The 69,452-nt window shown below is 60.5% G+C and overlaps 1 protein-coding gene across 1 annotated transcript; it reads left to right on the top strand.

Moving 5' to 3' along the window:
- The first annotated feature begins 16,529 nt into the window (after positions 1-16,529).
- Positions 16,530-29,690, top strand: LOC142484030 (F-box/LRR-repeat protein 6-like). Its single transcript, XM_075584005.1, is given in 5 exon segments — positions 16,530-16,577; positions 16,661-16,892; positions 27,504-27,582; positions 27,584-27,751; positions 29,223-29,690. Coding segments are annotated over 5 exon segments (741 nt in total). The 3' UTR covers positions 29,437-29,690.
- Positions 29,691-69,452: the final 39,762 nt, after the last annotated feature.

Below are 69,452 nucleotides of genomic sequence, written 5' to 3'. Positions count from 1 at the left end.
TGCTCCTCGGCTTCAGTTCCTGGCCGCGCCCGCTTCGGAGGGCTTACCCTGACCGGGAAATACACCCGGCTTCCTGCTCATCGGCTTCAGTTCCTGGCCGCGCCCGCTTCGGAGGGCTTACCCTGACCGGGAAATACACCCGGCTTCCTGCTCCTCGGCTTCAGTTCCTGGCCGTGCCCGCTTCGGAGGGCTTACCCTGACAGGGAAATACACCCGGCTTCCTGCTCCTCGGCTTCAGTTCCTGGCCGCGCCCGCTTCGGAGGGCTTACCCTGACAGGGAAATACACCCGGCTTCCTGCTCCTCGGCTTCAGTTCCTGGCCGTGCCCGCTTCGGAGGGCTTACCCTGACAGGGAAATACACCCGGCTTCCTGCTCCTCGGCTTCAGTTCCTGGCCGCGCCCGCTTCGGAGGGCTTACCCTGACCGGGAAATACCCCCGGCTTCCTGCTCCTCTGCTTCAGTTCCTGGCCGCGCCCGCTTCGGAGGGCTTACCCTGACCGGGAAATACACCCGGCTTCCTGCTCCTCGGCTTCAGTTCCTGGCCGCACCCGCTTCGGAGGGCTTACCCTGACCGGGAAATACACCCGGCTTCCTGCTCCTCGGCTACAGTTCCTGGCCGCGCCCGCTTCGGAGGGCTTACCCTGACCGGGAAATACACCCGGCTTCCTGCTCCTCGGCTTCAGTTCCTTGCCGCAACCGCTTCGGAGGGCTTACCCTGACCGGGAAATACACCCGGCTTCCTGCTCCTCGGCTTCTGTTCCTGGCCGCGCCCGCTTCGGAGGGCTTACCCTGACCGGGAAATACACCCGGCTTCCTGCTCCTCGGCTTCAGTTCCTGGCCGCGCCCGCTTCGGAAGGCTTACCCTGACCGGGAAATACACCCGGCTTCCTGCTCCTCGGCTTCAGTTCCTGGCCGCGCCCGCTTCGGAGGGCTTACCATCCGAAGCGGGAAATACACCCGGCTTCCTGCTCCTCGGCTTAAGTTCCTGGCCGCGCCCGCTTCGGAAGGCTTACCCTGACCGGGAAATACACCCGGCTTCCTGCTCCTCGGCTTCAGTTCCTGGCCGCGCCCGCTTCGGAGGGCTTACCCTGACCGGGAAATACACCCGGCTTCCTGCTCATCGGCTTCAGTTCCTGGCCGCGCCCGCTTCGGAGGGCTTACCCTGACCGGGAAATACACCCGGCTTCCTGCTCCTCGGCTTCAGTTCCTGGCCGTGCCCGCTTCGGAGGGCTTACCCTGACCGGGAAATACACCCGGCTTCCTGCTCCTCGGCTTCAGTTCCTGGCCGCGCCCGCTTCGGAGGGCTTACCCTGACCGGGAAATACCCCCGGCTTCCTGCTCCTCGGCTTCAGTTCCTGGCCGCGCCCGCTTCGGAGGGCTTACCCTGACAGGGAAATACACCCGGCTTCCTGCTCCTCGGCTTCAGTTCCTGGCCGCGCCCGCTTCGGAGGGCTTACCCTGACAGGGAAATACCCCCGGCTTCCTGCTCCTCGGCTTCAGTTCCTGGCCGCGCCCGCTTCGGAAGGCTTACCCTGACCGGGAAATACCCCCGGCTTCTTGCTCCTCGGCTTCAGTTCCTGGCCACGCCCGCTTCGGAAGGCTTACCCTGACCGGGAAATACACCCGGCTTCCTGCTCCTCGGCTTCAGTTCCTGGCCGCGCCCGCTTCGGAAGGCTTACCCTGACCGGGAAATACACCCGGCTTCCTGCTCCTCGGCTTCAGTTCCTGGCCGCGCCCGCTTCGGAGGGCTTACCCTGACCGGGAAATACACCCGGCTTCCTGCTCCTCGGCTTCAGTTCCTGGCCGCGACCGCTTCGGAAGGCTTACCCTGACCGGGAAATACACCCGGCTTCCTGCTCCTCGGCTTCAGTTCCTGGCCGCGCCCCCTTCGGAAGGCTTACCCTGACCGGGAAATACACCCGGCTTCCTGCTCCTCGGCTTCAGTTCCTGGCCGCGCCCGCTTCGGAGGGCTTACCCTGACCGGGAAATACACCCGGCTTCCTGCTCCTCGGCTTCAGTTCCTGGCCGCGCCCGCTTCGGAGGGCTTACCCTGACCGGGAAATACACCCGGCTTCCTGCTCCTCGGTTTCAGTTCCTGGCCGCGCCCGCTTCGGAGGGCTTACCCTGACCGGGAAATACACCCGGCTTCCTGCTCGGCTTCAGTTCCTGGCCGCGCCCGCTTCGGAAGGCTTACCCTGACCGGGAAATACACCCGGCTTCCTGCTCCTCGGCTTCAGTTCCTGGCCGCGCCCGCTTCGGAGGGCTTACCCTGACCGGGAAATACACCCGGCTTCCTGCTCATCGGCTTCAGTTCCTGGCCGCGCCCGCTTCGGAGGGCTTACCCTGACCGGGAAATACACCCGGCTTCCTGCTCCTCGGCTTCAGTTCCTGGCCGTGCCCGCTTCGGAGGGCTTACCCTGACAGGGAAATACACCCGGCTTCCTGCTCCTCGGCTTCAGTTCCTGGCCGCGCCCGCTTCGGAGGGCTTACCCTGACAGGGAAATACACCCGGCTTCCTGCTCCTCGGCTTCAGTTCCTGGCCGTGCCCGCTTCGGAGGGCTTACCCTGACAGGGAAATACACCCGGCTTCCTGCTCCTCGGCTTCAGTTCCTGGCCGCGCCCGCTTCGGAGGGCTTACCCTGACCGGGAAATACCCCCGGCTTCCTGCTCCTCGGCTTCAGTTCCTGGCCGCGCCCGCTTCGGAGGGCTTACCCTGACAGGGAAATACACCCGGCTTCCTGCTCCTCGGCTTCAGTTCCTGGCCGCGCCCGCTTCGGAGGGCTTACCCTGACAGGGAAATACCCCCGGCTTCCTGCTCCTCGGCTTCAGTTCCTGGCCGCGCCCGCTTCGGAAGGCTTACCCTGACCGGGAAATACCCCCGGCTTCTTGCTCCTCGGCTTCAGTTCCTGGCCACGCCCGCTTCGGAAGGCTTACCCTGACCGGGAAATACACCCGGCTTCCTGCTCCTCGGCTTCAGTTCCTGGCCGCGCCCGCTTCGGAAGGCTTACCCTGACCGGGAAATACACCCGGCTTCCTGCTCCTCGGCTTCAGTTCCTGGCCGCGCCCGCTTCGGAGGGCTTACCCTGACCGGGAAATACACCCGGCTTCCTGCTCCTCGGCTTCAGTTCCTGGCCGCGACCGCTTCGGAAGGCTTACCCTGACCGGGAAATACACCCGGCTTCCTGCTCCTCGGCTTCAGTTCCTGGCCGCGCCCCCTTCGGAAGGCTTACCCTGACCGGGAAATACACCCGGCTTCCTGCTCCTCGGCTTCAGTTCCTGGCCGCGCCCGCTTCGGAGGGCTTACCCTGACCGGGAAATACACCCGGCTTCCTGCTCCTCGGCTTCAGTTCCTGGCCGCGCCCGCTTCGGAGGGCTTACCCTGACCGGGAAATACACCCGGCTTCCTGCTCCTCGGTTTCAGTTCCTGGCCGCGCCCGCTTCGGAGGGCTTACCCTGACCGGGAAATACACCCGGCTTCCTGCTCCTCGGCTTCAGTTCCTGGCCGCGCCCGCTTCGGAAGGCTTACCCTGACCGGGAAATACACCCGGCTTCCTGCTCCTCGGCTTCAGTTCCTGGCCGCGCCCGCTTCGGAGGGCTTACCCTGACCGGGAAATACACCCGGCTTCCTGCTCATCGGCTTCAGTTCCTGGCCGCGCCCGCTTCGGAGGGCTTACCCTGACCGGGAAATACACCCGGCTTCCTGCTCCTCGGCTTCAGTTCCTGGCCGTGCCCGCTTCGGAGGGCTTACCCTGACAGGGAAATACACCCGGCTTCCTGCTCCTCGGCTTCAGTTCCTGGCCGCGCCCGCTTCGGAGGGCTTACCCTGACAGGGAAATACACCCGGCTTCCTGCTCCTCGGCTTCAGTTCCTGGCCGTGCCCGCTTCGGAGGGCTTACCCTGACAGGGAAATACACCCGGCTTCCTGCTCCTCGGCTTCAGTTCCTGGCCGCGCCCGCTTCGGAGGGCTTACCCTGACCGGGAAATACCCCCGGCTTCCTGCTCCTCTGCTTCAGTTCCTGGCCGCGCCCGCTTCGGAGGGCTTACCCTGACCGGGAAATACACCCGGCTTCCTGCTCCTCGGCTTCAGTTCCTGGCCGCACCCGCTTCGGAGGGCTTACCCTGACCGGGAAATACACCCGGCTTCCTGCTCCTCGGCTACAGTTCCTGGCCGCGCCCGCTTCGGAGGGCTTACCCTGACCGGGAAATACACCCGGCTTCCTGCTCCTCGGCTTCAGTTCCTTGCCGCAACCGCTTCGGAGGGCTTACCCTGACCGGGAAATACACCCGGCTTCCTGCTCCTCGGCTTCTGTTCCTGGCCGCGCCCGCTTCGGAGGGCTTACCCTGACCGGGAAATACACCCGGCTTCCTGCTCCTCGGCTTCAGTTCCTGGCCGCGCCCGCTTCGGAAGGCTTACCCTGACCGGGAAATACACCCGGCTTCCTGCTCCTCGGCTTCAGTTCCTGGCCGCGCCCGCTTCGGAGGGCTTACCATCCGAAGCGGGAAATACACCCGGCTTCCTGCTCCTCGGCTTAAGTTCCTGGCCGCGCCCGCTTCGGAAGGCTTACCCTGACCGGGAAATACACCCGGCTTCCTGCTCCTCGGCTTCAGTTCCTGGCCGCGCCCGCTTCGGAGGGCTTACCCTGACCGGGAAATACACCCGGCTTCCTGCTCATCGGCTTCAGTTCCTGGCCGCGCCCGCTTCGGAGGGCTTACCCTGACCGGGAAATACACCCGGCTTCCTGCTCCTCGGCTTCAGTTCCTGGCCGTGCCCGCTTCGGAGGGCTTACCCTGACCGGGAAATACACCCGGCTTCCTGCTCCTCGGCTTCAGTTCCTGGCCGCGCCCGCTTCGGAGGGCTTACCCTGACCGGGAAATACCCCCGGCTTCCTGCTCCTCGGCTTCAGTTCCTGGCCGCGCCCGCTTCGGAGGGCTTACCCTGACAGGGAAATACACCCGGCTTCCTGCTCCTCGGCTTCAGTTCCTGGCCGCGCCCGCTTCGGAGGGCTTACCCTGACAGGGAAATACCCCCGGCTTCCTGCTCCTCGGCTTCAGTTCCTGGCCGCGCCCGCTTCGGAAGGCTTACCCTGACCGGGAAATACCCCCGGCTTCTTGCTCCTCGGCTTCAGTTCCTGGCCACGCCCGCTTCGGAAGGCTTACCCTGACCGGGAAATACACCCGGCTTCCTGCTCCTCGGCTTCAGTTCCTGGCCGCGCCCGCTTCGGAAGGCTTACCCTGACCGGGAAATACACCCGGCTTCCTGCTCCTCGGCTTCAGTTCCTGGCCGCGCCCGCTTCGGAGGGCTTACCCTGACCGGGAAATACACCCGGCTTCCTGCTCCTCGGCTTCAGTTCCTGGCCGCGACCGCTTCGGAAGGCTTACCCTGACCGGGAAATACACCCGGCTTCCTGCTCCTCGGCTTCAGTTCCTGGCCGCGCCCCCTTCGGAAGGCTTACCCTGACCGGGAAATACACCCGGCTTCCTGCTCCTCGGCTTCAGTTCCTGGCCGCGCCCGCTTCGGAGGGCTTACCCTGACCGGGAAATACACCCGGCTTCCTGCTCCTCGGCTTCAGTTCCTGGCCGCGCCCGCTTCGGAGGGCTTACCCTGACCGGGAAATACACCCGGCTTCCTGCTCCTCGGTTTCAGTTCCTGGCCGCGCCCGCTTCGGAGGGCTTACCCTGACCGGGAAATACACCCGGCTTCCTGCTCGGCTTCAGTTCCTGGCCGCGCCCGCTTCGGAAGGCTTACCCTGACCGGGAAATACACCCGGCTTCCTGCTCCTCGGCTTCAGTTCCTGGCCGCGCCCGCTTCGGAGGGCTTACCCTGACCGGGAAATACACCCGGCTTCCTGCTCATCGGCTTCAGTTCCTGGCCGCGCCCGCTTCGGAGGGCTTACCCTGACCGGGAAATACACCCGGCTTCCTGCTCCTCGGCTTCAGTTCCTGGCCGTGCCCGCTTCGGAGGGCTTACCCTGACAGGGAAATACACCCGGCTTCCTGCTCCTCGGCTTCAGTTCCTGGCCGCGCCCGCTTCGGAGGGCTTACCCTGACAGGGAAATACACCCGGCTTCCTGCTCCTCGGCTTCAGTTCCTGGCCGTGCCCGCTTCGGAGGGCTTACCCTGACAGGGAAATACACCCGGCTTCCTGCTCCTCGGCTTCAGTTCCTGGCCGCGCCCGCTTCGGAGGGCTTACCCTGACCGGGAAATACCCCCGGCTTCCTGCTCCTCTGCTTCAGTTCCTGGCCGCGCCCGCTTCGGAGGGCTTACCCTGACCGGGAAATACACCCGGCTTCCTGCTCCTCGGCTTCAGTTCCTGGCCGCACCCGCTTCGGAGGGCTTACCCTGACCGGGAAATACACCCGGCTTCCTGCTCCTCGGCTACAGTTCCTGGCCGCGCCCGCTTCGGAGGGCTTACCCTGACCGGGAAATACACCCGGCTTCCTGCTCCTCGGCTTCAGTTCCTTGCCGCAACCGCTTCGGAGGGCTTACCCTGACCGGGAAATACACCCGGCTTCCTGCTCCTCGGCTTCTGTTCCTGGCCGCGCCCGCTTCGGAGGGCTTACCCTGACCGGGAAATACACCCGGCTTCCTGCTCCTCGGCTTCAGTTCCTGGCCGCGCCCGCATCGGAGGGCTTACCCTGACCGGGAAATACACCCGGCTTCCTGCTCCTCGGCTTCAGTTCCTGGCCGCGACCGCTTCGGAGGGCTTACCCTGACCGGGAAATACACCCGGCTTCCTGCTCCTCGGCTTCAGTTCCTGGCCGCGCCCGCTTCGGAGGGCTTACCCTGACCGGGAAATACACCCGGCTTCCTGCTCCTCGGCTTCAGTTCCTGGCCGCGCCCGCTTCGGAGGGCTTACCCTGACCGGGAAATACACCCGGCTTCCTGCTCCTCGGCTTCAGTTCCTGGCCGCGCCCGCTTCGGAGGGCTTACCCTGACCGGGAAATACACCCGGCTTCCTGCTCCTCGGCTTCAGTTCCTGGCCGCGACCGCTTCGGAGGGCTTACCCTGACCGGGAAATACACCCGGCTTCCTGCTCCTCGGCTTCAGTTCCTGGCCGCGCCCGCTTCGGAGGGCTTACCCTGACCGGGAAATACCCCCGGCTTCCTGCTCCTCGGCTTCAGTTCCTGGCCGCGCCCGCTTCGGAGGGCTTACCCTGACAGGGAAATACACCCGGCTTCCTGCTCCTCGGCCGCTTCGGAGGGCTTACCCTGACCGGGAAATACACCCGGCTTCCTGCTCGGCTACAGTTCCTGGCCGCGCCCGCTTCGGAGGGCTTACCCTGACCGGGAAATACACCCGGCTTCCTGCTCCTCGGCTTCAGTTCCTGGCCGCGCCCGCTTCGGAAGGCTTACCCTGAACGGGAAATACACCCGGCTTCCTGCTCCTCGGCTTCAGTTCCTGGCCGCGCCCGCTTCGGAGGGCTTACCATCCGAAGCGGGAAATACACCCGGCTTCCTGCTCCTCGGCTTAAGTTCCTGGCCGCGCCCGCTTCGGAAGGCTTACCCTGACCGGGAAATACACCCGGCTTCCTGCTCCTCGGCTTCAGTTCCTGGCCGCGCCCGCTTCGGAGGGCTTACCCTGACCGGGAAATACACCCGGCTTCCTGCTCATCGGCTTCAGTTCCTGGCCGCGCCCGCTTCGGAGGGCTTACCCTGACCGGGAAATACACCCGGCTTCCTGCTCCTCGGCTTCAGTTCCTGGCCGTGCCCGCTTCGGAGGGCTTACCCTGACCGGGAAATACACCCGGCTTCCTGCTCCTCGGCTTCAGTTCCTGGCCGCGCCCGCTTCGGAGGGCTTACCCTGACCGGGAAATACCCCCGGCTTCCTGCTCCTCGGCTTCAGTTCCTGGCCGCGCCCGCTTCGGAGGGCTTACCCTGACAGGGAAATACACCCGGCTTCCTGCTCCTCGGCTTCAGTTCCTGGCCGCGCCCGCTTCGGAGGGCTTACCCTGACAGGGAAATACCCCCGGCTTCCTGCTCCTCGGCTTCAGTTCCTGGCCGCGCCCGCTTCGGAAGGCTTACCCTGACCGGGAAATACCCCCGGCTTCTTGCTCCTCGGCTTCAGTTCCTGGCCACGCCCGCTTCGGAAGGCTTACCCTGACCGGGAAATACACCCGGCTTCCTGCTCCTCGGCTTCAGTTCCTGGCCGCGCCCGCTTCGGAAGGCTTACCCTGACCGGGAAATACACCCGGCTTCCTGCTCCTCGGCTTCAGTTCCTGGCCGCGCCCGCTTCGGAGGGCTTACCCTGACCGGGAAATACACCCGGCTTCCTGCTCCTCGGCTTCAGTTCCTGGCCGCGACCGCTTCGGAAGGCTTACCCTGACCGGGAAATACACCCGGCTTCCTGCTCCTCGGCTTCAGTTCCTGGCCGCGCCCCCTTCGGAAGGCTTACCCTGACCGGGAAATACACCCGGCTTCCTGCTCCTCGGCTTCAGTTCCTGGCCGCGCCCGCTTCGGAGGGCTTACCCTGACCGGGAAATACACCCGGCTTCCTGCTCCTCGGCTTCAGTTCCTGGCCGCGCCCGCTTCGGAGGGCTTACCCTGACCGGGAAATACACCCGGCTTCCTGCTCCTCGGTTTCAGTTCCTGGCCGCGCCCGCTTCGGAGGGCTTACCCTGACCGGGAAATACACCCGGCTTCCTGCTCCTCGGCTTCAGTTCCTGGCCGCGCCCGCTTCGGAAGGCTTACCCTGACCGGGAAATACACCCGGCTTCCTGCTCCTCGGCTTCAGTTCCTGGCCGCGCCCGCTTCGGAGGGCTTACCCTGACCGGGAAATACACCCGGCTTCCTGCTCATCGGCTTCAGTTCCTGGCCGCGCCCGCTTCGGAGGGCTTACCCTGACCGGGAAATACACCCGGCTTCCTGCTCCTCGGCTTCAGTTCCTGGCCGTGCCCGCTTCGGAGGGCTTACCCTGACAGGGAAATACACCCGGCTTCCTGCTCCTCGGCTTCAGTTCCTGGCCGCGCCCGCTTCGGAGGGCTTACCCTGACAGGGAAATACACCCGGCTTCCTGCTCCTCGGCTTCAGTTCCTGGCCGTGCCCGCTTCGGAGGGCTTACCCTGACAGGGAAATACACCCGGCTTCCTGCTCCTCGGCTTCAGTTCCTGGCCGCGCCCGCTTCGGAGGGCTTACCCTGACCGGGAAATACCCCCGGCTTCCTGCTCCTCTGCTTCAGTTCCTGGCCGCGCCCGCTTCGGAGGGCTTACCCTGACCGGGAAATACACCCGGCTTCCTGCTCCTCGGCTTCAGTTCCTGGCCGCACCCGCTTCGGAGGGCTTACCCTGACCGGGAAATACACCCGGCTTCCTGCTCCTCGGCTACAGTTCCTGGCCGCGCCCGCTTCGGAGGGCTTACCCTGACCGGGAAATACACCCGGCTTCCTGCTCCTCGGCTTCAGTTCCTTGCCGCAACCGCTTCGGAGGGCTTACCCTGACCGGGAAATACACCCGGCTTCCTGCTCCTCGGCTTCTGTTCCTGGCCGCGCCCGCTTCGGAGGGCTTACCCTGACCGGGAAATACACCCGGCTTCCTGCTCCTCGGCTTCAGTTCCTGGCCGCGCCCGCATCGGAGGGCTTACCCTGACCGGGAAATACACCCGGCTTCCTGCTCCTCGGCTTCAGTTCCTGGCCGCGACCGCTTCGGAGGGCTTACCCTGACCGGGAAATACACCCGGCTTCCTGCTCCTCGGCTTCAGTTCCTGGCCGCGCCCGCTTCGGAGGGCTTACCCTGACCGGGAAATACACCCGGCTTCCTGCTCCTCGGCTTCAGTTCCTGGCCGCGCCCGCTTCGGAGGGCTTACCCTGACCGGGAAATACACCCGGCTTCCTGCTCCTCGGCTTCAGTTCCTGGCCGCGCCCGCTTCGGAGGGCTTACCCTGACCGGGAAATACACCCGGCTTCCTGCTCCTCGGCTTCAGTTCCTGGCCGCGACCGCTTCGGAGGGCTTACCCTGACCGGGAAATACACCCGGCTTCCTGCTCCTCGGCTTCAGTTCCTGGCCGCGCCCGCTTCGGAGGGCTTACCCTGACCGGGAAATACCCCCGGCTTCCTGCTCCTCGGCTTCAGTTCCTGGCCGCGCCCGCTTCGGAGGGCTTACCCTGACAGGGAAATACACCCGGCTTCCTGCTCCTCGGCCGCTTCGGAGGGCTTACCCTGACCGGGAAATACACCCGGCTTCCTGCTCGGCTACAGTTCCTGGCCGCGCCCGCTTCGGAGGGCTTACCCTGACCGGGAAATACACCCGGCTTCCTGCTCCTCGGCTTCAGTTCCTGGCCGCAACCGCTTCGGAGGGCTTACCCTGACCGGGAAATACACCCGGCTTCCTGCTCCTCGGCTTCAGTTCCTGGCCGCGCCCGCTTCGGAGGGCTTACCCTGACCGGGAAATACACCCGGCTTCCTGCTCCTCTGCTTCAGTTCCTGGCCGCGCCCGCTTCGGAGGGCTTACCCTGACCGGGAAATACACCCGGCTTCCTGCTCCTCGGCTTCAGTTCCTGGCCGCGCCCGCTTCGGAGGGCTTACCCTGACCGGGAAATACACCCGGCTTCCTGCTCCTCGGCTTCAGTTCCTTGCCGCAACCGCTTCGGAGGGCTTACCCTGACCGGGAAATACACCCGGCTTCCTGCTCCTCGGCTTCAGTTCCTGGCCGCGCCCGCTTCGGAGGGCTTACCCTGACCGGGAAATACACCCGGCTTCCTGCTCCTCGGCTTCAGTTCCTGGCCGCGCCCGCATCGGAGGGCTTACCCTGACCGGGAAGTACACCCGGCTTCCTGCTCCTCGGCTTCAGTTCCTGGCCGCGCCCGCTTCGGAGGGCTTACCCTGACCGGGAAATACACCCGGCTTCCTGCTCCTCGGCTTCAGTTCCTTGCCGCAACCGCTTCGGAGGGCTTACCCTGACCGGGAAATACACCCGGCTTCCTGCTCCTCGGCTTCTGTTCCTGGCCGCGCCCGCTTCGGAGGGCTTACCCTGACCGGGAAATACACCCGGCTTCCTGCTCCTCGGCTTCAGTTCCTGGCCGCGCCCGCATCGGAGGGCTTACCCTGACCGGGAAATACACCCGGCTTCCTGCTCCTCGGCTTCAGTTCCTGGCCGCGACCGCTTCGGAGGGCTTACCCTGACCGGGAAATACACCCGGCTTCCTGCTCCTCGGCTTCAGTTCCTGGCCGCGCCCGCTTCGGAGGGCTTACCCTGACCGGGAAATACACCCGGCTTCCTGCTCCTCGGCTTCAGTTCCTGGCCGCGCCCGCTTCGGAGGGCTTACCCTGACCGGGAAATACACCCGGCTTCCTGCTCCTCGGCTTCAGTTCCTGGCCGCGCCCGCTTCGGAGGGCTTACCCTGACCGGGAAATACACCCGGCTTCCTGCTCCTCGGCTTCAGTTCCTGGCCGCGACCGCTTCGGAGGGCTTACCCTGACCGGGAAATACACCCGGCTTCCTGCTCCTCGGCTTCAGTTCCTGGCCGCGCCCGCTTCGGAGGGCTTACCCTGACCGGGAAATACCCCCGGCTTCCTGCTCCTCGGCTTCAGTTCCTGGCCGCGCCCGCTTCGGAGGGCTTACCCTGACAGGGAAATACACCCGGCTTCCTGCTCCTCGGCCGCTTCGGAGGGCTTACCCTGACCGGGAAATACACCCGGCTTCCTGCTCGGCTACAGTTCCTGGCCGCGCCCGCTTCGGAGGGCTTACCCTGACCGGGAAATACACCCGGCTTCCTGCTCCTCGGCTTCAGTTCCTGGCCGCAACCGCTTCGGAGGGCTTACCCTGACCGGGAAATACACCCGGCTTCCTGCTCCTCGGCTTCAGTTCCTGGCCGCGCCCGCTTCGGAGGGCTTACCCTGACCGGGAAATACACCCGGCTTCCTGCTCCTCGGCTTCAGTTCCTGGCCGCGACCGCTTCGGAGGGCTTACCCTGACCGGGAAATACACCCGGCTTCCTGCTCCTCGGCTTCAGTTCCTGGCCGCGCCCGCTTCGGAGGGCTTACCCTGACCGGGAAATACCCCCGGCTTCCTGCTCCTCGGCTTCAGTTCCTGGCCGCGCCCGCTTCGGAGGGCTTACCCTGACCGGGAAATACACCCGGCTTCCTGCTCCTCGGCTTCAGTTCCTTGCCGCAACCGCTTCGGAGGGCTTACCCTGACCGGGAAATACACCCGGCTTCCTGCTCCTCGGCTTCAGTTCCTGGCCGTGCCCGCTTCGGAGGGCTTACCCTGACAGGGAAATACACCCGGCTTCCTGCTCCTCGGCCGCTTCGGAGGGCTTACCCTGACCGGGAAATACCCCCGGCTTCCTGCTCCTCTGCTTCAGTTCCTGGCCGCGCCCGCTTCGGAGGGCTTACCCTGACCGGGAAATACACCCGGCTTCCTGCTCCTCGGCTTCAGTTCCTGGCCGCGCCCGCTTCGGAGGGCTTACCCTGACCGGGAAATACACCCGGCTTCCTGCTCCTCGGCTTCAGTTCCTTGCCGCAACCGCTTCGGAGGGCTTACCCTGACCGGGAAATACACCCGGCTTCCTGCTCCTCGGCTTCAGTTCCTGGCCGCGCCCGCTTCGGAGGGCTTACCCTGACCGGGAAATACACCCGGCTTCCTGCTCCTCGGCTTCAGTTCCTGGCCGCGCCCGCATCGGAGGGCTTACCCTGACCGGGAAGTACACCCGGCTTCCTGCTCCTCGGCTTCAGTTCCTGGCCGCGCCCGCTTCGGAGGGCTTACCCTGACCGGGAAATACACCCGGCTTCCTGCTCCTCGGCTACAGTTCCTGGCCGCGCCCGCTTCGGAGGGCTTACCCTGACCGGGAAATACACCCGGCTTCCTGCTCCTCGGCTTCAGTTCCTTGCCGCAACCGCTTCGGAGGGCTTACCCTGACCGGGAAATACACCCGGCTTCCTGCTCCTCGGCTTCAGTTCCTGGCCGCGCCCGCTTCGGAGGGCTTACCCTGACCGGGAAATACACCCGGCTTCCTGCTCCTCGGCTTCAGTTCCTGGCCGCGCCCGCTTCGGAGGGCTTACCCTGACCGGGAAATACACCCGGCTTCCTGCTCCTCGGCTTCAGTTCCTGGCCGCGACCGCTTCGGAGGGCTTACCCTGACCGGGAAATACCCCCGGCTTCCTGCTCCTCGGCTTCAGTTCCTGGCCGCGCCCGCTTCGGAGGGCTTACCCTGACCGGGAAATACACCCGGCTTCCTGCTCCTCGGCTTCAGTTCCTGGCCGCGACCGCTTCGGAGGGCTTACCCTGACCGGGAAATACACCCGGCTTCCTGCTCCTCGGCTTCAGTTCCTGGCCGCGCCCGCTTCGGAAGGCTTACCCTGACCGGGAAATACACCCGGCTTCCTGCTCCTCGGCTTCAGTTCCTGGCCGCGCCCGCTTCGGAGGGCTTACCCTGACCGGGAAATACCCCCGGCTTCCTGCTCCTCTGCTTCAGTTCCTGGCCGCGCCCGCTTCGGAGGGCTTACCCTGACCGGGAAATACACCCGGCTTCCTGCTCCTCGGCTTCAGTTCCTGGCCGCGCCCGCTTCGGAGGGCTTACCCTGACCGGGAAATACACCCGGCTTCCTGCTCCTCGGCTACAGTTCCTGGCCGCGCCCGCTTCGGAGGGCTTACCCTGACCGGGAAATACACCCGGCTTCCTGCTCCTCGGCTTCAGTTCCTGGCCGCGCCCGCTTCGGAGGGCTTACCCTGACCGGGAAATACACCCGGCTTCCTGCTCCTCGGCTTCAGTTCCTGGCCGCGCCCGCTTCGGAGGGCTTACCCTGACCGGGAAGTACACCCGGCTTCCTGCTCCTCGGCTTCAGTTCCTGGCCGCGCCCGCTTCGGAGGGCTTACCCTGACCGGGAAATACCCCCGGCTTCCTGCTCCTCGGCTTCAGTTCCTGGCCGCGCCCGCTTCGGAAGGCTTACCCTGACCGGGAAATACCCCCGGCTTCCTGCTCCTCGGCTTCAGTTCCTGGCCGCGCCCGCTTCGGAGGGCTTACCCTGACCGGGAAATACACCCGGCTTCCTGCTCCTCGGCTTCAGTTCCTGGCCGCGACCGCTTCGGAGGGCTTACCCTGACCGGGAAATACACCCGGCTTCCTGCTCCTCGGCTTCAGTTCCTGGCCGCGCCCGCTTCGGAGGGCTTACCCTGACCAGGAAATACACCCGGCTTCCTGCTCCTCGGCTTCAGTTCCTGGCCGCGACCGCTTCGGAGGGCTTACCCTGACCGGGAAATACACCCGGCTTCCTGCTCCTCGGCTTCAGTTCCTGGCCGCGCCCGCTTCGGAGGGCTTACCCTGACCGGGAAATACCCCCGGCTTCCTGCTCCTCGGCTTCAGTTCCTGGCCGCGCCCGCTTCGGAGGGCTTACCCTGACCGGGAAGTACACCCGGCTTCCTGCTCCTCGGCTTCAGTTCCTGGCCGCGCTTGCTTCGGACGGCTTACCCTGACCGGGAAATACACCCGGCTTCCTGCTCCTCGGCTTCAGTTCCTGGCCGCGCCCGCTTCAGAAGGCTTACCCTGACCGGGAAATACACCCGGCTTCCTGCTCCTCGGCTTCAGTTCCTGGCCGCGCCCGCTTCGGAGGGCTTACCCTGACCGGGAAATACACCCGGCTTCCTGCTCCTCGGCTTCAGTTCCTGGCCGCGCCCGCTTCGGAAGGCTTACCCTGACCGGGAAATACACCCGGCTTCCTGCTCCTCGGCTTCAGTTCCTGGCCGCGCCCGCTTCGGAAGGCTTACCCTGACCGGGAAATACACCTGGCTTCCTGCTCCTCGGCTTCAGTTCCTGGCCACGCCCGCTTCGGAGGGCTTACCCTGACCGGGAAATACACCCGGCTTCCTGCTCCTCGGCTTCAGTTCCTGGCCGCGCCCGCTTCGGAAGGCTTACCCTGACCGGGAAATACACCCGGCTTCCTGCTCCTCGGCTTCAGTTCCTGGCCGCAACCGCTTCGGAAGGCTTACCCTGACCGGGAAATACACCCGGCTTCCTGCTCCTCGGCTTCAGTTCCTGGCCGCGCCCGCTTCGGAAGGCTTACCCTGACCGGGAAATACACCCGGCTTCCTGCTCCTCGGCTTCAGTTCCTGGCCACGCCCGCTTCGGAGGGCTTACCCTGACGGGGAAATACACCCGGCTTCCTGCTCCTCGGCTTCAGTTCCTGGCCGCGCCCGCTTCGGAAGGCTTACCCTGACCGGGAAATACACCCGGCTTCCTGCTCCTCGGCTTCAGTTCCTGGCCGCGCCCGCTTCGGAGGGATTACCCTGACCGGGAAATACACCCGGCTTCCTGCTCCTCGGCTTCAGTTCCTGGCCACGCCCGCTTCGGAGGGCTTACCCTGACCGGGAAATACCCCCGGCTTCCTGCTCCTCGGCTTCAGTTCCTGGCCGCGACCGCTGCGTTCCAGAACGAGAACTTGGACCTCGCGCCTGACTAGTCTCTGCCGGGCAGACTTTCTCAGCTCCAAAACCAGGCTGGTTTCTCTGCTATTTGTGACAGAGCCACTTAGAGAAGCCGACGCGCTTCACCGACACGAGTCACAGGACGGCTGGCTCTCTGCCTGGGGCTTCTCCTTACATACACTCTGCGGAGCTATGTTCAGCATGGAGGTAGGAGGAGCGGCCAATCAGAGCGTGGGGATTCCCTCCCCGCCAGCCAATAGGAATAGGGGCTCGTCTCTTGGCTGACGCCAAGCCGGCGGCAAATACGAATTAGCCAATGGGAGAAGCGCCTACGAGCTTTATCTCCCCCGGCTAACTCATTGCCTCCCGCTGGGCAGGCTCCGCCAGGTCGGGGAGACTGAGAAGGTGTTCCCACGGGGTGCGCTTTGTTCCCCGGACCTGGCACCTCGCCCTTCCTCAGGTTTTGTCACCTTTGGACATCCTCCCGCCTTTGAACTCCGATTTCTCTCCAGACTTCCCGGCCCCTGGGTGGGTTCCCCGGCTGCCCGCAAAGACATTTATACTAAATGCACCAAACCTGTTATAACATCTTGTAATACAGAATACGGGGAGACCCATACCTGTGAGGGAGAGGGGTCTGGGGTATCTGGGCTCGAAAACCAGGAGTATGGGGGGCATTGGGCAGCCCCGGTGTAATGCAACCCGCGTACCGGCAAATAGTGTCTGCACGCCGGGAGACTTAGGGGACCACCGGTAACTTCGGCCCCTGAACCCCTGCAAGCAAAGTAACTGCATTTCTACCCAAATCCCCCACCCAAGACTTACATAAGCGGGGGGCACTTACTTTTACAGGTTACATTACAGAGTCCCCGGCTTATGCTGCTACTTAGCTGCCAGGGACCCACCGTTTTCAGGGGTAACCAGTCGGGTTTAACCATTATTATGCAGACCGGCTACCCCCTACCGTCTCCCCCCCCCCCCCATCTCCCCAATCTATGGGATACATGGACCCCCGCATTCTACGGAAATCAGGAACCCCACGACAATCTACGAGATACAGGGACCCCCCCCAATCTACGTGATACATTCGGGTTGCCGGGTCACCCCAAACCTATGAGATCCAGAGACCCCCCCCCCCGCCCCCTCAAACCATAAAATGCAGCGTCCCCCACACCTTTGGGATGCAAGAACCTCCCCCAAACCTTCATAATACAGGGACCCCCGTAAACGTACGCCATAGAGGGGCTCATTGTGACCATTGAGGGGGCTGCAGTGTCCTAATTGTTGGGGTTCGGCCCCCGTTGTTCCCCAGGTGCTTCGGCTGCTGAACCTGGTGTGGTCCCTGAAGTTGCGTAGCCGCTGCTCAGCGGTGACCCCCGGATTCTCGGAGCTCAGGGAGCTGTGCCTCGCCACCTCGTCCTTCTCCTGGGTGAGCGACGCCGTGTGTCTGACACTGCTGCGAGACTCTCCCAAACTGAGAGTGCTGGACCTGCGCGGCTGCTACAGAGTTACCCCGGAAGGCATCTGCCAGCTTCCGTGTACAGGTGAGACCCCCAGGGAGAGAGCGACATCCCCCCCAGTATACATACACCCCCCCCCCCCCAAGTGAGTGCTGACGGGCAGCTAGTCACCCCAGCACGATCTGTGACCTGCCCAGAGATTTACCTCCCCACAGTGTCTCTCTCAGAGCCTGTACTGCAGCACTCACATCTCTGTCTCTCCCTCTCTCATACTGTCTCTCACACACTCTCCTTGTCTCTCTCAGAGCCTGTACTGCAGCACTCACATCTCTGTCTCTCCCTCTCTCATACTGTCTCTCACACACTCTCCCTGTCTCTCTCAGAGCCTGTACTGCAGCACTCACATCTCTGTCTCTCCCTCTCTCATACTGTCTCTCACACACTCTCCCTGTCTCTCTCAGAGCCTGTACTGCAGCACTCACATCTCTGTCTCTCCCTCTCTCACACTGTCTCACACACTCTCCCTGTCTCTCTCAGAGCCTGTACTGCAGCACTCACATCTCTGTCTCTCCCTCTCTCATACTGTCTCCCACACACTCTCCCTGTCTCTCTCAGAGCCTGTACTGCAGCACTCACATCTCTGTCTCTCCCTCTCTCATACTGTCTCTCACACACTCTCCCTGTCTCTCTCAGAGCCTGTACTGCAGCACTCACATCTCTCTCTCTCCCTCTCTCATACTGTCTCTCACACACTCTCCTTGTCTCTCTCAGAGCCTGTACTGCAGCACTCACATCTCTCTCTCCCTCTCTCATACTGTCTCTCACACACTCTCCCTGTCTCTCTCAGAGCCTGTACTGCAGCACTCACATCTGTCTCTCCCTCTCTCATACTGTCTCTCACACACTCTCCTTGTCTCTCTCAGAGCCTGTACTGCAGCACTCACATCTGTCTCTCCCTCTCTCATACTGTCTCTCACACACTCTCCCTGTCTCTCTCAGAGCCTGTACTGCAGCACTCACATCTCTGTCTCTCCCTCTCTCATACTGTCTCTCACACACTCTCCCTGTCTCTCTCAGAGCCTGTACTGCAGCACTCACATCTCTGTCTCTCCCTCTCTCATACTGTCTCTCACACACTCTCCCTGTCTCTCTCAGAGCCTGTACTGCAGCACTCACATCTCTGTCTCTCCCTCTCTCATACTGTCTCTCACACACTCTCCCTGTCTCTCTCAGAGCCTGTACTGCAGCACTCACATCTCTGTCTCTCCCTCTCTCATACTGTCTCACACACTCTCCTTGTCTCTCTCAGAGCCTGTACTGCAGCACTCACATCTCTGTCTCTCCCTCTCTCATACTGTCTCTCACACACTCTCCCTGTCTCTCTCAGAGCCTGTACTGCAGCACTCACATCTATCTCTAACTCTCTCATACTGTCTGTCACACACTCTCCTTGTCTCTCTCAGAGCCTGTACTGCAGCACTCACATCCCTGTCTCTCCCTCTCTCATACTGTCTCACACACTCTCCTTGTCTCTCTCAGAGCCTGTACTGCAGCACTCACATCTGTCTCTCCCTCTCTCATACTGTCTCTCACACACTCTCCTTGTCTCTCTCAGAGCCTGTACTGCAGCACTCACATCTGTCTCTCCCTCTCTCATACTGTCTCTCACACACTCTCCCTGTCTCTCTCAGAGCCTGTACTGCAGCACTCACATCTGTCTCTCCCTCTCTCATACTGTCTCTCACACACTCTCCTTGTCTCTCTCAGAGCCTGTACTGCAGCACTCACATCTCTGTCTCTCCCTCTCTCATACTGTCTCTCACACACTCTCCTTGTCTCTCTCAGAGCCTGTACTGCAGCACTCACATCTGTCTCTCCCTCTCTCATACTGTCTCTCACACACTCTCCCTGTCTCTCTCAGAGCCTGTACTGCAGCACTCACATCTCTGTCTCTCCCTCTCTCATACTGTCTCTCACACACTCTCCTTATCTCTCTCAGAGCCTGTACTGCAGCACTCACATCTCTGTCTCTCCCTCTCTCATACTGTCTCTCACACACTCTCCTTGTCTCTCTCAGAGCCTGTACTGCAGCACTCACATCTCTGTCTCTCCCTCTCTCATACTGTCTCTCACACACTCTCCCTGTCTCTCTCAGAGCCTGTACTGCAGCACTCACATCTCTCTCTCTCCCTCTCTCATACTGTCTCTCACACACTCTCTCTGTCTCTCTCAGAGCCTGTACTGCAGCACTCACATCTCTGTCTCTCCCTCTCTCATACTGTCTCTCTCACACTCTCCTTGTCTCTCTCAGAGCCTGTACTGCAGCACTCACATCTGTCTCTCCCTCTCTCATACTGTCTGTCACACACTCTCCTTGTCTCTCTCAGAGCCTGTACTGCAGCACTCACATCCCTGTCTCTCCCTCTCTCATACTGTCTCTCACACACTCTCCCTGTCTCTCTCAGAGCCTGTACTGCAGCACTCACATCTGTCTCTCCCTCTCTCATACTGTCTCTCACACACTCTCCTTGTCTCTCTCAGAGCCTGTACTGCAGCACTCACATCTCTGTCTCTCCCTCTCTCATACTGTCTCTCACACACTCTCCCTGTCTCTCTCAGAGCCTGTACTGCAGCACTCACATCTCTGTCTCTCCCTCTCTCATACTGTCTCTCACACACTCTCCCTGTCTCTCTCAGAGCCTGTACTGCAGCACTCACATCCCTGTCTCTCCCTCTCTCATACTGTCTCTCACACACTCTCCCTGTCTCTCTCAGAGCCTGTACTGCAGCACTCACATCTCTGTCTCTCCCTCTCTCATACTGTCTCTCACACACTCTCCTTGTCTCTCTCAGAGCCTGTACTGCAGCACTCACATCTGTCTCTCCCTCTCTCATACTGACTGTCGCACACTCTCCTTGTCTCTCTCAGAGCCTGTACTGCAGCACTCACATCTCTCTCTCCCTCTCTCATACTGTCTCTCACACACTCTCCCTGTCTCTCTCAGAGCCTGTACTGCAGCACTCACATCCCTGTCTCTCCCTCTCTCATACTGTCTCTCACACACTCTCCCTGTCTCTCTCAGAGCCTGTACTGCAGCACTCACATCTGTCTCTCCCTCTCTCATACTGTCTCTCACACACTCTCCTTGTCTCTCTCAGAGCCTGTACTGCAGCACTCACATCTCTGTCTCTCCCTCTCTCATACTGTCTCTCACACACTCTCCCTGTCTCTCTCAGAGCCTGTACTGCAGCACTCACATCTCTGTCTCTCCCTCTCTCATACTGTCTCTCACACACTCTCCCTGTCTCTCTCAGAGCCTGTACTGCAGCACTCACATACCTGTCTCTCCCTCTCTCATACTGTCTCTCACACACTCTCCCTGTCTCTCTCAGAGCCTGTACTGCAGCACTCACATCTCTCTCTCTCCCTCTCTCATACTGTCTCTCACACACTCTCCCTGTCTCTCTCAGAGCCTGTACAGCAGCACTCACATCTCTGTCTCTCCCTCTCTCATACTGTCTCTCACACACTCTCCCTGTCTCTCTCAGAGCCTGTACTGCAGCACTCACATCTCTGTCTCTCCCTCTCTCATACTGTCTCTCACACACTCTCCCTGTCTCTCTCAGAGCCTGTACTGCAGCACTCACATCCCTGTCTCTCCCTCTCTCATACTGTCTCTCACACACTCTCCCTGTCTCTCTCAGAGCCTGTACTGCAGCACTCACATCTCTCTCTCTCCCTCTCTCATACTGTCTCTCACACACTCTCCCTGTCTCTCTCAGAGCCTGTACTGCAGCACTCACATCCCTGTCTCTCCCTCTCTCATACTGTCTCTCACACACTCTCCCTGTCTCTCTCAGAGCCTGTACTGCAGCACTCACATCTCTGTCTCTCCCTCTCTCATACTGTCTCTCACACACTCTCCTTGTCTCTCTCAGAGCCTGTACTGCAGCACTCACATCTGTCTCTCCCTCTCTCATACTGTCTGTCACACACTCTCCTTGTCTCTCTCAGAGCCTGTACTGCAGCACTCACATCTCTGTCTCACCCTCTCTCATACTGTCTCTCACACACTCTCCCTGTCTCTCTCAGAGCCTGTACTGCAGCACTCACATCTGTCTCTCCCTCTCTCATACTGTCTCTCACACACTCTCCTTGTCTCTCTCAGAGCCTGTACTGCAGCACTCACATCTCTGTCTCTCCCTCTCTCATACTGTCTCTCACACACTCTCCCTGTCTCTCTCAGAGCCTGTACTGCAGCACTCACATCTCTCTCTCTCCCTCTCTCATACTGTCTCTCACACACTCTCTCTGTCTCTCTCAGAGCCTGTACTGCAGCACTCACATCTCTGTCTCTCCCTCTCTCATACTGTCTCTCTCACACTCTCCTTGTCTCTCTCAGAGCCTGTACTGCAGCACTCACATCTGTCTCTCCCTCTCTCATACTGTCTCTCACACACTCTCCCTGTCTCTCTCAGAGCCTGTACTGCAGCACTCACATCTGTCTCTTCCTCTCTCATACTGTCTCTCACACACTCTCCTTGTCTCTCTCAGAGCCTGTACTGCAGCACTCACATCTCTGTCTCTCCCTCTCTCATACTGTCTCTCACACACTCTCCCTGTCTCTCTCAGAGCCTGTACTGCAGCACTCACATCTCTGTCTCTCCCTCTCTCATACTGTCTCTCACACACTCTCCCTGTCTCTCTCAGAGCCTGTACTGCAGCACTCACATCCCTGTCTCTCCCTCTCTCATACTGTCTCTCACACACTCTCCCTGTCTCTCTCAGAGCCTGTACTGCAGCACTCACATCTCTGTCTCTCCCTCTCTCATACTGTCTCTCACACACTCTCCTTGTCTCTCTCAGAGCCTGTACTGCAGCACTCACATCTGTCTCTCCCTCTCTCATACTGTCTGTCACACACTCTCCTTGTCTCTTTCAGAGCCTGTACTGCAGCACTCACATCTCTCTCTCCCTCTCTCATACTGTCTCTCACACACTCTCCTTGTCTCTCTCAGAGCCTGTACTGCAGCACTCACATCTGTCTCTCCCTCTCTCATACTGTCTGTCACACACTCTCCTTGTCTCTCTCAGAGCCTGTACTGCAGCACTCACATCTCTGTCTCACCCTCTCTCATACTGTCTCTCACACACTCTCCCTGTCTCTCTCAGAGCCTGTACTGCAGCACTCACATCTCTGTCTCTCCCTCTCTCATACTGTCTCACACACACTCTCTCTGTCTCTCTCAGAGCCTGTACTGCAGCACTCACATCTCTCTCCCTCTCTCATACTGTCTCTCACACACTCTCCTTGTCTCTCTCAGAGCCTGTACTGCAGCACTCACATCTCTGTCTCTCCCTCTCTCATACTGTCTCTCACACACTCTCCCTGTCTCTCTCAGAGCCTGTACTGCAGCACTCACATCTCTCTCTCTCCCTCTCTCATACTGTCTCTCACACACTCTCCTTGTCTCTCTCAGAGCCTGTACTGCAGCACTCACATCTGTCTCTCCCTCTCTCATACTGTCTGTCACACACTCTCCTTGTCTCTCTCAGAGCCTGTACTGCAGCACTCACATCTCTGTCTCTCCCTCTCTCATACTGTCTCTCACACACTCTCCCTGTCTCTCTCAGAGCCTGTACTGCAGCACTCACATCTCTCTCTCTCCCTCTCTCATACTGTCTCTCACACACTCTCCTTGTCTCTCTCAGAGCCTGTACTGCAGCACTCACATCTCTCTCTCTCCCTCTCTCATACTGTCTCACACACACTCTCTCTGTCTCTCTCAGAGCCTGTACTGCAGCACTCACATCTCTCTCCCTCTCTCATACTGTCTCTCACACACTCTCCTTGTCTCTCTCAGAGCCTGTACTGCAGCACTCACATCTCTGTCTCTCCCTCTCTCATACTGTCTCTCACACACTCTCCCTGTCTCTCTCAGAGCCTGTACTGCAGCACTCACATCTCTCTCTCTCCCTCTCTCATACTGTCTCTCACACACTCTCCTTGTCTCTCTCAGAGCCTGTACTGCAGCACTCACATCTCTGTCTCTCCCTCTCTCATACTGTCTCTCACACACTCTCCCTGTCTCTCTCAGAGCCTGTACTGCAGCACTCACATCTCTGTCTCTCCCTCTCTCATACTATCTCTCACACACTCTCCCTGTCTCTCTCAGAGCCTGTACTGCAGCACTCACATCTGTCTCTCCCTCTCTCATACTGTCTCTCACACACTCTCCCTGTCTCTCTCAGAGCCTGTACTGCAGCACTCACATCTCTGTCTCTCCCTCTCTCATACTGTCTCTCACACACTCTCCCTGTCTCTCTCAGAGCCTGTACTGCAGCACTCACATCTCTGTCTCTCCCTCTCTCATACTGTCTCTCACACACTCTCCCTGTCTCTCTCAGAGCCTGTACTGCAGCACTCACATCTGTCTCTCCCTCTCTCATACTGTCTGTCACACACTCTCCTTGTCTCTCTCAGAGCCTGTACTGCAGCACTCACATCTCTCTCTCTCCCTCTCTCATACTGTCTGTCACACACTCTCCTTGTCTCTCTCAGAGCCTGTACTGCAGCACTCACATCTGTCTCTCCCTCTCTCATACTGTCTGTCACACACTCTCCTTGTCTCTCTCAGAGCCTGTACTGCAGCACTCACATCTGTCTCTCCCTCTCTCATACTGTCTGTCACACACTCTCCTTATCTCTCTCAGAGCCTGTACTGCAGCACTCACATCTCTGTCTCTCCCTCTCTCATACTGTCTCTCACACACTCTCCCTGTCTCTCTCAGAGCCTGTACTGCAGCACTCACATCTGTCTCTCCCTCTCTCATACTGTCTCTCACACACTCTCCCTGTCTCTCTCAGAGCCTGTACTGCAGCACTCACATCTCTGTCTCTCCCTCTCTCATACTGTCTCTCACACACTCACCTTGTCTCTCTGAGTCTGTACTGCAGCACTCACATCTCTGTCTCTCCCTCTCTCATACTGTCTCTCACACACTCTCCCTGTCTCTCTCAGAGCCTGTACTGCAGCACTCACATCTGTCTCTCCCTCTCTCATACTGTCTCTCACACACTCTCCCTGTCTCTCTCAGAGCCTGTACTGCAGCACTCACATCTCTGTCTCTCCCTCTCTCATACTGTCTCTCACACACTCTCCTTGTCTCTCTCAGAGCCTGTACTGCAGCACTCACATCTCTGTCTCTCCCTCTCTCATACTGTCTCTCACACTCTCCTTGTCTCTCTCAGAGCCTGTACTGCAGCACTCACATCTCTGTCTCTCCCTCTCTCATACTGTCTCTCACACACTCTCCTTGTCTCTCTCAGAGCCTGTACTGCAGCACTCACATCTGTCTCTCCCTCTCTCATACTGTCTGTCACACACTCTCCTTGTCTCTCTCAGAGCCTGTACTGCAGCACTCACATCTCTCTCTCCCTCTCTCATACTGTCTCTCACACACTCACCTTGTCTCTCTGAGTCTGTACTGCAGCACTCACATCTCTGTCTCTCCCTCTCTCATACTGTCTCTCACACACTCTCCCTGTCTCTCTCAGAGCCTGTACTGCAGCACTCACATCTGTCTCTCCCTCTCTCATACTGTCTCTCACACACTCTCCCTGTCTCTCTCAGAGCCTGTACTGCAGCACTCACATCTCTGTCTCTCCCTCTCTCATACTGTCTCTCACACACTCTCCCTGTCTCTCTCAGAGCCTGTACTGCAGCACTCACATCTCTGTCTCTCCCTCTCTCATACTGTCTCTCACACACTCTCCCTGTCTCTCTCAGAGCCTGTACAGCAGCACTCACATCTCTCTCTCCCTCTCTCATACTGTCTCTCACACACTCACCTTGTCTCTCTGAGTCTGTACTGCAGCACTCACATCTCTGTCTCTCTCAGAGTCTGTACTGCAGCACTCACATCTCTGTCTCTCCCTCTCTCATTCTGTCTCTCACACACTCTCTCTGTCTCTCTCAGCGCCTGTACTGCAGCACTCACATCTCTATCTCCCTCTCTCATACTGTCTCTCACACACTCTCCTTGTCTCTCTCAGAGCCTGTACTGCAGCACTCACATCTCTCTCTCTCCCTCTCTCATACTGTCTCTCACACACTCTCCCTGTCTCTCTCAGAGCCTGTACTGCAGCACTCACATCTCTGTCTCTCCCTCTCTCATACTGTCTCTCACACACTCTCCCTGTCTCTCTCAGAGCCTGTACTGCAGCACTCACATCTCTGTCTCTCCCTCTCTCATACTGTCTCTCACACACTCTCTCTGTCTCTCTCAGAGCCTGTACTGCAGCACTCACATCTCTGTCTCTCCCTCTCTCATACTGTCTCTCACACACTCTCCCTGTCTCTCTCAGAGCCTGTACTGCAGCACTCACATCTCTGTCTCTCCCTCTCTCATACTGTCTCTCACACACTCTCCCTGTCTCTCTCAGAGCCTGTACTGCAGCACTCACATCTGTCTCTCCCTCTCTCATACTGTCTCTCACACACTCTCCTTGTCTCTCTCAGAGCCTGTACTGCAGCACTCACATCTGTCTCTCCCTCTCTCACACTGTCTCTCACACACTCTCCTTATCTCTCTCAGAGCCTGTACTGCAGCACTCACATCTCTGTCTCTCCCTCTCTCATACTGTCTCTCACACACTCTCTCTGTCTCTCTCAGAGCCTGTACTGCAGCACTCACATCTCTCTCCCTCTCTCATACTGTCTCTCACACACTCTCCTGTCTCTCTCAGAACCTGTACTGCAGCACTCACATCTCTGTCTCTCCCTCTCTCATACTGTCTCTCACACACTCTCTCTGTCTCTCTCAGAGCCTGTACTGCAGCACTCACATCTCTCTCTCCCTCTCTCATACTGTCTCTCACACACTCTCCTTGTCTCTCTCAGAGCCTGTACTGCAGCACTCACATCTGTCTCTCCCTCTCTCATACTGTCTCTCACACACTCTCCCTGTCTCTCTCAGAGCCTGTACTGCAGCACTCACATCTCTGTCTCTCCCTCTCTCATACTGTCTCTCACACACACTCTCCCTGTCTCTCTCAGAGCCTGTACTGCAGCACTCACATCTCTCTCTCCCTCTCTCATACTGTCTCTCACACACTCTCCCTGTCTCTCTCAGAGCCTGTACTGCAGCACTCACATCTCTGTCTCTCCCTCTCTCATACTGTCTCTCACACACTCTCCCTGTCTCTCTCAGAGCCTGTACTGCAGCACTCACATCTCTCTCTCCCTCTCTCATACTGTCTCTCACACACTCTCCTTGTCTCTCTCAGAGCCTGAACTGCAGCACTCACATCTCTGTCTCTCCCTCTCTCATACTGTCTCTCACACACACTCTCCCTGTCTCTCTCAGAGCCTGTACTGCAGCACTCACATCTCTGTCTCTCCCTCTCTCATACTGTCTCTCACACACTCTCCTTGTCTCTCTCAGAGCCTGTACTGCAGCACTCACATCTCTGTCTCTCCCTCTCTCATACTGTCTCTCACACACTCTCCTTGTCTCTCTCAGAGCCTGTACTGTAGCACTCACATCTCTGTCTCTCCCTCTCTCATACTGTCTCTCACACACTCTCCTTGTCTCTCTCAGTCTGTACTGCAGCACTCACATCTCTCTCTCCCTCTCTCATACTGTCTCTCACACTCTCCTTGTCTCTCTCAGAGCCTGTACTGCAGCACTCACATCTCTATCTCCCCCTCTCTCACGCTCTCCCCCCTCTCTCACGCTCCCCCCCCCTCTATCACGCTCTCCCCCCCTCTCTCACGCTCACGTTCTCCCCTCCTCTCTCACGCTCTCCCCCCCTCTCTCACGCTCTCCCCCCCCTCTCTCACTCTCTCCCCCCCTCTCTCACGTTCTCCTCTCTCACGCTCTCCCCCCCTCTCTCACGCTCTCCTCCCGTCTCTCACGCTCTCTCCCCCCCTTTCACGTTCTCCCCTCCTCTCTCACGCTCTCCCCTCCTCTCTCACGCTCTCCCCCCCTCTTTCACGCTCTCCCCCCCTCTCTCACGCTCTCCCCCCCCTCTCTCACGCTCACGTTCTCCCCTCCTCTCTCACGCTCTCCCCCCCCTCTCTCACGTTCTCCCCTCCTCTCTCACGCTTTCCCCCCCTCTCTCACGCTTTCCCCCCCTCTCTCACGCTCTCCCCCCCTCTCTCACGCTCTCCCCCCCTCTCTCACGCTCTCCCCCCCTCTCTCACGCTCTCCCCCTCTCTCTCAAGCTCTCCCCCCCTCTCTCACGCTCTCCCCCCCTCTCTCACGCTCTCCCCCCCCCTCTCTCACGCTCTCCCCCCTCTCTCACGCTCCCCCCCTCTCTCACGCTCTCCCTCTCTCTCTCTCTCTCTCTCTCTCTCACACACGCTCTCCCCCCTCCCTCTCACGCTCTCCCCCTCCCCTCTCTCACGCTCCCCTCCCCTCTCTCACGCTCCTCCCCCTCTCTCACGCTCTCCCCCCCCTCTCTCACGCTCTCCCCCTCCCCTCTCACGCTCTCCCCCCCTCTCTCACGCTCTCCCCCCCTCTCACACTCTCCCCCCCCTCTCTCACGCTCTCCCCCCTCTCACGCTCTCCCCCCTCTCTCTCACGCTCCCCCCCTCTCTCTCACGCTCCCCCTCTCTCTCACGCTCTCCCCCTCTCTCTCTCCCCCCCCCCCTCTCTCACGCTCTCCCCCCTCTCTCTCGCACGCTCAGACCTGCAGAACCTGTATCTCGGCCTGTACTGCAGCCCTAACGACCTGGTCCGACCCTCGTCCGGCTGTGCCCCCTCCTCGCCGCCCCCGCCGGTGGCGGCACAGCCTGCGAGAGTTGGACATAAGGGCGCAGAGATACAGCGAGGAGGAGCTGATGGAGGCGTGTCACGTCCTCGCCAGGGGCGGAGCCAACGACACGCTGCACTCGCTCAACCTCGCGGGGACAAGGATCACCTTCTGTGCCGTCAGGTACCCGGGCTACTCCCAGGGAGGGACAACTCACACTCAGCATCAGGGGACCTGGGGGGACAACTCACACTCACCATCAGGGGACCTGGGGGGACAACTCACACTCACCATCAGGGGACCTGGGGGGACAACTCACGCTCACCATAAGGGGACCTGGGGGGACAACTCACACTCACCATCAGGGGACCTGGGGGGACAACTCACGCTCACCATAAGGGGACCTGTGTGGTCAACTCACACTCAGCATCAGGGGACCTGGGGGGACAACTCACGCTCACCATAAGGGGACCTGTGTGGTCAACTCACACTCAGCATCAGGGGACCTGGGGGGACAACTCACACTCACCATCAGGGGACCTGGGGGGACAACTCACACTCAGCATCAGGGGACCTGGGGGGACAACTCACGCTCACCATCAGGGGACCTGGGAGGACAACTCACACTCACCATCAGGGGACCTGGGGGGACAACTCACGCTCACCATGAGGGGACCTGGGGGGACAACTCACACTCACCATCAGGGGACCTGGGGGGACAACTCACACTCACCATCAGGGGACCTGGGGGGACAGCGGTCACACTCACCATCAGGGGAACTGGGGGGGACAACTCAAACTCACCATCAGGGGTACTTGGGGGACAGCGGTCACACTCACCATCAGGGGATCTGGGGGTACAGCGGTCACACTCACCATCAGGGGAACTGGGGGGGACAACTCACACTCACCATCAGGGGAACTGGGGGGGACAACTCACACTCACCATCAGGGGAACTGGAGGGACAGCGGTCACACTCACCATCAGGGGATCTGGGGGTACAGCGGTCACATCACCATCAGGGGAACTGGTGGGGGACAACTCACACTCACCATAAGGGGAACTGGGGGGACAGCGGTCACACTCACCATCAGGGGAACTGGGGGGACAACTCACACTCACCATCAGGGGAACTGGGGGGACAGCGGTCACACTCACCATCAGGGGATCTGGGGGTACAGCGGTCACACTCACCATCAGGGGAACTGGGGGGGACAACTCACACTCACCATCAGGGGACCTGGGTGGACAGCGGTGACACTCACCATCAGGGGACCTGGGGGGACAGCGGTCACACTCACCATCAGGGGATCTGGGGGGACAGTTGTCACACTCACCATCAGGGGATCTGGGGGTCAGCGGTCACACTCACCATCAGGGGACCTGTGGGGACAGCGGTCACACTCACCATCAGGGGATCTGGGGGGGGGGCAGTGGTCACACTCACCATCAGGGGACCTGGGGGACATTGGTCACACTCACCATCAGGGGATCTGGGGGGACAGTTGTCACACTCACCATCAGGGGACCTGTGGGGACAGCGGTCACACTCACCATCAGGGGACCTGGGGGGGTCAGTGGTCACACTCACCATCAGGGGCATGGGAGGGGTGGTTATACTCTGTAATGATTTATGTTCCTCTTTCCCCGCAGGAAGCTGCTCTCCAGCTGCCAGTCGCTCACTCACCTGGACTTGACCTCTTGCCGGTACCTCCCGCGAGGGATGAAGCACGTGTACCGGGGAGGCGAGGCCATCCGGCAGTGTCTGCGCGGGCTGACCGAGGGCTCGGGGGAGGGGGGAACAGAGCGGGGGGCTGACCGAATGTTTGGGGAAGGGGGAGAAGCGGGAGCAGAGCCATGTCCCTGAACTGCTGAGCGGAGCCTCCTCCCTATGCAGAGCCTCCTCCCCGTGCGGAGCCTCCACCCCGTGCGGAGCCTCCACCCCACGCGGAGCCTCCACCCCGTGCAGAGCCTCCTCCCCGCGCGGAGCCTCCTCCCCGCGCGGAGCCTCCTCCCCGCGCGGAGCCTCCTCCCCGCGCGGAGCCTCCACCCCGTGCGGACAGTGACTGGTATAAATCATGTTGCCGTGTTCGGGTATTTTAATTTTTTGTAAAGAAATTTTTTGGGATTCTATTTTCGTTTGGTATCTTTTTTAATATAGCGCCAATCAAGGCGGGGTCTGCCGGAGTCCAGGGGTCTGCCGGAGTCCAGGGGTCCAGGGGTCTGCCGGAGTCCAGGGGTCTGCCGGAGTCCAGGGGTCTGCCGGAGTCCAGGGGTCTGCCGGAGTCCAGGGGTCTGCCGGAGTCCAGGAGGTCTGCCGGAGTCCAGGGGTCTGCCTGAGAACAGGGGTCTGCCGGAGTCCAGGGGTCTGCCGGAGTCCAGGGGATCGCCGGAGACTATGGGGTTGTCAGTGGCCTCAAACCAGGGGTACCACCTGAGACCAGGAGGTCATCAGAGACCTCAGATCAGGGGGGTTGCCTGAGACTGGGGGGGCACCAGGGACTTGGGAGGCCATTAGAGGCCTGAGACCAGGGGGCCAATAAAGGGCAAAGACCAGGGTGCTGCCAGAGGAGGTAGACCAAGGGAGTGTCGGATATTAGGGGGCTGCCAGAGGCAGGAGACCAGGGGGCGTTGGAATTTAGGGGGCTGCCATAGACGAAGCCGGGGAGGTGCCGGAGATTAAGGGGCTGCCAGAGGCGGTAGACCGATTGAGTGCCGGATATTAGGGGGCTGCCAGAGGTGGGGGGGGGGGCAGAGGCGGTTGACCAGGGGGGGGCACCGGGAACTAATACCAGGGATCAATATCGCCACAGACAGACACGAGCTTATAAAATTAATTTATTGAAATACAATATCCACAACTATACATATACTCAACAATGCATACCGGGGGAAGCTAGGAATACCCTGAACACCTGGTTGCAGGGACCCTTTTCAGAGATTTCCCCTGCAATAACCTCTGAAGCAGGACTCCAGGCCTGACACCAGCACTGGAGCTTGAGCTGAATATTGAGTTCGAGTGGTCTCCCTCCCCACATATTTATACCCTCTGCCCAGGGGTGCGTAAAAATGACCTGACGCCGGCTTACCAGGACGACGCGGGAAGGTAAGTGTTTTATAGGGGCCTCGCGCGATCATAGGACCTCTATAACTGCTGCGCCCCCACCCCTGCCTTAGCCCACCATATGGTAAGATTCAGGGCCAGGTTCTGGCTACGTGCCCGGGCCCTGATTGGTGGGTACAACTCCAACACAAACCGTTACAGGGAAAGGTCACAGACACTTCTGCAAACACATTAACCCCGGTCCCTGAGCGGCTGGAACCAGGCTTACAATACAGATATACGTACCATATATAGCCTGGGCTCCCCCTTACCCTCCTATAGAGCTGCGGAGGCGCACACGTCGAGCGCCGGTAGTTGCGGCTTGTGGGGGAGGCGAGTGCATCAGCAGAGCAAGTGCCCAGGGCACCGCCATCTTTAAAGGTGCGCATATCGTTCATGCGTGCGCAGTATGGCCAAGATCTCGGCGGCCATCTTACACAGCTGGACGCGTGCGCAGTGTAGTGCAAGCGGCGGCCATTACGTGAAGTAGCTCCATAGGGGAACTACAACCCCCAGAAGCCACTGGGGCTTCAGGATCAGCTGGTGCGCGATAGCCAATGGGGCATTAGATATCTCCCTGCACAACATTGATACATTTGGTGCGCCTGCACCACGAGTCAGTCGGAGCTGGGACACAGAGAGGGTGTGTGGGCAGGGTGTCAGTAGGCCCCTGCACCACGAGTCAGTCGGAGCTGGGACACAGAGAGGGTGTGTGGGCAGGGTGTCAGTAGGCCCCTGCACCACGTGTCAGTCGGAGCTGGGACACAGGTAGTGTGGGCTGGGTGTCAGTAGGCCCCTCCACCACGAGTCAGTCGGAGCTGGGACACAGAGAGGGTGTGGGGGCAGGGTGTCAGTGGGCCCCTGCACCACGTGTCAGTCGGAGCTGGGACACAGAGAGGGTGTGGGGGCAGGGTGTCAGTAGGCCCCTGCACCACGAGTCAGTCGGAGCTGGGACACAGAGAGGGTGTGGGGGCAGGGTGTCAGTAGGCCCCTGCACCACGAGTCAGTCGGAGCTGGGACACAGAGAGGGTGTGGGGGCAGGGTGTCAGTGGGCCCCTGCACCACGAGTCAGTCGGAGCTGGGACACAGAGAGGGTGTGGGGGCAGGGTGTCAGTAGGCCCCTGCACCACAAGTCAGTCGGAGCTGGGACTCAGGTAGTGTGGGCAGGGTGTCGGTAGACCCTGCACCACGAGTCAGTCGGAGCTGGGACACAGAGAGGGTGTGGGCAGGGTGTCAGTAGGCCCCTGCACCACGTGTCAGTCGGAGCTGGGACACAGATAGGGTGTGGGCAGGGTGTTAGTAGGCCCCTGCACCACGTGTCAGTCGGAGCTGGGACACAGAGAGGTAGTGTGGGCAGGGTGTTAGTAGGCCCCTGCACCACGAGTCAGTCGTAGCTGGGACACAGGTAGTGTGGGCAGGGTGTCGGTAGGTCCCTGCACCATGAGTCAGTCGGAGCTGGGACACACAGAGGTAGTGTGGGCAGGGTGTCGGTAGGCCCCTGCACCACGTGTCAGTCGGAGCTGGGACACAGAGAGGGTGTGGGCAGGGTGTCGGTAGGCCCCTGCACCACGTGTCAGTCGGAGCTGGGACACAGAGAGGGTGTGTGGGCAGGGTGTCAGTAGGCCCCTGCACCACGTGTCAGTCGGAGCTGGGACACAGGTAGTGGGGGCAGGGTGTCGGTAGGCCCCTGCACCACGTGTCAGTCAGAGCTGGGACACAGAGAGGGTGTGTGGGCAGGGTGTCAGTAGGCCCCTGCACCACGAGGCAGTCGGAGCTGGGACACAGAGAGGGTGTGGGCAGGGTGTCGGTAGGCCCCTGCACCACGAGTCAGTCGGAGCTGGGACACAGAGAGGGTGTGGGGGCAGGGTGTCAGTAGGCCCCTGCACCACGAGTCAGTCGGAGCTGGGACACAGGTAGTGTGGGCAGGGTGTCAGTAGGCCCCTGCACCACGAGTCAGTTGGAGCTGGGACACAGAGAGGGTGTGGGCAGGGTGTCAGTAGGCCCCTGCACCACGTGTCAGTCGGAGCTGGGACACAGGTAGTGTGGGCAGGGTGTCAGTAGGCCCCTGCACCACGAGTCAGTTGGAGCTGGGACACAGGGAGGGTGTGGGCAGGGTGTCAGTAGGCCCCTGCACCACGTGTCAGTCGGAGCTGGGACACAGGTAGTGTGGGCAGGGTGTCAGTAGGCCCCTGCACCACGAGTCAGTCGTAGCTGGGACACAGGTAGTGTGGGCAGGGTGTCAGTAGGCCCCTGCACCACGTGCCAGTCGGAGCTGGGACACAGGTAGTGTGGGCAGGGTGTCAGTAGGCCCCTGCACCACGAGTCAGTTGGAGCTGGGACACAGAGAGGGTGTGGGCAGGGTGTCAGTAGGCCCCTGCACCACGAGTCAGTCGGAGCTGGGACACAGAGAGGTAGTGTGGGCAGGGTGTCAGTAGGCCCCTGCACCACGAGTCAGTCGGAGCTGGGACACAGGTAGTGTGGGCAGGGTGTCAGTAGGCCCCTGCACCACAAGTCAGTTGGAGCTGGGACACAGAGAGGGTGTGGGGGCAGGGTGTCAGTAGGCCCCTGCACCACGTGTCAGTCGGAGCTGGGACACAGAGAGGGTGTGTGGGCAGGGTGTCAGTAGGCCCCTGCACCACGTGTCAGTCGGAGCTGGGACACAGGTAGTGTGGGCAGGGTGTCAGTAGGCCCCTGCACCACGAGTCAGTTGGAGCTGGGACACAGGTAGTGTGGGCAGGGTGTCAGTAGGCCCCTGCACCACGAGTCAGTCGGAGCTGGGACACAGAGAGGGTGTGGGCAGGGTGTCAGTAGGCCCCTGCACCACGTGTCAGTCGGAGCTGGGACACAGGTAGTGTGGGCAGGGTGTCAGTAGGCCCCTGCACCACGTGTCAGTCGGAGCTGGGACACAGAGAGGTAGTGGGGGCAGGGTGTCAGTAGGCCCCTGCACCACGAGTCAGTCGGAGCTGGGACACAGGTAGTGTGGGCAGGGTGTCAGTAGGCCCCTGCACCACGAGTCAGTTGGAGCTGGGACACAGGTAGTGTGGGCAGGGTGTCAGTAGGCCCCTGCACCACGAGTCAGTTGGAGCTGGGACACAGAGAGGGTGTGGGCAGGGTGTCAGTAGGCCCCTGCACCACGTGTCAGTCGGAGCTGGGACACAGGTAGTGTGGGCAGGGTGTCAGTAGGCCCCTGCACCACGTGTCAGTCGGAGCTGGGACACAGGTAGTGTGGGCAGGGTGTCAGTAGGCCCCTGCACCACGAGTCAGTCGTAGCTGGGACACAGGTAGTGTGGGCAGGGTGTCAGTAGGCCCCTGCACCACGTGTCAGTCGGAGCTGGGACACAGGTAGTGTGGGCAGGGTGTCAGTAGGCCCCTGCACCACGAGTCAGTTGGAGCTGGGACACAGAGAGGGTGTGGGCAGGGTGTCAGTAGGCCCCTGCACCACGTGTCAGTCGGAGCTGGGACACAGAGAGGTAGTGTGGGCAGGGTGTCAGTAGGCCCCTGCACCACGAGTCAGTCGGAGCTGGGACACAGGTAGTGTGGGCAGGGTGTCAGTAGGCCCCTGCACCACAAGTCAGTTGGAGCTGGGACACAGAGAGGGTGTGGGGGCAGGGTGTCAGTAGGCCCCTGCACCACGTGTCAGTCGGAGCTGGGACACAGAGAGGGTGTGTGGGCAGGGTGTCAGTAGGCCCCTGCACCACGTGTCAGTCGGAGCTGGGACACAGGTAGTGTGGGCAGGGTGTCAGTAGGCCCCTGCACCACGAGTCAGTTGGAGCTCGGACACAGGTAGTGTGGGCAGGGTGTCAGTAGGCCCCTGCACCACGAGTCAGTCGGAGCTGGGACACAGAGAGGGTGTGGGCAGGGTGTCAGTAGGCCCCTGCACCACGTGTCAGTCGGAGCTGGGACACAGGTAGTGTGGGCAGGGTGTCAGTAGGCCCCTGCACCACGAGTCAGTTGGAGCTGGGACACAGAGAGGGTGTGGGCAGGGTGTCAGTAGGCCCCTGCACCACGTGTCAGTCGGAGCTGGGACACAGAGAGGGTGTGGGGGCAGGGTGTCAGTAGGCCCCTGCACCACGAGTCAGTCGGAGCTGGGACACAGAGAGGTAGTGTGGGCAGGGTGTCAGTAGGCCCCTGCACCACGTGTCAGTCGGAGCTGGGACACAGGTAGTGTGGGCAGGGTGTCAGTAGGCCCCTGCACCACGAGTCAGTTGGAGCTGGGACACAGAGAGGGTGTGGGCAGGGTGTCAGTAGGCCCCTGCACCACGAGTCAGTCGGAGCTGGGACACAGAGAGGTAGTGTGGGCAGGGTGTCAGTAGGCCCCTGCACCACGAGTCAGTCGGAGCTGGGACACAGGTAGTGTGGGCAGGGTGTCAGTAGGCCCCTGCACCACAAGTCAGTTGGAGCTGGGACTCAGGTAGTGTGGGCAGGGTGTCGGTAGACCCTGCACCACGAGTCAGTCGGAGCTGGGACACAGAGAGGGTGTGGGCAGGGTGTCAGTAGGCCCCTGCACCACGTGTCAGTCGGAGCTGGGACACAGATAGGGTGTGGGCAGGGTGTTAGTAGGCCCCTGCACCACGTGTCAGTCGGAGCTGGGACACAGAGAGGTAGTGTGGGCAGGGTGTTAGTAGGCCCCTGCACCACGAGTCAGTCGTAGCTGGGACACAGGTAGTGTGGGCAGGGTGTCGGTAGGCACCTGCACCATGAGTCAGTCGGAGCTGGGACACACAGAGGTAGTGTGGGCAGGGTGTCGGTAGGCCCCTGCACCACGTGTCAGTCGGAGCTGGGACACAGAGAGGGTGTGGGCAGGGTGTCGGTAGGCCCCTGCACCACGTGTCAGTCGGAGCTGGGACACAGAGAGGGTGTGGGGGCAGGGTGTCAGTAGGCCCCTGCACCACGTGTCAGTCGGAGCTGGGACACAGAGAGGGTGTGTGGGCAGGGTGTCAGTAGGCCCCTGCACCACGTGTCAGTCGGAGCTGGGACACAGGTAGTGTGGGCAGGGTGTCAGTAGGCCCCTGCACCACGAGTCAGTTGAAGCTGGGACACAGGTAGTGGGGGCAGGGTGTCGGTAGGCCCCTGCACCACGTGTCAGTCGGAGCTGGGACACAGAGAGGGTGTGTGGGCAGGGTGTCAGTAGGCCCCTGCACCACGAGTCAGTCGGAGCTGGGACACAGAGAGGGTGTGGGCAGGGTGTCGGTAGGCCCCTGCACCACGAGTCAGTCGGAGCTGGGACACAGAGAGGGTGTGGGGGCAGGGTGTCAGTAGGCCCCTGCACCACGAGTCAGTCGGAGCTGGGACACAGGTAGTGTGGGCAGGGTGTCAGTAGGCCCCTGCACCACGTGTCAGTCGGAGCTGGGACACAGAGAGGTAGTGGGGGCAGGGTGTCAGTAGGCCCCTGCACCACGAGTCAGTCGGAGCTGGGACACAGGTAGTGTGGGCAGGGTGTCAGTAGGCCCCTGCACCACGAGTCAGTTGGAGCTGGGACACAGGTAGTGTGGGCAGGGTGTCAGTAGGCCCCTGCACCACGAGTCAGTTGGAGCTGGGACACAGAGAGGGTGTGGGCAGGGTGTCAGTAGGCCCCTGCACCACGTGTCAGTCGGAGCTGGGACACAGGTAGTGTGGGCAGGGTGTCAGTAGGCCCCTGCACCACGAGTCAGTTGGAGCTGGGACACAGAGAGGGTGTGGGCAGGGTGTCAGTAGGCCCCTGCACCACGTGTCAGTCGGAGCTGGGACACAGGTAGTGTGGGCAGGGTGTCAGTAGGCCCCTGCACCACGAGTCAGTTGTAGCTGGGACACAGGTAGTGTGGGCAGGGTGTCAGTAGGCCCCTGCACCACGTGTCAGTCGGAGCTGGGACACAGGTAGTGTGGGCAGGGTGTCAGTAGGCCCCTGCACCACGAGTCAGTTGGAGCTGGGACACAGAGAGGGTGTGGGCAGGGTGTCAGTAGGCCCCTGCACCACGAGTCAGTTGGAGCTGGGACACAGAGAGGTAGTGTGGGCAGGGTGTCAGTAGGCCCCTGCACCACGAGTCAGTCGGAGCTGGGACACAGGTAGTGTGGACAGGGTGTCAGTAGGCCCCTGCACCACAAGTCAGTTGGAGCTGGGACACAGAGAGGGTGTGGGGGCAGGGTGTCAGTAGGCCCCTGCACCACGTGTCAGTCGGAGCTGGGACACAGAGAGGGTGTGTGGGCAGGGTGTCAGTAGGCCCCTGCACCACGTGTCAGTCGGAGCTGGGACACAGGTAGTGTGGGGGCAGGGTGTCAGTAGGCCCCTGCACCACGAGTCAGTTGGAGCTGGGACACAGGTAGTGTGGGCAGGGTGTCAGTAGGCCCCTGCACCACGAGTCAGTCGGAGCTGGGACACAGAGAGGGTGTGGGCAGGGTGTCAGTAGGCCCCTGCACCACGTGTCAGTCGGAGCTGGGACACAGGTAGTGTGGGCAGGGTGTCAGTAGGCCCCTGCACCACGTGTCAGTCGGAGCTGGGACACAGAGAGGTAGTGGGGGCAGGGTGTCAGTAGGCCCCTGCACCACGAGTCAGTCGGAGCTGGGACACAGGTAGTGTGGGCAGGGTGTCAGTAGGCCCCTGCACCACGAGTCAGTTGGAGCTGGGACACAGGTAGTGTGGGCAGGGTGTCAGTAGGCCCCTGCACCACGAGTCAGTTGGAGCTGGGACACAGAGAGGGTGTGGGCAGGGTGTCAGTAGGCCCCTGCACCACGTGTCAGTCGGAGCTGGGACACAGGTAGTGTGGGCAGGGTGTCAGTAGGCCCCTGCACCACGAGTCAGTTGGAGCTGGGACACAGAGAGGGTGTGGGCAGGGTGTCAGTAGGCCCCTGCACCACGTGTCAGTCGGAGCTGGGACACAGGTAGTGTGGGCAGGGTGTCAGTAGGCCCCTGCACCACGAGTCAGTCGTAGCTGGGACACAGGTAGTGTGGGCAGGGTGTCAGTAGGCCCCTGCACCACGTGTCAGTCGGAGCTGGGACACAGGTAGTGTGGGCAGGGTGTCAGTAGGCCCCTGCACCACGAGTCAGTTGGAGCTGGGACACAGAGAGGGTGTGGGCAGGGTGTCAGTAGGCCCCTGCACCACGAGTCAGTTGGAGCTGGGACACAGAGAGGTAGTGTGGGCAGGGTGTCAGTAGGCCCCTGCACCACGAGTCAGTCGGAGCTGGGACACAGGTAGTGTGGACAGGGTGTCAGTAGGCCCCTGCACCACAAGTCAGTTGGAGCTGGGACACAGAGAGGGTGTGGGGGCAGGGTGTCAGTAGGCCCCTGCACCACGTGTCAGTCGGAGCTGGGACACAGAGAGGGTGTGTGGGCAGGGTGTCAGTAGGCCCCTGCACCACGTGTCAGTCGGAGCTGGGACACAGGTAGTGTGGGGGCAGGGTGTCAGTAGGCCCCTGCACCACGAGTCAGTTGGAGCTGGGACACAGGTAGTGTGGGCAGGGTGTCAGTAGGCCCCTGCACCACGAGTCAGTCGGAGCTGGGACACAGAGAGGGTGTGGGCAGGGTGTCAGTAGGCCCCTGCACCACGTGTCAGTCGGAGCTGGGACACAGGTAGTGTGGGCAGGGTGTCAGTAGGCCCCTGCACCACGTGTCAGTCGGAGCTGGGACACAGAGAGGTAGTGGGGGCAGGGTGTCAGTAGGCCCCTGCACCACGAGTCAGTCGGAGCTGGGACACAGGTAGTGTGGGCAGGGTGTCAGTAGGCCCCTGCACCACGAGTCAGTTGGAGCTGGGACACAGGTAGTGTGGGCAGGGTGTCAGTAGGCCCCTGCACCACGAGTCAGTTGGAGCTGGGACACAGAGAGGGTGTGGGCAGGGTGTCAGTAGGCCCCTGCACCACGTGTCAGTCGGAGCTGGGACACAGGTAGTGTGGGCAGGGTGTCAGTAGGCCCCTGCACCACGAGTCAGTTGGAGCTGGGACACAGAGAGGGTGTGGGCAGGGTGTCAGTAGGCCCCTGCACCACGTGTCAGTCGGAGCTGGGACACAGGTAGTGTGGGCAGGGTGTCAGTAGGCCCCTGCACCACGAGTCAGTCGTAGCTGGGACACAGGTAGTGTGGGCAGGGTGTCAGTAGGCCCCTGCACCACGTGTCAGTCGGAGCTGGGACACAGGTAGTGTGGGCAGGGTGTCAGTAGGCCCCTGCACCACGAGTCAGTTGGAGCTGGGACACAGAGAGGGTGTGGGCAGGGTGTCAGTAGGCCCCTGCACCACGTGTCAGTCGGAGCTGGGACACAGAGAGGTAGTGTGGGCAGGGTGTCAGTAGGCCCCTGCACCACGAGTCAGTCGGAGCTGGGACACAGGTAGTGTGGGCAGGGTGTCAGTAGGCCCCTGCACCACAAGTCAGTTGGAGCTGGGACACAGAGAGGGTGTGGGGGCAGGGTGTCAGTAGGCCCCTGCACCACGTGTCAGTCGGAGCTGGGACACAGAGAGGGTGTGTGGGCAGGGTGTCAGTAGGCCCCTGCACCACGTGTCAGTCGGAGCTGGGACACAGGTAGTGTGGGCAGGGTGTCAGTAGGCCCCTGCACCACGAGTCAGTTGGAGCTCGGACACAGGTAGTGTGGGCAGGGTGTCAGTAGGCCCCTGCACCACGAGTCAGTCGGAGCTGGGACACAGAGAGGGTGTGGGCAGGGTGTCAGTAGGCCCCTGCACCACGTGTCAGTCGGAGCTGGGACACAGGTAGTGTGGGCAGGGTGTCAGTAGGCCCCTGCACCACGAGTCAGTTGGAGCTGGGACACAGAGAGGGTGTGGGCAGGGTGTCAGTAGGCCCCTGCACCACGTGTCAGTCGGAGCTGGGACACAGAGAGGGTGTGGGGGCAGGGTGTCAGTAGGCCCCTGCACCACGAGTCAGTCGGAGCTGGGACACAGAGAGGTAGTGTGGGCAGGGTGTCAGTAGGCCCCTGCACCACGAGTCAGTCGGAGCTGGGACACAGGTAGTGTGGGCAGGGTGTCATTAGGCCCCTGCACCACAAGTCAGTCGGAGCTGGGACACAGAGAGGGTGTGGGGGCAGGGTGTCGGTAGGCCCCTGCACCACGTGTCAGTCGGAGCTGGGACACAGAGAGGGTGTGTGGGCAGGGTGTCAGTAGGCCCCTGCACCACGTGTCAGTCGGAGCTGGGACACAGGTAGTGTGGGCAGGGTGTCAGTAGGCCCCTGCACCACGAGTCAGTTGGAGCTGGAACACAGGTAGTGTGGGCAGGGTGTCAGTAGGCCCCTGCACCACGAGTCAGTCGGAGCTGGGACACAGAGAGGGTGTGGGCAGGGTGTCAGTAGGCCCCTGCACCACGAGTCAGTCGGAGCTGGGACACAGAGAGGTAGTGTGGGCAGGGTGTCAGTAGGCCCCTGCACCACGAGTCAGTCGGAGCTGGGACACGGAGTGTGGGCAGGGTGTCAGTAGGCCCCTGCACCACGAGTCAGTCGGAGCTGGGACACAGGTAGTGTGGGCAGGGTGTCAGTAGGCCCCTGCACCACAAGTCAGTCGGAGCTGGGACACAGAGAGGGTGTGGGGGCAGGGTGTCAGTAGGCCCCTGCACCACGAGTCAGTCGGAGCTGGGACACAGAGAGGGTGTGGGGGCAGGGTGTCAGTAGGCCCCTGCACCACGTGTCAGTCGGAACTGGGACACAGAGGTAGTGTGGGCAGGGTGTTAGTAGGCCCCTGCACCACGAGTCAGTCGGAGCTGGGACACAGGTAGTGTGGGCAGGGTGTCGGTAGGCCCCTGAACCACGAGTCAGTCGGAGCTGGGACACAGGTAGTGTGGGCAGGGTGTCAGTAGGCCCCTGCACCACGTGTCAGTCGGAGCTGGGACACAGAGAGGGTGTGTGGGCAGGGTGTCAGTAGGCCCCTGCACCACGTGTCAGTCGGAGCTGGGACACAGAGAGGGTGTGTGGGCAGGGTGTCAGTAGGCCCCTGCACCACGAGTCAGTTGGAGCTGGGACACAGGTAGTGTGGGCAGGGTGTCAGTAGGCCCCTGCACCATGAGTCAGTCGGAGCTGGGACACAGAGAGGGTGTGGGCAGGGTGTCAGTAGGCCCTGCACCACAAGTCAGTCGGAGCTGGGACACAGAGAGGGTGTGGGGGCAGGGTGTCGGTAGGCCCCTGCACCACGAGTCAGTCGGAGCTGGGACACAGAGAGGGTGTGGGGGCAGGCTGTCGGTAGGCCCTGCACCACGTGTCAGTCTGAGCTGGGACACAGAGAGGGTGTGGGGGCAGGGTGTCAGTAGGCCCCTGCACCACGAGTCAGTCGGAGCTGGGACACAGAGAGGGTGTGGGGGCAGGGTGTCGGTAGGCCCCTGCACCACGTGTCAGTCGGAGCTGGGACACAGAGAGGGTGTGGGGGCAGGGTGTCAGTAGGCCCCTGCACCACGAGTCAGTCGGAGCTGGGACACAGAGAGGGTGTGGGGGCAGGGTGTCGGTAGGCCCCTGCACCACGTGTCAGTCGGAGCTGGGACACAGAGAGGGTGTGGGGGCAGGGTGTCAGTAGGCCCCTGCACCACGTGTCAGTCGGAGCTGGGACACAGAGAGGGTCTGGGGGCAGGGTGTCAGTAGGCCTCTGCACCACGAGTCAGTCGGAGCTGGGACACAGAGAGGGTGTGTGGGCTGGGTGTCAGTGGGCCCCTGCACCACGTGTCAGTCGGAGCTGGGACACAGAGAGGGTGTGTGGGCAGGGTGTCGGTAGGCCCCTGCACCACGAGTCAGTCGGAGCTGGGACACAGGTAGTGTGGGCAGGGTGTCAGTAGGCACCTGCACCACAAGTCAGTCGGAGCTGGGACACAGAGAGGGTGTGTGGGCAGGGTGTCGGTAGGCCCCTGCACCACAAGTCAGTCGGAGCTGGGACACAGAGAGGGTGTGGGGGCAGGGTGTCGGTAGGCCCCTGCACCACGAGTCAGTCGGAGCTGGGACACAGAGAGGGTCTGGGGGCAGGGTGTCAGTAGGCCCCTGCACCACGAGTCAGTCGGAGCTGGGACACAGAGAGGGTGTGGGCAGGGTGTTAGTAGGCCCCTGCACCACGAGTCAGTCGGAGCTGGGACACAGAGAGGGTGTGGGGGCAGGGTGTCAGTAGGCCCCTGCACCACGTGTCAGTCGGAGCAGGGACACAGGTAGTGTGGGCAGGGTGTCGGTAGGCCCCTGCACCATGAGTCAGTCGGAGCTGGGACACACAGAGGTAGTGTGGGCAGGGTGTCAGTAGGCCCTGCACCACGTGTCAGTCGGAGCTGGGACACAGAGAGGGTGTGTGGGCAGGGTGTTAGTAGGCCCTGCACCACGTGTCAGTCGGAGCTGGGACACAGGTAGTGTGGGCAGGGTGTCAGTAGGCCCCTGCACCACAAGTCAGTTGGAGCTGGGACACAGAGAGGGTGTGGGCAGGGTGTCAGTAGGCCCCTGCACCACGTGTCAGTTGGAGCTGGGACACAGAGAGGTAGTGTGGGCAGGGTGTCAGTAGGCCCCTGCACCACGAGTCAGTCGGAGCTGGGACACAGGTAGTGTGGGCAGGGTTTCAGTAGGCCCCTGCACCACAAGTCAGTTGGAGCTGGGACACAGAGAGGGTGTGGGGGCAGGGTGTCAGTAGGCCCCTGCACCACGTGTCAGTCGGAGCTGGGACACAGAGAGGGTGTGTGGGCAGGGTGTCATTAGGCCCCTGCACCACGTGTCAGTCGGAGCTGGGACACAGGTAGTGTGGGCAGGGTGTCAGTAGGCCCCTGCACCACGAGTCAGTTGGAGCTGGGACACAGGTAGTGTGGGCAGGGTGTCAGTAGGCCCCTGCACCACGAGTCAGTCGGAGCTGGGACACAGAGAGGGTGTGGGCAGGGTGTCAGTAGGCCCCTGCACCACGTGTCAGTCGGAGCTGGGACACAGGTAGTGTGGGCAGGGTGTCAGTAGGCCCCTGCACCACGAGTCAGTTGGACCTGGGACACAGAGAGGGTGTGGGCAGGGTGTCAATAGGCCCCTGCACCACGTGTCAGTCGGAGCTGGGACACAGAGAGGGTGTGGGGGCAGGGTGTCAGTAGGCCCCTGCACCACGAGTCAGTCGGAGCTGGGACACAGAGAGGTAGTGTGGGCAGGGTGTCAGTAGGCCCCTGCACCACGAGTCAGTCGGAGCTGGGACACAGGTAGTGTGGGCAGGGTGTCATTAGGCCCCTGCACCACAAGTCAGTCGGAGCTGGGACACAGAGAGGGTGTGGGGGCAGGGTGTCGGTAGGCCCCTGCACCACGTGTCAGTCGGAGCTGGGACACAGAGAGGGTGTGTGGGCAGGGTGTCAGTAGGCCCCTGCACCACGTGTCAGTCGGAGCTGGGACACAGGTAGTGTGGGCAGGGTGTCAGTAGGCCCCTGCACCACGAGTCAGTTGGAGCTGGGACACAGGTAGTGTGGGCAGGGTGTCAGTAGGCCCCTGCACCACGAGTCAGTCGGAGCTGGGACACAGAGAGGGTGTGGGCAGGGTGTCAGTAGGCCCCTGCACCACGAGTCAGTCGGAGCTGGGACACAGAGAGGTAGTGTGGGCAGGGTGTCAGTAGGCCCCTGCACCACGAGTCAGTCGGAGCTGGGACACAGGGAGTGTGGGCAGGGTGTCAGTAGGCCCCTGCACCACGAGTCAGTCGGAGCTGGGACACAGGTAGTGTGGGCAGGGTGTCAGTAGGCCCCTGCACCACAAGTCAGTCGGAGCTGGTACACAGAGAGGGTGTGGGGGCAGGGTGTCAGTAGGCCCCTGCACCACGAGTCAGTCGGAGCTGGGACACAGAGAGGGTGTGGGGGCAGGGTGTCAGTAGGCCCCTGCACCACGTGTCAGTCGGAGCTGGGACACAGAGGTAGTGTGGGCAGGGTGTTAGTAGGCCCCTGCACCACAAGTCAGTCGGAGCTGGGACACAGGTAGTGTGGGCAGGGTGTCGGTAGGCCCCTGCACCACGAGTCAGTCGGAGCTGGGACACAGGTAGTGTGGGCAGGGTGTCAGTAGGCCCCTGCACCACGTGTCAGTCGGAGCTGGGACACAGAGAGGGTGTGTGGGCAGGGTGTCAGTAGGCCCCTGCACCACGTGTCAGTCGGAGCTGGGACACAGAGAGGGTGTGTGGGCAGGGTGTCAGTAGGCCCCTGCACCACGAGTCAGTTGGAGCTGGGACACAGGTAGTGTGGGCAGGGTGTCAGTAGGCCCCTGCACCATGAGTCAGTCGGAGCTGGGACACAGAGAGGGTGTGGGCAGGGTGTCAGTAGGCCCTGCACCACAAGTCAGTCGGAGCTGGGACACAGAGAGGGTGTGGGGGCAGGGTGTCGGTAGGCCCCTGCACCACGAGTCAGTCGGAGCTGGGACACAGAGAGGGTGTGGGGGCAGGCTGTCGGTAGGCCCTGCACCACGTGTCAGTCTGAGCTGGGACACAGAGAGGGTGTGGGGGCAGGGTGTCAGTAGGCCCCTGCACCACGAGTCAGTCGGAGCTGGGACACAGAGAGGGTGTGGGGGCAGGGTGTCGGTAGGCCCCTGCACCACGTGTCAGTCGGAGCTGGGACACAGAGAGGGTGTGGGGGCAGGGTGTCAGTAGGCCCCTGCACCACGAGTCAGTCGGAGCTGGGACACAGAGAGGGTGTGGGGGCAGGGTGTCGGTAGGCCCCTGCACCACGTGTCAGTCGGAGCTGGGACACAGAGAGGGTGTGGGGGCAGGGTGTCAGTAGGCCCCTGCACCACGTGTCAGTCGGAGCTGGGACACAGAGAGGGTCTGGGGGCAGGGTGTCAGTAGGCCCCTGCACCACGAGTCAGTCGGAGCTGGGACACAGAGAGGGTGTGTGGGCTGGGTGTCAGTGGGCCCCTGCACCACGTGTCAGTCGGAGCTGGGACACAGAGAGGGTGTGTGGGCAGGGTGTCGGTAGGCCCCTGCACCACGAGTCAGTCGGAGCTGGGACACAGAGAAGGTGTGTGGGCAGGGTGTCGGTAGGCCCCTGCACCACGAGTCAGTCGGAGCTGGGACACAGAGAGGGTGTGGGGGCAGGGTGTCGGTAGGCCCCTGCACCACGTGTCAGTCGGAGCTGGGACACAGAGAGGGTGTGGGGGCAGGGTGTCAGTAGGCCCCTGCACCACGTGTCAGTCGGAGCTGGGACACAGAGAGGGTCTGGGGGCAGGGTGTCAGTAGGCCCCTGCACCACGAGTCAGTCGGAGCTGGGACACAGAGAGGGTGTGTGGGCTGGGTGTCAGTGGGCCCCTGCACCACGTGTCAGTCGGAGCTGGGACACAGAGAGGGTGTGTGGGCAGGGTGTCGGTAGGCCCCTGCACCACGAGTCAGTCGGAGCTGGGACACAGAGAAGGTGTGTGGGCAGGGTGTCGGTAGGCCCCTGCACCACAAGTCAGTCGGAGCTGGGACACAGAGAGGGTGTGTGGGCAGGGTGTCGGTAGGCCCCTGCACCACAAGTCAGTCGGAGCTGGGACACAGAGAGGGTGTGGGGGCAGGGTGTCGGTAGGCCCCTGCACCACGAGTCAGTCGGAGCTGGGACACAGAGAGGGTCTGGGGGCAGGGTGTCAGTAGGCCCCTGCACCACGAGTCAGTCGGAGCTGGGACATAGAGAGGGTGTGGGCAGGGTGTTAGTAGGCCCCTGCACCACGAGTCAGTCGGAGCTGGGACACAGAGAGGGTGTGGGGGCAGGGTGTCAGTAGGCCCCTGCACCACGTGTCAGTCGGAGCTGGGACACAGGTAGTGTGGGCAGGGTGTCAGTAGGCCCCTGCACCATGAGTCAGTCGGAGCTGGGACACACAGAGGTAGTGTGGGCAGGGTGTCAGTAGGCCCTGCACCACGTGTCAGTCGGAGCTGGGACACAGAGAGGGTGTGTGGGCAGGGTGTTAGTAGGCCCCTGCACCACGAGTCAGTCGGAGCTGGGACACAGAGAGGATGGGGGCAGGGTGTCAGTAGGCCCCTGCACCACGTGTCAGTCGGAGCTGGGACACAGAGAGGGTGTGTGGGCAGGGTGTCAGTAGGCCCCTGCACCACGTGTCAGTCGGAGCTGGGACACAGAGAGGTAGTGTGGGCAGGGTGTCAGTAGGCCCCTGCACCACGAGTCAGTCGGAGCTGGGACACAGGTAGTGTGGGCAGGGTGTCAGTAGGCCCCTGCACCACGTGTCAGTCGGAGCTGGGACACAGAGAGGGTCTGGGGGCAGGGTGTCAGTAGGCCCCTGCACCACGAGTCAGTCGGAGCTGGGACACAGGTAGTGGGGGCAGGGTGTCAGTAGGCCCCTGCACCACGAGTCAGTCGGAGCTGGGACACAGAGAGGGTGTGGGGGCAGGGTGTCAGTAGGCCCCTGCACCACGTGTCAGTAGAAGCTGGGACACACAGGTAGTGTGGGCAGGGTGTCAGTAGGCCCCTGCACCACGTGTCAGTCGGAGCTGGGACACAGAGAGGTAGTGTGGGCAGGGTGTTAGTAGGCCCCTGCACCACGAGTCAGTCGGAGCTGGGACACAGAGAGGGTGTGGGCAGGGTGTCAGTAGGCCCCTGCACCACGAGTCAGTCGGAGCTGGGACACAGGTAGTGTGGGCAGGGTGTCAGTAGGCCAGAGACCCCTGATAGGCCCCAGCTAGTCCCCGCCTCCGCAGTAAGCTTGTGGCTGCTACAGGGACAGGCCCTTAGATAGGGACACTGCCCCAATTAGAATCTATAGCAGCGGTGCATAAACTCCGCGCGCCTGCGCCCCCCTACCTGCTCCTTCCTCGGTCGTGCCCCCCCTCGCATATAATGATGCGTCAAATGACGCTGCGGAGTCATGTGACGTCACATCTCCATTGCAACGGGCGTCATTTGATGACGCTTTACCAGAGCCTGGCAAGTAAGTTTACAGAGGCCTCACGCTCTCAGCGCGGAGCCTTTGTAAATGCTGCGCCCCCCAGAAAAGTCTCGGGGGGACCCCCGCTGATCTATAGTGTCAGGGACACGGCGACGCCGTGCAGCGCTTGTGGCCTATGGTCTGGGATCAGACCACCACAGCAAGGTACAGAGGCTCCTCACGGTGGGACCCTCCAGCTGAATACCACCCCACGTGTAGGTGGGCGCTGACGGCGATGGCGCTGGAGCAGACGGTTCTATCATCAGCTGGTGGTACTGGGAGCTGGAGCGTCCGGCAGGTATCACAATCCCTACAAGCGCACCAACGATACACTTTCCTGTGGGCAGCGCGGTCACACACACACACGGGGTGGGAGAGACAATTGGGGCTGGACACTGGTGCCCCCTGCACCCGAGTATTGTGGAGGTACTGCATATCAGAGTACATACATGTACATACATGTGTGGTGTAATAGTATCACTTGCTCTACGTTCAGTAAACCTGTTCCCATATACGGCGTGTATATTATTGAATTGGGTCCCTGTGAAGGAGGCGCGGTCACTGGAACCAACCAGGTACACCCCAGGCTCCCAGCAGCGGAGGTCCAGGCCTCCTGTGAGGCCCCCACTGACCCAACACTGCAACAAGGCCAAAGTTAGAGGCATCGGTCTGAATCAGGAACCGCTTATCATAGTCGGCAGCTGCCAGGATCGGAGCGCTTGCCAGGGCAGCCTTCAGAGCTGAGAAGGCACTCACACTCCGGTGACCAGGTTACCGTGCGAGGGAGCCTCTTTTTAGTCAGGTTTGGCCAGGGCACTGTAATTTGATGCAAACTTGCGGTAATACTGTACGCGGCGGTCCCCAGAAAGGCTAGCACCTGCTTCTTGGTCTTGGGAACCGGCCAACCCACAACGGCTTCCACATTGGCGGGCTCAGGTTTGGGATGCCCCCCCGCCTACCCCGGTGCCCGAGGTATACAACCTCTGCCATCACTATTTGGCACTTTACCGGCTTTAGCGTGGGCCCGGCATACTGGATGCGGGCTTGGGACCGCCGCTACGGGGGTAAGATGGTCAGCCCAGGAATGACTAAACACCGCCAAGTCGTCTAAGTCCGCCCTGGCATACCCCGGCATTCCTTACAGCGGGCGACTGGAGGTAAAGAAGAAGAGCAGTGAAATCAGCGCTAATGCAATAACTATAAATAAGTGACAAACATACAATGAAAACACTTAAAACTTAAAGTGGGGGCTGCCGAGGCAAAAAGGTGTACACAAACCAAGACAAATAGTAAAAAACAGAAAAACCGGCGCCTCCAAATAGAAAAAATAAACTGACCAAATAGAGTCCAATGGTATATGGAATGGAGTCCCGAGGGGAATCTTCAGTGAAGTCTCATAGACAGACAAACAAACATCAAAAACAGAAACAGAAAAGTCAAAAGAAAAAGATCATAGTGCAACTAACAAAACCAATATAAACAAACAAACAAACACCGAAAAGATTGGCAAAGAGATAATCACAAATGTAATGCAATTAAATAAATAAAACAACAGACACATGAATGTAGGGCTAAAGACACTAATAGGTTGAGTCATCCGGGAGGAGTAAAATTAAAATCCTACTTACAGCAGGGCTGAGTGTTTTAAACCCATGAGCAACTGTCTTTGAGTCCAGACCAGAGCTTCTGCAGAGATGGAGCGCAGCAGCACAGCTTCCAAGAGTCCACACTTCAAGGGCGACCACTATTGCCACTCACGCAGACCTTCAAGGTGGGTGAGGGTTACCTCAAGGAGGGACCAGGGCTACACGCTGTTGGGGGAGTCGCCGACACCAGAAGCACAAACCCGCAGGTCGCGCGGTGTGTCGGTGACGTCACAGCGCAAGGGCAGGGGAAGTGCCCGAGAAAGCAGCAGTGAGGCTCTGAGAGCTGAAGCAAAGTCTGGAAACAGACGGGGGAGGATGATCCAAGCCAAAGCAAAAAACACCCTACGCGTTTCGTGACGTCAGTCACTTCGTCAGGGGCATGATGGAAATAGGAAGTGCTGGCATATATATACCCTAACACCAATTAAAACATTAACTAAAATAATAGCATAATTTGTAAGAATAAACAAGACAATCTTAACAGTGATAAACAAATAACATCAAACTAATAAACAGTGATACATGAATGAAGTATAACAAAACACTAAAGAACAAATAAAAATGAGACGATTGAAGGTAGCCAGTGCGTTCTTCATCCAAATTGGCATGACCAAAAATTCGTACAAGCCACTTGGGGTGGTGAATGCTGACTTTCCCGTGCCTCCTGGGTCAATGGGTTCTGCCAGTACCCACGTCAGATCCATTGTGCTCAGATACCTTGCCCCAGCGAGCTCGTCTAACAGCTCATCCATCCGTGGCATGGGATAGTCATCCGACACTTGGCATTTAACTGCCGGTAGTCTACGCAGAACCGGGGGGTTCCATCCTTTATGGGAACAAGGATCACTGGGGAGGCCCCGGGACTCTGTAACCTGGTGATCACCCCCTTCTCCAACATCTCAATCTCCTTCTGCATGCTCCGCGGACTTATGGAGGGGCCTCTGATCACCAGTGTTGACCGGATGATCAGTGAGGTGAGCCCGTCCCGGCTTGTCCATGAACAGACTCCCATACCTTCCTAACAACTCTCGCGCCTGCTTCCGTTGGGAAGCCACGAGCTGGGACCCCATCCCCACGTCCTCCACAGAGCCTCCCCTAGGAGATCGGGCAGAGCTCTGCTTGTCGCATCCCCCGATGGTGGTCTACACACCGCCATCACCACCGGTCCACTCGCATGATATTCTTTTAACATGTTGATGTGGTAGCTCCGATGTCTAACTCCTGATCCAGAGCCACCACATAATTTGACTCGTTTACCCGCCGGATTACCGGATATGGGCCGGACCAGGCAGCCAGGAGTTTGTACTGGCGAGTCGGCTTCAGAACAGCCTACTTTACTACGGGCATTTGTATCATACCAGCGCTTCTGCCTGGTCTGAGCTCCCTTGAGGTTAGAAAACAAGGGAAAGGGAAAAGAGAGGGGGAAGGGAAAGGGATAAGAGAGGGGGAAGGGAAAGGGAAAAGAGAGGGGGAAGGGAAAGGGAAAAGAGAGGGGGAAGGGAAAGGGAAAAGAGAGGGGGAAGGGAAAGGGAAAAGAGGGGGAAGGGAAAGGGAAAAGAGAGGGGGAAGGGAAAGGGAAAAGAGAGGGGGAAGGGAAAGGGATAAGAGAGGGGGAAGGGAAAGGGAAAAGAGAGGGGGAAGGGAAAGGGATAAGAGAGGGGGAAGGGAAAGGGAAAATAGAGGGGGAAGGGAAAGGGATAAGGAAAGCTCCCGCATCAGCTAAAGTAGAGTGGGTAGTAAGTAGATAGTCAAAGATCACATACAGGTGCAAAAGGGGACAAGGGATAATGCAAACAGACAAACAAAAGATACCCCTTGAATGCACTCAGATAGATCAATAAGTAAGGATGGAATATGTTAAAATCCTTTTAATCAATAATAAAATAGTCGTTGTACAGAGGGGTGTGGTGCAGAGATCCAGGGCCCCCCCTAACGACACGCCAAATAATCTTCCTAAATAATTAAAAAGACTTACAGACATAGAGACGCTCACCTTTGAGAAAGCGCAAACACGCGCGAAACGTACGTCAGGTGACCATACGGCGTGACGTCACCCTACAGCACGGGGCCACACTGACGCGCGCTCCAGCTATACTACTGCTGCTCCGCTGTTACATTGTAGCGCAGTCTCCCGTCGCCCCACTCCGTCGGGCAGCACTACCCAGCATTAGATACACCTGCAATGAAGCTAAGTGGCCGCGTTCATAGCTTTCTCTGCTGACATTACGCTACTTTGCTCTGAGAGGGGGTACTCATGATTCAAAGTGTCTCCATGTCTGTAAGTTCTTTACCATGCGGTTGCTACACATCGAGACGCTTGTGTATATGTGTGTGGCGCGGCAGTGTGCTGATTTAGATTGCTGCACTATGAGTCTGACTTTGACTAACTAGGATTGGTATTTGATACTATTCTCCTGTTTACCACCAGTATATATACTCCCTGTGAGACTCATACTCAGTGTTTCAGTCTTATGGAGGACACTAGCTATTCCTTTGATATATGTTGCTATCTCATACATTTCTTTTCATACAAATGTAAGTGTATATATAGTTTTCTGTTTATGAGGCTATAACCGTGCCACAGGGCGTTACATATGCACACTTTGTGCCAGCCCATCTCCAGGACTATATATTTCTGCTGGGTGTTTTTCTCCATTTTATTATGCTAACCATACACATTGATCTGACTGTGTCTGTAATGTGATATTCACGCTGTCCTTTGATCTGCATCATCACAATAGGTGTGACAGGCTAATTATTACCGCCAGCCTGTTTTGGTACTTTACATTACTGCCAGGGTATCCATCTCCTCCGGATTTAGCATCAGCAGCCTTATTCCATTAGAGACTGGTGATCTTTTAGATAAAAGTGCAGCCTTACCATGGGCTAGCACTCTGTTCTGTAGGAATGTATCAATGTAAACCGTGGCAATTACACCAATGTGAGTGGATGCAGTGACTCTTCCAGCCTCCTTCCGTACTTAATTATTTAGGAAGATTATTTGGCGTGTCATTAGGGGGTGGCCCTGGATCTCTGCACCACACCCCTCTGTACAACGACTATTTTATTATTGATTAAAAGGATTTTAACATATTCCATCCTTACTTATTGATCTATCTGAGTGCATTCAAGGGGGAATCTTTTGTTTGTCTCCCTTGAGGTTAGTTTGCCTGCGCTAAGCCCATCACGTCTGCTCACCGATCTCTGATCTCCACCACATACTGGAGCACCGTGGCATCCGTTGTGGTGGTCGCCCCATCCCTCCCAACAGGTCGAGCGGTCCATGGACCCGGCACCAAAATAAAAGCTTGAAGGGTGAGAAGCCGGTAGACTCCTGTGGCACCTCCCTGTATGCAAACAGTGGGTGCTGAGGGTGTGCTTCCCAGTCCCCTCCCTGTATGCAAACAGTCGGTGCTGCGGGTGTGCTTCCCAGTCCCCTCCCTGTATGCAAACAGTGGGTGCTGCGGGTGTGCTTCCCAGTCCCCTCCCTGTATGCAAACAGTGGGTGCTGCGGGTGTGCTTCCCAGTCCCCTCCCTGTATGCAAACAGTCGGTGCTGCGGGTGTGCTTCCCAGTCCCCTCCCTGTATGCAAACAGTGGGTGCTGCGGGTGTGCTTCCCAGTCCCCTCCCTGTATGCAAACAGTCGGTGCTGCAGGTATGCTTCCCAGTCCCCTCCCTGTATGCAAACAGTCGGTGCTGCGGGTGTGCTTCCCAGTCCCCTCCCTGTATGCAAACACTGGGTTCTGCGGGTGTGCTTCCCAGTCCCCTCCCTGTATGCAAACAGTCGGTGCTGCGGGTGTGCTTCCCAGTTCCCTCCCTGTATGCAAACAGTCGGTGCTGCGGGTGTGCTTCCCAGTCCCCTCCCTGTATGCAGTGGGTGCTGCGGGTGTGCGTCCCAGTACCCTCCCTGTATGCAAACAGTCGGTGCTGCGGGTGTGCTTCCCAGTCCCCTCCCTGTATACAAACAGTCGGTGCTGCGGGTGTGCTTCCCAGTCCCCTCCCTGTATGCAAACAGTCGGTGCTGCGGGTGTGCTTTCCAGTCCCCTCCCTGTATGCAAACAGTCGGTGCTGCGGGTGTGCTTCCCAGTCCCCTCCCTGTATGCAAACAGTGGGTTCTGCGGGTGTGCTTCCCAGTCCCCTCCCTGTATGCAAACAGTCGGTGCTGCGGGTGTGCTTCCCAGTTCCCTCCCTGTATGCAAACAGTCGGTGCTGCGGGTGTGCTTCCCAGTCCCCTCCCTGTATGCAGTGGGTGCTGCGGGTGTGCGTCCCAGTACCCTCCCTGTATGCAAACAGTCGGTGCTGCGGGTGTGCTTCCCAGTCCCCTCCCTGTATACAAACAGTCGGTGCTGCGGGTGTGCTTCCCAGTCCCCTCCCTGTATGCAAACAGTCGGTGCTGCGGGTGTGCTTCCCAGTCCCCTCCCTGTATGCAAACAGTCGGTGCTGCGGGTGTGCTTCCCAGTCCCCTCCCTGTATGCAAACAGTGGGTGCTGCGGGTGTGCTTCCCAGTCCCCTCCCTGTATGCAAACAGTGGGTGCTGCAGGTGTGCTTCCCAGTCCCCTCACTGTATGCAAACAGTGGGTGCTGCGGGTGTGCTTACCAGTCCCCTCCCTGTATGCAAACAGTGGGTGCTGCGGGTGTGCTTCCCAGTCCCCTCCCGGTATGCAAACAGTGGGTGCTGCAGGTGTGCTTCCCAGTCCCCTCCCTGTATGCAAACAGTGGGTGCTGCGGGTGTGCTTCCCAGTCTCCTCCCTGTATGCAAACAGTGGGTGCTGCGGGTGTGCTTCCCAGTCCCCTCCCTGTATGCAAACAGTGGGTGCTGCGGGTGTGCTTCCCAGTCCCCTCCCTGTATGCATACAGTGGGTGCTGCGGGTGTGCTTCCCAGTCCCCTCCCTGTATGCAAACAGTCGGTGCTGCGGGTGTGCTTCCCAGTCCCCTCCCTGTATGCAAACAGTGGGTGCTGCGAGTGTGCTTCCCAGTCCCCTCCCTGTATGCAAACAGTGGGTGCTGCGGGTGTGCTTCCCAGTCCCCTCCCTGTATGCAAACAGTGGGTGCTGCGGGTGTGCTTCCCAGTCCCCTCCCTGTATGCAAACAGTCGGTGCTGCGGGTGTGCTTCCCAGTCCCCTCCCTGTATGCAAACAGTGGGTGCTGCGGGTGTGCTTCCCAGTCCCCTCCCTGTATGCAAACAGTCGGTGCTGCAGGTGTGCTTCCCAGTCCCCTCCCTGTATGCAAACAGTCGGTGCTGCGGGTATGCTTCCCAGTCCCCTCCCTGTATGCAAACAGTCGGTGCTGCGGGTGTGCTTCCCAGTCCCCTCCCTGTATGCAAACAGTCGGTGCTGCGGGTGTGCTTCCCAGTCCCCTCCCTGTATGCAAACAGTCGGTGCTGCGGGTGTGCTTCCCAGTCCCCTCCCTGTATGCAAACAGTGGGTGCTGCGGGTGTGCTTCCCAGTCCCCTCCCTGTATGCAAACAGTGGGTGCTGCAGGTGTGCTTCCCAGTCCCCTCACTGTATGCAAACAGTGGGTGCTGCGGGTGTGCTTACCAGTCCCCTCCCTGTATGCAAACAGTGGGTGCTGCGGGTGTGCTTCCCAGTCCCCTCCCTGTATGCAAACAGTCGGTGCTGCGGGTGTGCTTCCCAGTCCCCTCCCTGTATGCAAACAGTCGGTGCTGCGGGTGTGCTTCCCAGTCCCCTCCCTGTATGCAAACAGTGGGTGCTGCGGGTGTGCTTCCCAGTCACCTCCCTGTATGCAAACAGTCGGTGCTGCGGGTATGCTTCCCAGTCCCCTCCCTGTATGCAAACAGTGGGTGCTGCGGGTGTGCTTCCCAGTCCCCTCCCTGTATGCAAACAGTCGGTGCTGCGGGTGTGCTTCCCAGTTCCCTCCCTGTATGCAAACAGTCGGTGCTGCGGGTGTGCTTCCCAGTCCCCTCCCTGTATGCAAACAGTGGGTGCTGCGGGTGTGCTTCCCAGTCCCCTCCCTGTATGCAAACAGTGGGTGCTGCGGGTGTGCTTCCCAGTCCCCTCCCTGTATGCAAACAGTGGGTGCTGCGGGTGTGCTTCCCAGTCCCCTCCCTGTATGCAAACAGTGGGTGCTGCGGGTGTGCTTCCCAGTCCCCTCCCTGTATGCAAACAGTCGGTGCTGCGGGTGTGCTTCCCAGTCCCCTCCCTGTATGCAAACAGTGGGTGCTGCGGGTGTGCTTCCCAGTCCCCTCCCTGTATGCAAACAGTCGGTGCTGCAGGTATGCTTCCCAGTCCCCTCCCTGTATGCAAACAGTCGGTGCTGCGGGTGTGCTTCCCAGTCCCCTCCCTGTATGCAAACACTGGGTTCTGCGGGTGTGCTTCCCAGTCCCCTCCCTGTATGCAAACAGTCGGTGCTGCGGGTGTGCTTCCCAGTTCCCTCCCTGTATGCAAACAGTCGGTGCTGCGGGTGTGCTTCCCAGTCCCCTCCCTGTATGCAGTGGGTGCTGCGGGTGTGCGTCCCAGTACCCTCCCTGTATGCAAACAGTCGGTGCTGCGGGTGTGCTTCCCAGTCCCCTCCCTGTATACAAACAGTCGGTGCTGCGGGTGTGCTTCCCAGTCCCCTCCCTGTATGCAAACAGTCGGTGCTGCGGGTGTGCTTTCCAGTCCCCTCCCTGTATGCAAACAGTCGGTGCTGCGGGTGTGCTTCCCAGTCCCCTCCCTGTATGCAAACAGTGGGTTCTGCGGGTGTGCTTCCCAGTCCCCTCCCTGTATGCAAACAGTCGGTGCTGCGGGTGTGCTTCCCAGTTCCCTCCCTGTATGCAAACAGTCGGTGCTGCGGGTGTGCTTCCCAGTCCCCTCCCTGTATGCAGTGGGTGCTGCGGGTGTGCGTCCCAGTACCCTCCCTGTATGCAAACAGTCGGTGCTGCGGGTGTGCTTCCCAGTCCCCTCCCTGTATACAAACAGTCGGTGCTGCGGGTGTGCTTCCCAGTCCCCTCCCTGTATGCAAACAGTCGGTGCTGCGGGTGTGCTTCCCAGTCCCCTCCCTGTATGCAAACAGTCGGTGCTGCGGGTGTGCTTCCCAGTCCCCTCCCTGTATGCAAACAGTGGGTGCTGCGGGTGTGCTTCCCAGTCCCCTCCCTGTATGCAAACAGTGGGTGCTGCAGGTGTGCTTCCCAGTCCCCTCACTGTATGCAAACAGTGGGTGCTGCGGGTGTGCTTACCAGTCCCCTCCCTGTATGCAAACAGTGGGTGCTGCGGGTGTGCTTCCCAGTCCCCTCCCGGTATGCAAACAGTGGGTGCTGCAGGTGTGCTTCCCAGTCCCCTCCCTGTATGCAAACAGTGGGTGCTGCGGGTGTGCTTCCCAGTCTCCTCCCTGTATGCAAACAGTGGGTGCTGCGGGTGTGCTTCCCAGTCCCCTCCCTGTATGCAAACAGTGGGTGCTGCGGGTGTGCTTCCCAGTCCCCTCCCTGTATGCATACAGTGGGTGCTGCGGGTGTGCTTCCCAGTCCCCTCCCTGTATGCAAACAGTCGGTGCTGCGGGTGTGCTTCCCAGTCCCCTCCCTGTATGCAAACAGTGGGTGCTGCGAGTGTGCTTCCCAGTCCCCTCCCTGTATGCAAACAGTGGGTGCTGCGGGTGTGCTTCCCAGTCCCCTCCCTGTATGCAAACAGTGGGTGCTGCGGGTGTGCTTCCCAGTCCCCTCCCTGTATGCAAACAGTCGGTGCTGCGGGTGTGCTTCCCAGTCCCCTCCCTGTATGCAAACAGTGGGTGCTGCGGGTGTGCTTCCCAGTCCCCTCCCTGTATGCAAACAGTCGGTGCTGCAGGTGTGCTTCCCAGTCCCCTCCCTGTATGCAAACAGTCGGTGCTGCGGGTATGCTTCCCAGTCCCCTCCCTGTATGCAAACAGTCGGTGCTGCGGGTGTGCTTCCCAGTCCCCTCCCTGTATGCAAACAGTCGGTGCTGCGGGTGTGCTTCCCAGTCCCCTCCCTGTATGCAAACAGTCGGTGCTGCGGGTGTGCTTCCCAGTCCCCTCCCTGTATGCAAACAGTGGGTGCTGCGGGTGTGCTTCCCAGTCCCCTCCCTGTATGCAAACAGTGGGTGCTGCAGGTGTGCTTCCCAGTCCCCTCACTGTATGCAAACAGTGGGTGCTGCGGGTGTGCTTACCAGTCCCCTCCCTGTATGCAAACAGTGGGTGCTGCGGGTGTGCTTCCCAGTCCCCTCCCTGTATGCAAACAGTCGGTGCTGCGGGTGTGCTTCCCAGTCCCCTCCCTGTATGCAAACAGTCGGTGCTGCGGGTGTGCTTCCCAGTCCCCTCCCTGTATGCAAACAGTGGGTGCTGCGGGTGTGCTTCCCAGTCACCTCCCTGTATGCAAACAGTCGGTGCTGCGGGTATGCTTCCCAGTCCCCTCCCTGTATGCAAACAGTGGGTGCTGCGGGTGTGCTTCCCAGTCCCCTCCCTGTATGCAAACAGTCGGTGCTGCGGGTGTGCTTCCCAGTTCCCTCCCTGTATGCAAACAGTCGGTGCTGCGGGTGTGCTTCCCAGTCCCCTCCCTGTATGCAAACAGTGGGTGCTGCGGGTGTGCTTCCCAGTCCCCTCCCTGTATGCAAACAGTGGGTGCTGCGGGTGTGCTTCCCAGTCCCCTCCCTGTATGCAAACAGTGGGTGCTGCGGGTGTGCTTCCCAGTCCCCTCCTTGTATGCAAACAGTCGGTGCTGCGGGTGTGCTTCCCAGTCCCCTCCCTGTATGCAAACAGTGGGAGCTGAGGGTGTGCTTCCCAGTCCCCTCCCTGTATGCAAACAGTGGGTGCTGCGGGTGTGCTTCCCAGTCCCCTCCCTGTATGCAAACAGTGGGTGCTGCGGGTGTGCTTCCCAGTCCCCTCCCTGTATGCAAACAGTGGGTGCTGCGGGTGTGCTTCCCAGTCCCCTCCCTGTATGCAAACAGTCCGTGCTGCGGGTGTGCTTCCCAGTCCCCTCCCTGTATGCAAACACTCGGTGCTGCAGGTGTGCTTCCCAGTCCCCTCCCTGTATGCAGTCGGTGCTGCAGGTGTGCTTCCCAGTCCCCTCCCTGTATGCAAACAGTGGGTGCTGCGGGTGTGCTTCCCAGTCCACTCCCTGTATGTAAACAGTCGGTGCTGCAGGTGTGCTTCCCAGTCCCCTCCCTGTATGCAAACAGTCGGTGCTGCGGGTGTGCTTCCCAGTCCCCTCCCTGTATGCAAACAGTCGGTGCTGCGGGTGTGCTTCCCAGTCCCCTCCCTGTATGCAAACAGTGGGTGCTACGGGTGTGCTTCCCAGTCCCCTCCCTGTATGCAAACAGTGGGTGCTGCGGGTGTGCTTCCCAGTCCCCTCCCTGTATGCAAACAGTCGGTGCTGCGGGTGTGCTTCCCAGTCCCCTCCCTGTATGCAAACAGTGGGTGCTGCGGGTGTGCTTCCCAGTCCCCTCCCTGTATGCAAACAGTGGGTGCTGCGGGTGTGCTTCCCAGTCCCCTCCCTGTATGCAAACAGTGGGTGCTGCAGGTATGCTTCCCAGTCCCCTCCCTGTATGCAAACAGTCGGTGCTGCGGGTATGCTTCCCAGTCCCCTCCCTGTATGCAAACAGTGGGTGCTGCGGGTGTGCTTCCCAGTCCCCTCCCTGTATGCAAACAGTGGGTGCTGCGGGTGTGCTTCCCAGTCCCCTCCCTGTATGCAAACAGTCGATGCTGCAGGTGTGCTTCCCAGTCCCCTCCCTGTATGCAAACAGTCGGTGCTGCGGGTGTGCTTCCCAGTCCCCTCCATGTATGCAAACAGTCAGTGCTGCGGGTGTGCTTCCCAGTCCCCTCCCTGTATGCAAACAGTCGGTGCTGCGGGTGTGCTTCCCAGTCCCCTCCCTGTATGCAAACAGTCGGTGCTGCGGGTGTGCTTCCCAGTCCCCTCCCTGTATGCAAACAGTGGGTGCTGCGGGTGTGCTTCCCAGTCCCCTCCCTGTATGCAAACAGTGGGTGCTGCGGGTGTGCTTCCCAGTCCCCTCCCTGTATGCAAACAGTGGGTGCTGCGGGTGTGCTTCCCAGTCCCCTCCCTGTATGCAAACAGTGGGTGCTGCGGGTGTGCTTCCCAGTCCCCTCCCTGTATGCAAACAGTGGGTGCTGCGGGTGTGCTTCCCAGTCCCCTCCCTGTATGCAGTATGTGCTGCGGGTATGCTTCCCAGTCCCCTCCCTGTATGCAAACAGTCGGTGCTGCGGGCGTGCTTCCCAGTCTCCTCCCTGTATGCAAACAGTCGGTGCTGCGGGTGTGCTTCCCAGTCCCCTCCCTGTATGCAAACAATCGGTGCTGCGGGTGTGCTTCCCAGTCCCCTCCCTGTATGCAAACAGTGGGTGCTGCGGGTGTGCTTCCCAGTCCCCTCCCTGTATGCAAACAGTCGGTGCTGCGGGTGTGCTTCCCAGTCCCCTCCCTGTATACAAACAGTCGGTGCTGCGGGTGTGCTTCCCAGTCCCCTCCCTGTATGCAAACAGTCGGTGCTGCAGGTGTGCTTCCCAGTCCCCTCCCTGTATGCAAACAGTGGGTGCTGCGGGTGTACTTCCCAGTCCCCTCCCTGTATGCAAACAGTGGGTGCTGCGGGTGTGCTTCCCAGTCCCCTCCCTGTATGCAAACAGTGGGTGCTGCGGGTGTGCTTCCCAGTCCCCTCCCTGTATGCAAACAGTGGGTGCTGCGGGTGTGCTTCCCAGTCCCCTCCCTGTATGCAAACAGTGGGTGCTGCGGGTGTGCTTCCCAGTCTTCTCCCTGTATGCAAACAGTCGGTGATGCAGGTATGCTTCCCAGTCCCCTCCCTGTATGCAAACAGTCGGTGCTGCGGGTGTGCTTCCCAGTCCCCTCCCTGTATGCAAACAGTGGGTGCTGCGGGTGTGCTTCCCAGTCACCTCCCTGTATGCAAACAGTCGGTGCTGCGGGTATGCTTCCCAGTCCCCTCCCTGTATGCAAACAGTGGGTGCTGCGGGTGTGCTTCCCAGTCCCCTCCCTGTATGCAAACAGTCGGTGCTGCGGGTGTGCTTCCCAGTTCCCTCCCTGTATGCAAACAGTCGGTGCTGCGGGTGTGCTTCCCAGTCCCCTCCCTGTATGCAAACAGTGGGTGCTGCGGGTGTGCTTCCCAGTCCCCTCCCTGTATGCAAACAGTGGGTGCTGCGGGTGTGCTTCCCAGTCCCCTCCCTGTATGCAAACAGTGGGTGCTGCGGGTGGGCTTCCCAGTCCCCTCCTTGTATGCAAACAGTCGGTGCTGCGGGTGTGCTTCCCAGTCCCCTCCCTGTATGCAAACAGTGGGAGCTGAGGGTGTGCTTCCCAGTCCCCTCCCTGTATGCAAACAGTGGGTGCTGCGGGTGTGCTTCCCAGTCCCCTCCCTGTATGCAAACAGTGGGTGCTGCGGGTGTGCTTCCCAGTCCCCTCCCTGTATGCAAACAGTGGGTGCTGCGGGTGTGCTTCCCAGTCCCCTCCCTGTATGCAAACAGTCCGTGCTGCGGGTGTGCTTCCCAGTCCCCTCCCTGTATGCAAACACTCGGTGCTGCAGGTGTGCTTCCCAGTCCCCTCCCTGTATGCAGTCGGTGCTGCAGGTGTGCTTCCCAGTCCCCTCCCTGTATGCAAACAGTGGGTGCTGCGGGTGTGCTTCCCAGTCCACTCCCTGTATGTAAACAGTCGGTGCTGCAGGTGTGCTTCCCAGTCCCCTCCCTGTATGCAAACAGTCGGTGCTGCGGGTGTGCTTCCCAGTCCCCTCCCTGTATGCAAACAGTCGGTGCTGCGGGTGTGCTTCCCAGTCCCCTCCCTGTATGCAAACAGTGGGTGCTACGGGTGTGCTTCCCAGTCCCCTCCCTGTATGCAAACAGTGGGTGCTGCGGGTGTGCTTCCCAGTCCCCTCCCTGTATGCAAACAGTCGGTGCTGCGGGTGTGCTTCCCAGTCCCCTCCCTGTATGCAAACAGTGGGTGCTGCGGGTGTGCTTCCCAGTCCCCTCCCTGTATGCAAACAGTGGGTGCTGCGGGTGTGCTTCCCAGTCCCCTCCCTGTATGCAAACAGTGGGTGCTGCAGGTATGCTTCCCAGTCCCCTCCCTGTATGCAAACAGTCGGTGCTGCGGGTATGCTTCCCAGTCCCCTCCCTGTATGCAAACAGTGGGTGCTGCGGGTGTGCTTCCCAGTCCCCTCCCTGTATGCAAACAGTGGGTGCTGCGGGTGTGCTTCCCAGTCCCCTCCCTGTATGCAAACAGTCGATGCTGCAGGTGTGCTTCCCAGTCCCCTCCCTGTATGCAAACAGTCGGTGCTGCGGGTGTGCTTCCCAGTCCCCTCCATGTATGCAAACAGTCAGTGCTGCGGGTGTGCTTCCCAGTCCCCTCCCTGTATGCAAACAGTCGGTGCTGCGGGTGTGCTTCCCAGTCCCCTCCCTGTATGCAAACAGTCGGTGCTGCGGGTGTGCTTCCCAGTCCCCTCCCTGTATGCAAACAGTGGGTGCTGCGGGTGTGCTTCCCAGTCCCCTCCCTGTATGCAAACAGTGGGTGCTGCGGGTGTGCTTCCCAGTCCCCTCCCTGTATGCAAACAGTGGGTGCTGCGGGTGTGCTTCCCAGTCCCCTCCCTGTATGCAAACAGTGGGTGCTGCGGGTGTGCTTCCCAGTCCCCTCCCTGTATGCAAACAGTGGGTGCTGCGGGTGTGCTTCCCAGTCCCCTCCCTGTATGCAGTATGTGCTGCGGGTATGCTTCCCAGTCCCCTCCCTGTATGCAAACAGTCGGTGCTGCGGGCGTGCTTCCCAGTCTCCTCCCTGTATGCAAACAGTCGGTGCTGCGGGTGTGCTTCCCAGTCCCCTCCCTGTATGCAAACAATCGGTGCTGCGGGTGTGCTTCCCAGTCCCCTCCCTGTATGCAAACAGTGGGTGCTGCGGGTGTGCTTCCCAGTCCCCTCCCTGTATGCAAACAGTCGGTGCTGCGGGTGTGCTTCCCAGTCCCCTCCCTGTATACAAACAGTCGGTGCTGCGGGTGTGCTTCCCAGTCCCCTCCCTGTATGCAAACAGTCGGTGCTGCAGGTGTGCTTCCCAGTCCCCTCCCTGTATGCAAACAGTGGGTGCTGCGGGTGTACTTCCCAGTCCCCTCCCTGTATGCAAACAGTGGGTGCTGCGGGTGTGCTTCCCAGTCCCCTCCCTGTATGCAAACAGTGGGTGCTGCGGGTGTGCTTCCCAGTCCCCTCCCTGTATGCAAACAGTCAGTGCTGCAGGTGTGCTTCCCAGTCCCCTCCCTGTATGCAAAAAGTGGGTGCTGCGGGTACGCTTCCCAGTCCCCTCCCTGTATGCAAACAGTGGGTGCTGCGGGTGTGCTTCCCAGTCCCCTCCCTGTATGCAAACAGTGGGTGCTGCGGGTGTGCTTCCCAGTCCCCTCCCTGTATGCAAACAGTGGGTGCTGCGGGTGTGCTTCCCAGTCCCCTCCCTGTATGCAAACAGTCGGTGCTGTGGGTGTGCTTCCCAGTCCCCTCCTTGTATGCAAACAGTCCGTGCTGCGGGTGTGCTTCCCAGTCCCCTCCCTGTATGCAAACAGTCGGTGCTGCGGGTGTGCTTCCCAGTCCCCTCCCTGTATGCAAACAGTGGGTGCTGCAGGTGTGCTACCCAGTCCCCTCCCTGTATGCAAACAGTCGGTGCTGCGGGTGTGCTTCCCAGTCCCCTCCCTGTATGCAAACAGTGGGTGCTGCGGGTGTGCTTCCCAGTCCCCTCCCTGTATGCAAACAGTCGGTGCTGCGGGTGTGCTTCCCAGTCCCCTCCCTGTATGCAAACAGCGGGTGCTGCGGGTGTGCTTCCAAGTCCCCTCCCTGTATGCAAACAGTCGGTGCTGCAGGTGTGCTTCCCAGTCCCCTCCCTGTATGCAAACAGTCGGTGCTGCGGGTGTGCTTCCCAGTCCCCTACCTGTATGCAAACAGTCGGTGCTGCGGGTGTGCTTCCCAGTCCCCTCCCTGTATGCAAACAGTCGGTGCTGCGGGTGTGCTTCCCAGTCCCCTCCCTGTATGCAAACAGTGGGTGCTGCGGGTGTGCTTCCCAGTCCCCTCCCTGTATGCAAACAGTCGGTGCTGCGGGTGTGCTTCCCAGTCCCCTCCCTGTGTGCAAACAGTCGGTGCTGCGGGTATGCTTCCCAGTCCCCTCCCTGTGTGCAAACAGTCAGTGCTGCGGGTGTGCTTCCCAGTCCCCTCCCTGTATGCAAACAGTCAGTGCTGCGGGTGTGCTTCCCAGTCCCCTCCCTGTATGCAAACAGTGGGTGCTGCGGGTGTGCTTCCCAGTCCCCTCCCTGTATGCAAACAGTCGGTGCTGCGCGTGTTCTTCCCAGTCCCCTCCCTGTATGCAAACAGTCGGTGCTGCGGGTGTGCTTCCCAGTCCCCTCCCTGTATGCAAATAGTCGGTGCTGCGGGTGTGCTTCCCAGTCCCCTCCCTCTATGCAAACAGTCGGTGCTGCGGGTGTGCTTCCCAGTCCCCTCCCTGTATGCAAACAGTCGGTGCTGCGGGTGTGCTTCCCAGTCCCCTCCCTGTATGCAAACAGTCGGTGCTGCGGGTGTGCTTCCCAGTCCCCTCCCTGTATGCAAACAGTCGGTGCTGCGGGTGTGCTTCCCAGTCCCCTCCCTGTATGCAAACAGTCGGTGCTGCGGGTGTGTTCTTCCCAGTCCCCTCCCTGTATGCAAACAGTGGGTGCTGCGGGTGTAAGCTTCCCAGTCCCCTCCCTGTATGCAAACAGTGGGTGCTGCGGGTGTGCTTCCCAGTCCCCTCCCTGTATGCAAACAGTCGGTGCTGCGGGTGCGCTTCCCAGTCCCCTCCCTGTATGCAAACAGTCGGTGCTGCGGGTGCGCTTCCCAGTCCCCTCCCTGTATGCAAACAGTCGGTGCTGCGGGTGTGCTTCCCAGTCCCCTCCCTGTATGCAAACAGTGGGTGCTGCGGGTGTGCTTCCCAGTCCCCTCCCTGTATGCAAACAGTCGGTGCTGCGGGTGTGCTTCCCAGTCCCCTCCCTGTATGCAAACAGTCGGTGCTGCGGATGTGCTTCCCAGTCTCCTCCCTGTATGCAAACAGTCGGTGCTGCGGGTGTGCTTCCCAGTCTCCTCCCTGTATGCAAACAGTGGGTGCTGCGGGTGTGCTTCCCAGTCCCCTCCCTGTATGCAAACAGCTGGTGCTACGGGTATGCTTCCCAGTCCCCTCCCTGTATGCAAACAGTCGGTGCTGCAGGTATGCTTCCCAGTCCCCTCCCTGTATGCAAACAGTGGGTGCTGCGGGTGTGCTTCCCAGTCCCCTCCCTGTATGCAAACAGTCGGTGCTGCGGGTGTGCTTCCCAAGTCCCCTCCCTGTATGCAAACAGTGGGTGCTGCATGTGTGCTTCCCAGTCCCCTCCCTGTATGCAAACAGTGGGTGTTGCGGGTGTGCTTCCCAGTCCCCTCCCTATATGCAAACAGTCGGTGCTGCGGGTGTGCTTCCCAGTCCCCTCACTGTATGCAAACAGTAGGTGCTGCAGGTGTGCTTCCCAGTCCCTTCCCTGTATGCAGTGGGTGCTGCGGGTGTGCTTCCCAGTCCCCTCCCTGTATGCAAACAGTCGGTGCTGCGGGTGTGCTTCCCAGTCCCCTCCCTGTATGCAAACAGTTTGTGCTGCGGGTGTGCTTCCCAGTCCCCTCCCTGTATGCAGTGGGTGCTGCGGGTGTGCTTCCCAGTCCCCTCCCTGTATGCAAACAGTCGGTGCTGCGGGTGTGCTTCCCAGTCCCCTCCCTGTATGCAAACAGTCGGTGCTGCGGGTGTGCTTCCCAGTCCCCTCCCTGTATGCAAACAGTGGGTGCTGCGGGTGTGCTTCCCAATCCCCTCCCTGTATGCAAACAGTCGGTGCTGCGGGTGTGCTTCCCAGTCCCCTCCCTGTATGCAAACAATAGGTGCTGCAGGTGTGCTTCCCAGTCCCCTCCCTGTATGCAGTGGGTGCTGCGGGTGTGCTTCCCAGTCCCCTCCCTGTATGCAAACAGTCGGTGCTGCGGGTGTGCTTCCCAGTCCCCTCCCTGTATGCAAACAGTCGGTGCTGCGGGTGTGCTTCCCAGTCCCCTCCCTGTATGCAATCAGTGGGTGCTGCGGGTGTGCTTCCCAGTCCCCTCCCTGTATGCAAACAGTCGGTGCTGCGGGTGTGCTTCCCAGTCCCCTCCCTGTATGCAAACAGTCGGTGCTGCGGGTGTGCTTCCCAGTCCCCTCCCTGTATGCAAACAGTGGGTGCTGCGGATGTGCTTCCCAGTCCCCTCCCTGTATGCAAACAGTCGGTGCTGCGGGTGTGCTTCCCAGTCCCCTCCCTGTATGCAAACAGTCGGTGCTGCGGGTGTGCTTCCCAGTCCCCTCCCTGTATGCAAACAGTGGGTGCTGCGGGTGTGCTACCCAGTCCCCTCCCTGTATGCAAACAGTCGGTGCTGCAGGTATGCTTCCCAGTCCCCTCCCTGTATGCAAACAGTCGGTGCTGCGGGTGTGCTTCCCAGTCCCCTCCCTGTATGCAAACAGTGGGTTCTGCGGGTGTGCTTCCCAGTCCCCTCCCTGTATGCAAACAGTCGGTGCTGCGGGTGTGCTTCCCAGTTCCCTCCCTGTATGCAAACAGTCGGTGCTGCGGGTGTGCTTCCCAGTCCCCTCCCTGTATGCAGTGGGTGCTGCGGGTGTGCGTCCCAGTACCCTCCCTGTATGCAAACAGTCGGTGCTGCGTGTGTGCTTCCCAGTCCCCTCCCTGTATACAAACAGTCGGTGCTGCGGGTGTGCTTCCCAGTCCCCTCCCTGTATGCAAACAGTCGGTGCTGCGGGTGTGCTTCCCAGTCCCCTCCCTGTATGCAAACAGTCGGTGCTGCGGGTGTGCTTCCCAGTCCCCTCCTTGTATGCAAACAGTGGGTGCTGCGGGTGTGCTTCCCAGTCCCCTCCCTGTATGCAAACAGTGGGTGCTGCAGGTGTGCTTCCCAGTCCCCTCACTGTATGCAAACAGTGGGTGCTGCGGGTGTGCTTACCAGTCCCCTCCCTGTATGCAAACAGTGGGTGCTGCGGGTGTGCTTCCCAGTCCCCTCCCGGTATGCAAACAGTGGGTGCTGCAGGTGTGCTTCCCAGTCCCCTCCCTGTATGCAAACAGTGGGTGCTGCGGGTGTGCTTCCCAGTCTCCTCCCTGTATGCAAACAGTGGGTGCTGCGGGTGTGCTTCCCAGTCCCCTCCCTGTATGCAAACAGTGGGTGCTGCGGGTGTGCTTCCCAGTCCCCTCCCTGTATGCATACAGTGGGTGCTGCGGGTGTGCTTCCCAGTCCCCTCCCTGTATGCAAACAGTGGGTGCTGCGGGTGTGCTTCCCAGTCCCCTCCCTGTATGCAAACAGTGGGTGCTGCGGGTGTGCTTCCCAGTCCCCTCCCTGTATGCAAACAGTGGGTGCTGCGGGTGTGCTTCCCAGTCCCCTCCCTGTATGCAAACAGTCGGTGCTGCGGGTGTGCTTCCCAGTCCCCTCCCTGTATGCAAACAGTGGGTGCTGCGGGTGTGCTTCCCAGTCCCCTCCCTGTATGCAAACAGTCGGTGCTGCAGGTGTGCTTCCCAGTCCCCTCCCTGTATGCAAACAGTCGGTGCTGCGGGTATGCTTCCCAGTCCCCTCCCTGTATGCAAACAGTCGGTGCTGCGGGTGTGCTTCCCAGTCCCCTCCCTGTATGCAAACAGTCGGTGCTGCGGGTGTGCTTCCCAGTCCCCTCCCTGTATGCAAACAGTCGGTGCTGCAGGTATGCTTCCCAGTCCCCTCCCTGTATGCAAACAGTGGGTGCTGCGGGTGTGCTTCCCAGTCCCCTCCCTGTATGCAAACAGTCGGTGCTGCGGGTGTGCTTCCCAGTCCCCTCCCTGTATGCAAACAGTGGGTGCTGCGGGTGTGCTTCCCAGTCTTCTCCCTGTATGCAAACAGTCGGTGATGCAGGTATGCTTCCCAGTCCCCTCCCTGTATGCAAACAGTCGGTGCTGCGGGTGTGCTTCCCAGTCCCCTCCCTGTATGCAAACAGTCGGTGCTGCGGGTGTGCTTCCCAGTCCCCTCCCTGTATGCAAACAGTGGGTGCTGCGGGTGTGCTTCCCAGTCCCCTCCCTGTATGCAAACAGTCGGTGCTGCGGGTGTGCTTCCCAGTCTCCTCCCTGTATGCAAACACTCGGTGCTGCAGGTGTGCTTCCCAGTCCCCTCCCTGTATGCAGTCGGTGCTGCAGGTGTGCTTCCCAGTCCCCTCCCTGTATGCAAACAGTGGGTGCTGCGGGTGTGCTTCCCAGTCCACTCCCTGTATGCAAACAGTCGGTGCTGCAGGTGTGCTTCCCAGTCCCCTCCCTGTATGCAAACAGTCGGTGCTGCGGGTGTGCTTCCCAGTCCCCTCCCTGTATGCAAACAGTCGGTGCTGCGGGTGTGCTTCCCAGTCCCCTCCCTGTATGCAAACAGTGGGTGCTACGGGTGTGCTTCCCAGTCCCCTCCCTGTATGCAAACAGTGGGTGCTGCGGGTGTGCTTCCCAGTCCCCTCCCTGTATGCAAACAGTCGGTGCTGCGGGTGTGCTTCCCAGTCCCCTCCCTGTATGCAAACAGTGGGTGCTGCGGGTGTGCTTCCCAGTCCCCTCCCTGTATGCAAACAGTGGGTGCTGCGGGTGTGCTTCCCAGTCCCCTCCCTGTATGCAAACAGTCGGTGCTGCAGGTATGCTTCCCAGTCCCCTCCCTGTATGCAAACAGTCGGTGCTGCGGGTATGCTTCCCAGTCCCCTCCCTGTATGCAAACAGTGGGTGCTGCGGGTGTGCTTCCCAGTCCCCTCCCTGTATGCAAACAGTGGGTGCTGCGGGTGTGCTTCCCAGTCCCCTCCCTGTATGCAAACAGTCGATGCTGCAGGTGTGCTTCCCAGTCCCCTCCCTGTATGCAAACAGTCGGTGCTGCGGGTGTGCTTCCCAGTCCCCTCCATGTATGCAAACAGTCAGTGCTGCGGGTGTGCTTCCCAGTCCCCTCCCTGTATGCAAACAGTCGGTGCTGCGGGTGTGCTTCCCAGTCCCCTCCCTGTATGCAAACAGTGGGTGCTGCGGGTGTGCTTCTCAGTCCCCTCCCTGTATGCAAACAGTGGGTGCTGCGGGTGTGCTTCCCAGTCCCCTCCCTGTATGCAAACAGTGGGTGCTGCGGGTGTGCTTCCCATTCCCCTCCCTGTATGCAAACAGTGGGTGCTGCGGGTGTGCTTCCCAGTCCCCTCCCTGTATGCAAACAGTGGGTGCTGCGGGTGTGCTTCCCAGTCCCCTCCCTGTATGCAAACAGTGGGTGCTGCGGGTGTGCTTCCCAGTCCCCTCCCTGTATGCAGTATGTGCTGCGGGTATGCTCCCCAGTCCCCTCCCTGTATGCAAACAGTCGGTGCTGCGGGCGTGCTTCCCAGTCTCCTCCCTGTATGCAAACAGTCAGTGCTGCGGGTGTGCTTCCCAGTCCCCTCCCTGTATGCAAACAGTCGATGCTGCAGGTGTGCTTCCCAGTCCCCTCCCTGTATGCAAACAGTCGGTGCTGCGGGTGTGCTTCCCAGTCCCCTCCATGTATGCAAACAGTCAGTGCTGCGGGTGTGCTTCCCAGTCCCCTCCCTGTATGCAAACAGTCGGTGCTGCGGTTGTGCTTCCCAGTCCCCTCCCTGTATGCAAACAGTGGGTGCTGCGGGTGTGCTTCCCAGTCCCCTCCCTGTATGCAAACAGTGGGTGCTGCGGGTGTGCTTCCCAGTCCCCTCCCTGTATGCAAACAGTGGGTGCTGCGGGTGTGTTTCCCAGTCCCCTCCCTGTATGCAAACAGTGGGTGCTGCGGGTGTGCTTCCCAGTCCCCTCCCTGTATGCAAACAGTGGGTGCTGCGGGTGTGCTTCCCAGTCCCCTCCCTGTATGCAAACAGTGGGTGCTGCGGGTGTGCTTCCCAGTCCCCTCCCTGTATGCAGTATGTGCTGCGGGTATGCTTCCCAGTCCCCTCCCTGTATGCAAACAGTCGGTGCTGCGGGCGTGCTTCCCAGTCTCCTCCCTGTATGCAAACAGTCGGTGCTGCGGGTGTGCTTCCCAGTCCCCTCCCTGTATGCAAACAGTCGGTGCTGCGGGTGTGCTTCCCAGTCCCCTCCCTGTATGCAAACAGTCGGTGCTGCGGGTGTGCTTCCCAGTCCCCTCCCTGTATGCAAACAGTGGGTGCTACGGGTGTGCTTCCCAGTCCCCTCCCTGTATGCAAACAGTGGGTGCTGCGGGTGTGCTTCCCAGTCCCCTCCCTGTATGCAAACAGTCGGTGCTGCGGGTGTGCTTCCCAGTCCCCTCCCTGTATGCAAACAGTGGGTGCTGCGGGTGTGCTTCCCAGTCCCCTCCCTGTATGCAAACAGTGGGTGCTGCGGGTGTGCTTCCCAGTCCCCTCCCTGTATGCAAACAGTCGGTGCTGCAGGTATGCTTCCCAGTCCCCTCCCTGTATGCAAACAGTCGGTGCTGCGGGTATGCTTCCCAGTCCCCTCCCTGTATGCAAACAGTGGGTGCTGCGGGTGTGCTTCCCAGTCCCCTCCCTGTATGCAAACAGTGGGTGCTGCGGGTGTGCTTCCCAGTCCCCTCCCTGTATGCAAACAGTCGATGCTGCAGGTGTGCTTCCCAGTCCCCTCCCTGTATGCAAACAGTCGGTGCTGCGGGTGTGCTTCCCAGTCCCCTCCATGTATGCAAACAGTCAGTGCTGCGGGTGTGCTTCCCAGTCCCCTCCCTGTATGCAAACAGTGGGTGCTGCGGGTGTGCTTCCCAGTCCCCTCCCTGTATGCAAACAGTGGGTGCTGCGGGTGTGCTTCCCAGTCCCCTCCCTGTATGCAAACAGTGGGTGCTGCGGGTGTGCTTCCCAGTCCCCTCCCTGTATGCAAACAGTGGGTGCTGCGGGTGTGCTTCCCAGTCCCCTCCCTGTATGCAAACAGTGGGTGCTGCGGGTGTGCTTCCCAGTCCCCTCCCTGTATGCAAACAGTGGGTGCTGCGGGTGTGCTTCCCAGTCCCCTCCCTGTATGCAAACAGTGGGTGCTGCGGGTGTGCTTCCCAGTCCCCTCCCTGTATGCAGTATGTGCTGCGGGTATGCTTCCCAGTCCCCTCCCTGTATGCAAACAGTCGGTGCTGCGGGCGTGCTTCCCAGTCTCCTCCCTGTATGCAAACAGTCGGTGCTGCGGGTGTGCTTCCCAGTCCCCTCCCTGTATGCAAACAGTCGATGCTGCAGGTGTGCTTCCCAGTCCCCTCCCTGTATGCAAACAGTGGGTGCTGCGGGTGTGCTTCCCAGTCCCCTCCATGTATGCAAACAGTCAGTGCTGCGGGTGTGCTTCCCAGTCCCCTCCCTGTATGCAAACAGTCGGTGCTGCGGGTGTGCTTCCCAGTCCCCTCCCTGTATGCAAACAGTGGGTGCTGCGGGTGTGCTTCCCAGTCCCCTCCCTGTATGCAAACAGTGGGTGCTGCGGGTG

The sequence above is a fragment of the Ascaphus truei genome, unplaced genomic scaffold (genome assembly GCF_040206685.1).
Source record: "Ascaphus truei isolate aAscTru1 unplaced genomic scaffold, aAscTru1.hap1 HAP1_SCAFFOLD_431, whole genome shotgun sequence".
Taxonomy (NCBI): domain Eukaryota; kingdom Metazoa; phylum Chordata; class Amphibia; order Anura; family Ascaphidae; genus Ascaphus; species Ascaphus truei.
This window is presented reverse-complemented; position numbering and strand designations above follow the sequence as displayed.